Source organism: Cajanus cajan, chromosome 11, assembly GCF_000230855.2.
Source record: "Cajanus cajan strain Asha chromosome 11, NIPB_CcT2T_4, whole genome shotgun sequence".
Lineage (NCBI taxonomy): Eukaryota > Viridiplantae > Streptophyta > Magnoliopsida > Fabales > Fabaceae > Cajanus > Cajanus cajan.
In genome coordinates, this window is record NC_138527.1 from 32,454,443 (window position 1) to 32,526,531 (window position 72,089).

Here is a 72,089-nt window from a genome sequence, read left to right on the forward strand (position 1 = left end):
AATAAAAGGGTCGCAGATTCTGAGCGATTTACAAACCGCATTGACCTCAAGGAAAGATCGAAACACGCTTTGGACTCCCCCCATCTCGCGCCGAACCCAGTCGTACCCAGGAATGCCTGGAACGAGGTCTTTTGGCAGATTCACCACCTTCTTCTTCTCGGCGGCAGCCGTTCCGGTAGCCACCGCCTTACCCTGCGCCTTGCCTTTTCCCTTGGCAGGTGCGGAGGACCCAACACCACACTCTCCAGCCATAAAGAAAACAAGAAAGACTCGAAGAAGATTGGGGAAGAAGGAAAAAGAAAACTGTAGAAAGGAAGTACCTGGTATTCTTCCTCAGAAAATAACCCTAACAACGACTGGGTTACCGAAAACGACGGCGGAAACGGAGAAAATGGAGACGGAGGATAAACGGAAACGAGAGAAATAGCGTGCGCAAGAAGCTGAAAAAATGAAAAATGAGCAAAGTGAAAAGGGAAGAGGCACGAGGAAGAGAAAAGGGTTTTTCCCAAATTCAAAACGGTCACGACACGTGTCAGCCAAGGGGCACGTCTGACGACACATTAATTGAGAACTATCATTACATAACCGTCATTCTCATAAACGCGCCACTTGCATGTTTTCGAAAATGACCAGTTATGACACATGGCATCTCAATAAGCAAGCGTACACGAAGAGTCACAGCCACTTGACGAGCTCGGTCTTAACTCCTCCACCCACGGTCTTCGGAGCTCGGGGGGCTAGTGTACTATCCGTGACGCCATGCCGAGCTCGAGCTCGACATCGCAACATAGGATGTCCTCGGAACACGCATTCAGAGATCTCGGCCTAGACGAGATCCACAATCCAGCCAGATCATAACTTATCTCGGGAGATCTCGGTCCAGACGAGATCCGCTATCTAATTAGATCACAACTGATCTCAGGCCCAAGGCCCAACGCAACCCTAATTCACACTAAGGTACGTGCATTACTTATACGAGACATATACTCATACGAACCCTAATTTTGGCATCGGAGTCTCTTTTGCAGGTACCACTCCCATCTTGGAGCACCAGCGTACCAGTGAAGGAGGCTCACCAATCTTACTTGGAGGATCATCTCTACAAGAAATTCCCAGTAAGAACACATTATATTTACATAATCTTATTTAATATCTCACTATTTTTTAAACTTAATTTTAGAATTTAACTTGATGTTTTTTTTAGGAAAGAGTGCACCAAACACTTGTGCCAGAGTTTAATCGAGTTTATTATGACCGTCTTCAAAGCTTTCACACATAAAATCTTATAAAAAATAATATAGCTCAACCATTCAATCACCTGCACTAATCAACATTGTTAAAATGTGGTCATGTATAACACATTTTAATGGGGAATCGAACGACACAATTTGTTTGTGACACAATTTGTTTGTGACACAAAATTAAATTTTGTGTCACAAGTGAGAAAATGTAGTAACATGCTGTTCATCCGACAATCCAACACCTCACACAATTCACATAAACACTGCAACCTTAAAAAAAAAAAAAAAACCATATGATTTGATGCACCTGTATAAGTATCCCATTCGTTATTTTTGTGCTAACCAATCTTTTTCTCACTTGTACATTGTGGGTACTCCATTTAGCAACTCATGTAAGTCTTCCACTACCCATTATTCTCAAACATGGTAAGTCCAATTTTTTTCTACATCTACAAATAATTATCTTTTAAAAATTATTAAAAAACAAAAGCAAATATATATTTTAAGATAAACAGAACTAAATATATATAAATATGATATATATAGAGAGATTAAGTAAAAAATAATTTAGAAATTTAGAAATAAAAATAAAGAATATAAGATCATAAGGATAAAATTGTTATTTTAGTCAAACTTTAAAATGTCCGTCGTTCCCGTGGACTGATTGACTGAATGACCATTTGGAACAAAGGTAAATGCTGAAGCAAGTCATTGATTTTAGATTCTTATACTCTAACATTTATGATTTTCAAACATAATAACGGTGTCTCTTTCTATTTGACACCCTTCATTTATTTATAATTTTAGTAATACTATTTTTTTATTTTTATTTTATTTTTTTTATCAATTACTCCTACATTGATTCATTATTAACCATGGAGCAGGGATTGAGATTCCATGTGCTTCACAGCATTAGAATTTAGAAGACATAAAGAAAGAAAAAAGAAAAAAGAAAAAAGAAAAAATAGTAAAAAAAAGGTGGAGGTTGGTCGAAGGCAGAAACTTGATGAGTCGACACATTGTCTGTGTGGAATGAGTGAGAGAGAATGAAGAAAGCCTTAGCCTCACTCATCTTCCTTGTGACTTCCTTCGGATCCAAGTGACTCCATGAGAAGAAGATCCCACACGCCACGCAATGCAAGACTCCGATCAGCGCCACCACCACACCGAAACGACGCCGTCGCCTAAGCGAAACGCGCGACCCAAGCGCCCCGTCTTCAAGGTCCTCCCGGGGCAGATCGCCTTCCGCCTCGTCTGCCACGCCTCCATCGTCGGCGGCCTCATCGGGAGCTCCGGCTCCATCGTCTCGCAGCTCCGCCGAGAGACCGGCTGCAAAATCCACTGCGAGGACTCCGTCGCCGCCACCGAGGACCGCGTCATCCTCGTCATCGGATCGCTCTCGCCGCGCAAGGGCCTCCAACTCGGCGACGGCGAAGTTGACGTCTCCAACGCGCAGGAAGCCGTCGTTAGGGTTTTCGAGAGGGTTTGGGAGCTCGAGGCCGAGAAAGGCGTTAACTCTAACAGACCCGTTAACGGCGAGGTTTTTTCCAAGTTGCTCGCGCACACTTCGCAGATTGGCGCTGTTGTTGGCAAAGGAGGGAAGAACATAACCGCTATTAGGAACAGCAGCGGTGCCAAAATTAGGGTTTGCCCTCCTCCGCATTGCGCTACTAAAGACGAGGAGTTAGTTCAAGTAAGTTTTGTTTTATTAGAAATTACAATGAAAGCGTGTTTTTATCGGTCAACGCCTTCTTTTTCATGATTTTGTAATGAAAATCATGTTACAATGCGTGTGTGTGAATGAATTGGGATTTCTATTTCTATTTGAGGTTTTAGGGAAGTGACGCCTTGTGCAAAATTGAGTAGATTTAATCTGATCCGTCACTATGTCCAATGTCAATACTGAATACACTTTCCTAGTAGTGCAAATTGTGATCATTTCATTTTTCCTTTAATTGGGAAAGCTTCTTTGTTTTGTTTCTCAATCCGAAATTGTGAGGGAACACGTCTTTTCTGTATACACGATTAAGGTATGTCTCTAATTTGTGCATATAATGTTGGGTCCTACAGCCTATTGAATGCTTTTAATTACTTAAAAAAAAGTATAAGATGATATTTATTATATTTCTGATGTAATAAATATCTTCCATTAATACTTTCTACTTTTTTTTTATTTATTTATTCGGTGTTAGCATTTGACTATATTTGTACCGGGAAATCAAATTGCCGACAAAGGAATATAGCTATAATAGATCCTAGTTTCATGTTTGGAGATTTCTTTTCACGAACTTTCAAAATGACACATTCACTTGCCACTGAGAAATGGTTATTTGAAATTATTTTTCTTTATCTGGGAACTTGTTTGATTGACAGATAACTGGTGAAGTTTTGGCTGTGAAGAAAGCGCTGATTGCTGTATCTCATTGTCTTCAAGATTGTCCGCCATTATGCAAAGTTCCAGTTTCTTCTAGTACACCAACTGTTAGTTCTTCTGATTGGTCGTCCTCTGATCCCAATGCTGAACTTTTTCCTCACCTTAACTCATTGTTAACCTCCATGGAAGGTTTATCTATGTATGAACGGACCACAAACTCTAATGAAACCTCTGCCCATGACTCCAAAGGTGCAGAACATGAAGTTGTGTTCAGACTCCTTTGCTCCAATAATGTAGCTGGGAGCGTGATTGGCAAAAGAGGGGCTATAGTCAGAGCTCTGGAAAGCAAAACAGGTGCTTCTATTATCTTTGCAGCTCCTTTAAGCGAGTTTGCTGAGCGCATTGTCACCATTTCTGCTGTAGAGGTCAGTCATATGAGAATGTTGCACTATGTCATGACCGACTCGTGCTTATAGTATTTTCAGCTTTTTTTTGTTCCCTTTTTCATGTGCATATGTTCATGCAACGACATATAATCATGCATTTAATAGATCTGCTTGAAAACACATTTTGGATTGTTATGATTTTTATTGTTGATTTAGCACCGGCTTTTGTTCATCCAGAACCTTGAATCTTGTTATTCTCCTGCACAAGATGCTGTTATTCATGTCTTTGCTAGAATTATTGAAGATCACATAGGAAAGGGTTTTCTCCCAGTCTCTAGTATGGAATCACCTGTAACTGCAAGACTTTTAGTTGCAACAAGCACAGTAAATTGCTTGAGTGGCAATGAAGGTCAGGGGATTTCAGAATTGAGGGAAGTAACAGGAGCTGATATACAAATTTTGCATGGAGAGCCCGTTCCTAATGGTGCCTCAGATGATGATGTGGTGGTGCAGGTACACTTGTTAATTTTATATAATTCAAGTTAACTTTTTTAAAGGATCTTGAGGATTTTAAATTTATTTGATGCCACAAGCTTCTGTAACTTTTTAGACCCTGATTTTATTGCCATATGTTGATGTCTTTTCATTTAAAAATAAAAATGAAAACTTTAATCTGTAGCAAAATTTTCAATTTAAAATTCTCTAATATCAAAGACAGAGCAAATATACTTGGCTAGTAGCTCTGCTTGACTTATGCAAAGGTATTTCAATAAAATATGTGGAAAATATCTACTACTTTCAACAAAAACAGTACTCCTGTGTATCACTGTATTGTGTTTATACTTAATTGCAGTATCTTTCTAATCCTTGTTCTATCTGCTTAGTGATTGCCTGATTGGTGTAGTTTGATGCTTTTGTGTACTGACATAAGTTAACTGATAACAATTATGTTTTTTTTGTTGCACTGGGTTGAGGCATTTGAGCACTTATAATAGACTGAGTTTCTTGTTGTTGCTCCAACAATCTATTGTTACTGTCTCCTAGCCAAGTTGATACTTGAGAGATTTCATGCAGATCACTGGAGGGTACAGATGTGTACAGAATGCCCTATATAAAGTTACTTGTAGAATCAGGGATAATCATTTGCCCAATGAAGCGGTTGCTGAAGCAAGACCGAAATCCAATTGGAAAGTGAATAAGGATCCTGTAAAGGGTAAACCTTTTGCCCGTGGAAAATCTGCTTTTCCTTCTGGGAGGTTTTTGCCACGGGTATTTTTCACCTCCTTTGTGTTTATTTCCTTCCAATTTTTATTATCACTCTTCTAATTCTTCCAAAGTTCACAGGGATGAGATTGAGTAAGAGTTTGTATATTTGCAGAATGCAGGGGTGAATGCTGAAACAATATCACAAAATGGAGAATTACATACGGATTTAAGTGAGAATTTGGAACGTGGGAGGTTAGTATAATGCCGCATGGACTACAAGTGTCTTTGGTGTCATTCTTCACCTTTTCCTTTTTCTTGTTTCTGTCTTGGGTAAAGTTAGGCTTTTGATATACAGTAGAAGTTTGTTTCTTGTCCTAAAAATTCTCTTTAGAGAGCTGTTGTGTTATTTGTGATAGTGATCTTGGTGTTTAGATTTTAATCTTATATGGGACTGGGGACAGAAATGAAGCCGATGAATGTATCAACAATAAGTCTTGAAGTAGAGTAAGGGGGTCGTATGATTAATGATTTTGTTTTCCAATTTTCATTGAATTAAAAAAGATTTAAATAGATTGCATTATCATATGAATATTCAATTAGTAAAATCTTTGATTCCTAATTGTTTGATGTTATATTAACAAGTCAGTAAAATGAGTAACATAGTGCTTGATAGACAAAATATTTCATTTTGTTAAGATATCTTCTGGCTTCTGATCTTTCTCTCAATCTTTTTCCTTAATAAAATCCTTTGGCAGGGGAAACATGTTTGCTACAGTTACAAATACTACTGTGGAGATTGTAGTTTCTGAACATGTCTTTGGTTCTGTTTATGGTGAAGACGGTGGCAATTTGGATCGAATCAGACAGGTGCTTAGTCTTGTCTGTTATTATACTAGTATCACTCTTCTATTTAGCCTGTTTCTCAATGTTTCTAGATTGCTGAAATGTTTTTACAATGATGTTGGTATTTATGAATATGGTGTTGTGGAAACAGATTTCAGGTGCAAGTGTTACGGTTTATGATCCCTCCGCTGGTTCAAGTGGAGGAAAAGTTGTCATATCTGGGACACCTGATCAAACCTTTGCAGCACAGAGCTTGCTACAAGCCTTTATTCAAACTGGACACGTAAGCTGACAGAAAGCTGCATTTCATCATCAGTTGGTGCCATGAATGGTGTACATAGATATGTCACACGACAACCCTCACCTTGTGAATATGGATTCACTATTTTCCTTTATGATGCTTACCACTTAATCTTATAGACTATAAAGATTTTGTTCTCTTTCCCTCCCTCTCCCGTATTCGGTCTCTTTTTTTAATGTTAATTATAGTACCATTTTGATCCATGACCCATATAATATTCATCCTTATCCGTTTTTTTGGGTACATTTTTGTTATATTCACCTGTCCATTGTTAATATAGTTTGCAGAAAAATAAAATAAAAAGACAAGGATGATATCTATTTGTTTGGAAAATTAAAAATAAAATAAAATAAATGAATAGGTAAAAATATTCTGAAAAACAACGAGTATCAAGTCTAAAATAGTATTGATCAATTCTCCATTGCATTCCTTAATCCTATGCAATAATGTAGCGGGAGAATAGTAACTTGTGTATGGTGATTTTTATTATTGTCAGGGTGGTCCTCTGTTTGTAACATCTTTGTATAAACACTGTTTCAACACAGATTTGTATTAAAAAAAAAAAATACAAGACATAGGACCATACTAATTCAAAGAATACTTTATATAAACACTATTTACGGTCTCTCTATTTTATATAGTTTACCAAACTTAGGGAACAATGCTGTTTATCAATTAACTTATTAGTTAATTTTATCAACCGCCTTCAATTTAATTAGCTTTTTGCATTTAACTTAGTTTATAGCTTATAAACTTCGGCCAATTTATAAAAGTTTAATTAATTTATGTTAATTTTACCAAATATGTCCTTAATATGTATCAACTTTTACAAAAATTTTCATTCTAATTGATAATTTTAAATTTAGGCCCTTAATATTGTATCAACTGATACAAAATTTTTCAATCTAATTAATAATTTTAAATTTACACCCTTAATATACAGTTATGCTAAATATTTGGATGAAGTTGTTCATAATAATCATATTATCTTCTATAAATAAATTTGATTCTTCGTCTAACAAGAAGAGTTTATCCGCTTAAACAATTCCATCAACTTAATTTGTATTAATCAAGATTTATACACTTGTATCATATTGTATTTTCCTTATGTATAAATATATATATATATATATATATATATATATATATATATATATATAAAAGGAACATATCAAGTGAGAGAAAATTTATTATGAGAGATGAGAAGGTTAAAATATAACCCTTAGATTAATCAAGTGAGAGAAAATTTGGGGTTTAATCAAGTGAGAAGAAATTAATTTAAGAGTTATATTTTAACCCTCTTACCCTCTCATAATAAATTCCCTCTCACTTGATATGCTCCCTATATATATCAACTTTTAAATATTTCACTTATTATTTAATGTTACTTTTGTTGAAAATCTATAGATTCTTATATTACTCTTATATTACATGTCAAATGATAATTGGATCTTATACTTTTTTTTATTAATTCTTCTTACATATTAAATATGAAAAGAATTAAATACATTTTATGTTTTGAAGATATAGAAGCAAGATGATACATCGTCATTATTCGGGCTAGTGAAATAGTTTAATGATTAATTAAGAGGGTAAAAAAACTGCTAATTGACTTTAAAAGAGTTAGACAGCATAGAAATTTAATTAAGAGGATAAAAAAGCTCAAAATAATAAATGTTATAAAATTGATTGCACTGAAATGCAAATTACGGGAAATTAGGGGTAGTTTTGTGAAAGAAAAGAAAAGGAAAAAAAAAAAAAAAGAGATGGTCACGGTCAACAACTTCCCATGAACGGTAAACCAAACCTCGAGCTCACTGTTTCAACATGTTACGACACGTTTCAACACACTATCTCTGTAACATGTTACGACACGTGACTTCATGCACACTGTTTCAACACCAGGAGGAACTATGAAAATATGAATTTCTATTCTTCTCTGATTTCCCAATGCGCACAAACAAAATCGTTAAATGCCCTCAGAGCACTTCACACCATCGTCATCAAATCCGGTTTGTCATACTTGTTCTTCGGTCACAAGCTCATTGATGGTTACATCAAGTGCGGCAACCTCACTGAGGCACGCAAGTTGTTCGACGAATTGCCCAGCAGACACATAGTTACTTGGAATTCGATGATCTCTTCTCATATCAACCATGGGAAGAGCAAAGAAGCCGTTGAATTCTATGACAACATGCTTGTGGAGGGTGTTATACCTGATGCTTACACCTTCTCTGCCATCTCTAAGGCTTTTTCAGAGCTGGGTCTGCTACGCCATGGCAAGAGGGCTCATGCCTTGACTGTGGTTTTGGGGTTGGAGATCCTGGATGGGTTTGTTGCCAGTGCCCTTGTTGATATGTATGCAAAGTTTGATAAAATGAGGGATGCCCATTTGGTGTTTGACCGTGTTTTGGAGAAAGATGTTGTCTTGTTCACTGCATTGATTGTGGGTTATGCTCAGCATGGTCTTGATGGGGAAGCTTTAGAGGTTTTTGAGGACATGGTCAATAGGGGAGTCAAGCCTAATGAGTATACTCTTGCTTGTGTACTGATTAGTTGCGGTAATTTTGGGGATTTAGTTAATGGTCAGTTGATTCATGGTCTTGTAGTTAAGTCTGGTCTGGAATCTGTTGTTGCTTCACAGACTTCGCTCCTTACCATGTATTCAAGATGCAACATGGTTGAGGATTCTTTTAAGGTGTTTAATCAGCTTGATTATGCAAGCCATGTGACTTGGACATCTTTTGTAGTGGGGCTTGTGCAAAATGGGAGAGAGGAGGTTGCTGTGTCAATATTCAGGGAAATGATTCGTTGTTCAATAAGTCCAAATCCTTTCACATTGTCCAGTATTCTTCAGGCATGTTCGAGCCTTGCAATGCTTGAAGTAGGAGAACAGATCCATGGCATAATTATGAAACAAGGATTAGATGGAAATAAGTATGCTGGTGCAGCACTGATTAATTTGTATGGAAAATGTGGAAATGTAGACAAGGCGAGGTCAGTTTTTGATGTGTTGACTGAGTTAGACGTAGTAGCCATCAATTCAATGATCTATGCTTATGCCCAAAACAGTTTTGGGCATGAGGCACTTAAGCTGTTCGAAAGAATGGAAAAATTAGGACTTGTGCCAAATGGTGTGACATTTATCAGCATTCTCTTGGCGTGCAACAATGCAGGATTAGTTGAAGAAGGATGTCAAATATTTGCCTCAATTAGAAATAATCACAATATTGAATTGACAAGAGATCATTTTGCCTGCATGATTGATTTGCTAGGACGATCAAAGAGATTTGAAGAGGCTGCAATGTTGATAGAGGAAGTGAGAAATCCGGACGTGGTACTATGGAGGACACTGCTGAACGCATGTAAGATACATGGAGAGGTAGAAATGGCAGAAAAAGTTATGAAAAAAATCCTTGAGCTTGCTCCTGGGGATGGGGGAACACATATCCTCTTGACAAATCTTTATGCTTCAGCTGGGAAATGGAACCAGGTCATTGAGATGAAAAGCACAATAAGAGATCTTAAATTGAAGAAAAGTCCTGCAATGACCTGGGTTGATGTTGATAGAGAGGTGCATACTTTTATGGCAGGAGATTTGTCTCATCCAAGAGCTCATGAGATTTTTGAAATGTTGCATGGATTAATAGAGAAGGTTAAAACTCTGGGTTATGATCCTGATACCAGATTTGTATTGCAGGATTTGGATGAAGAGAAGAAAATCAGTTCTTTATATTATCACAGTGAAAAATTAGCTATAGCTTTTGCTTTATGGAAGACTATTGGTAGGACTACTACTATCAGGATTTTTAAGAATCTTAGAGTTTGTGGTGACTGCCACAGTTGGATAAAATTTGTTTCCTTACTTACTGGGAGAGATATTATTGCTAGAGATACAAAGAGATTCCATCATTTCCAAGGAGGGATATGTTCCTGTAAAGATTACTGGTGAATCACATTCGTTATATATCCTATCCCTAGCCTAGCCAGTGTCAGTGAAGGTAAGGTAACCATGCATGATTATTCATCTGGTCCATCGTCTTGTCATAACTCTAATTGTTTATAGGGTAAAATATGGTATTGCTCCCTGTAAAAGTTTTTATTTTTTGAAAAAAATTGTCTTAGTGGCAGTTTATAACTGCTTTTTGTGGAGGTTTATAACTGTCATTAAATGTTAATTTAACACTTTAAGGATCAAAAGTTGAGTGTTTTCAAATAAGAGATGAAAATAAGAAAAGAAAACTTTTTTAGAACTAAAAATGAATTTAAAATATTTTAGAAGGACCAAAATATATTTTATCCTTATTTATGCTGCATCTCGTAACTCGTTGGACAAAATTACAAAATTAGATGGCCTAGCAGAAAATGATGAAATAGATATCTTATCTTTAGTAAAGTAAATGAAATAAAAAAAATATTTAATAAAAGCTAATTACTAATAAATAAAATCGATTTAATATTTTTATATAAGTATTGAAAAATTGTTAGAAAAATATATTGTATACACAGATGGCTTGTCTCATTACCCAACTAGCCAATTACACAATGCATACTTCCAGCATGCAAGAGCTAGACTAGACTAACGATGATTATAAAACAAAGGTTATTTCATATAAACTTCTCGATAAATACTTATTAAAAATAGAAATAAAATAAATTAAATATCTCTCATGAGTTAAAATCTAATTTATGTACTTTAATTTTTATAAAAATTATCTTATTTAATTCTTCATAGTGTCAGTTTTATTTTATTCATAAGTTATTATTTTGTCATAAAAGTTTAATTTATTTTTTATTTATTTATTTTTCTCATAAGTGTTCTTAAAATATTTATTGAAAAAAAACCGTAATCAAATGAAAAATTAGATCAAACTATTTTCATAAAATATAACAAAAAAAAACTTATTAAAATAATTTAAAATTATGAATATATTATAAATAATTTTCATAAGTTTTCTCTATCATTTAAGATATGTTTGATTTGTTAAAATTTGTAGTACTAAACAAAATAAATATATTTATCTTATGTTTGATTTACAAAAAGTCATGAGACAAAATAGAAAATATAAATGATGAGATAAAAATCTAACTTTTTGTTACTCAATAAATCACGAACAATTTTTTTTCCGTAAGTATAAAATCATTCACTACCATTACTTGTATTAACATCATCCCAATCATTAGTTCTTATCATCACAATCCAACACCGTCATTGCCTAATATCACTATCACCAACCACCACTGTTATTACAATCCATCACCATTCTATCACTATCATTATCGTTATGATTGTTATCATTATTATCATTATTATTATTGTTTCCATTAAGATAATAATAATTATAATTAAATTTTTTTTAAAAATATTGTAATGAATATAACATCATTTTCACGTAATCCAATTCACCTAATTTATTTTTTTTCAAAAAAATATATCATTTTATTTGTTTTGTCTGTTACCCACCAAACAATACAAAAAACTAAAAATTGTCTAATAACTTGAACATTTATCTTGTACTATTCTCTTTATCTTTATATCTTAATGTATATCAAACACATTCTTAAATATGTATTAATGTCATAAGATAAATCTAAACAAGTTGTAAATAAATTCAACCAAACAAAGCCTTGATGCTTATTCTACATACATTTATTACAAGAGAATGTATTAAGCACTTAAATTCATTAAGTTATTTATTTATTTTATCCATCAGGATTATAATGTCTGTATCAAGATTCAAATTTCCGACTCTATATTATCCAACCCCCACCACTAGTCAACCCTGATGTTTCAGCTATTTGTGTTTGAACATGTACCTCAAAAACGCTTATACAAAATTGTTACAAACTTCAAGATTCCTATCTTCATCGGTTAAAATTAAGAGAGGTAATACATTGCTCGTTAAAATCATTTGAATGAATACAATATATCAAGTATTAACTCGTGAGATGTGAGTTCTTTTGCATAGTGCAACATAAATTTGGAGAGTGACGTAGTAGGTTAGGATATTTATTTTTAATCTATGAATTGAATAATTATGTTGCTCAAGATATTCATATTTTCCTCATTTTAGAAATTATTTAAGATTTTTATTATCTTTTGAGTTATAAATACTATTTAGATATCTAATACAATTTAATTTTTTGCATAATTAATATTTCCTTTATTTATAAAATATACAAAAAAATGAATTTAAGAAGCACCTTTAAACTTAGCAAAAGAGCATTCTTGTAAAAAAAAAATATATTACTTTTGTCCCTAATTATAAAACAATTTAAACTAAATTACATCTCTTAAAAAATAACTAATTTAGTTTAAAATATTAAACTTGGCAATATTTTAAATTACTTTATCAAAATTATCATTAACATCTCTTCCTCGTAATCATTTCTCATCAAATTAATTAATATTTATAAGAGATATCTAAATATCTAAAAGAATTGTTAATTAAATAAATATATTTTAGAGAATATATAATTAATGCAACTGATAATTTAAAATGTCCTATAAAAAAGAACAAACAAAAAAGTAAAGAGTCTTGTATATAAGTTCGAAGGTAGTACCCTTAATTGGTTAATCAGGAAATTACTTTATCAAGTAAAAGTCTTGCATCACTACAATTCTCACAAACTCTCACAAGTTTAGCTAGTAATGAAACTTACATATAGATGACAAAACAGATAATGCATGACTAGTAAGAGTGCAAGACATACATGAGGGCCATTAATCCAGGTTAATATTATGGCTAATTATTACATTATAGATCAATGTACATATTGGATTGGATAACGTCAGACTCAATTTTCAAAATAAATGAATTCATTTCTTTTCTAAAAAAATTCAACCAATCTAGCTCAGTTAAATATCATGGGTCAGTTGTTATAATTGAAAGCCAAACCAACTTACTAACCCATGTTCTAGTTCGGATTTTGAGCAACTATTACAAAGAGCCTTACCGCAAACAAATAACAAATTAACTGAAATGTTATGGGTGCAAGAATATAGAAAAACCAGCTGCTGTATATTACAACTGTAATCGGCTATTTACAGTGCTCTGGGTTGCTAAAACTGTCAATTGTATACAAAACAAGAGTGTCATGAGAGTGAGTCTAAATATCAGTACTTGATCGTGTGGTGGCGTAACCAGAGGTCATACATAACCATATGGAAAGCATCAAATCTGATCGGGGGTGAATTCCATTGGAAGTGTTTCTGAACCTGATAGAACATGAAACAGCTTTATGAGCTCCAGCACATCAACGAATCAACAAACAAATCAATTTGCAATGAAAAATTCTACCGACCAGACAATCACTGGTGATAAAATATTTGGACTCCATTTTCTCAGGGCGTTTTAAGTTAACGAAAATTTTTTATTTTTACTTTCTATTTTTACTATAATTAAAAAAATACTACCATTTCTAGTCTTTGTTTCTTGATTTTAAAGACTTGCGTATCAAGTGATAATAACAACATAATTTTATTTTCATTATTTCTAATAAAAATCAAGAAATAATGTACAAACAAAGAGATAGTTTTATAATTCGTAGTGAAAATAAGAAATAAAAAACAGAAAACATTTCCTTTAACCAAACAGGCTATTAATTTCTTTCTTTTCTTTGGCACATTCTAAATTTCTTTTCTAACCAATGGCTTTTCAAACAACATAAATAATAACCTCTATAAAGAAAAATAAAATAAAATTTGTAGCATTCAAAGGTCTTTCTGAACTAAAAGCAAAGGGTGCAACACACATGTTGGAATGCCACACAACATAAAAGCAAAAAAAATATAAGATGTAATAAGAGGATTCATACCTTTACTAAATTATTATGAAGTGCCACAAACTCTTCATACGATATATTTTTGAGGATTTGTTTAAGCTGGTATACATCTTTCTCCTTGAGTACAACAGCAAATTTATTCCAGTCAAGAATATCATTAAAAGGAAGGTCATAGTAATTTGACAATATCACTGCAAAACAACATTAAAACTTCAGGTCAGTTACAAGGTCGTCTACATGCATCCTGTCCCAAAGGCAAGAAAAAGCCAGAACATAAATTTATTCAAACCAAGTTACAGTTCAAATGTCATTCACAACTTCCTACATGTACTTCTTTTGAGATCCAAAGTAAACATAACACGCTAAGGGGATTCTACTGAATTTGACATTTATTACGCTAAAGAGGGTTTATGTGCACAATCCTTTTTTACAAAAGAATTCTACTGAATTTGACATTTATTATCACCCTCCAATAAAGTACTTCAACATTGACTAAGGTGATTGGACGGGTAGAGCTTGGGTGGATAGTCCTAAATTTGATCCCTAGGCACTCTCTTGTATTCCAAAATACAACCTCCACTCCCTCCAACAGTCCAACAATAAAATAGTTGCAATTAACAAATCTGCCTTTTCAAATTGAAACAACAAACATATATATTTAAAGCTAATTAATTAATTGATTATTAAACCACCATATTTCAGACACTCAATTATCATCCCACAATAAAGTTGCAATTCCAGTAGCAACCAAAGGATAATCGGTCTACACAAGGATAGGATACGCAAATGTTTCTTAATAAACACAAGTTAATTCAGATTTTAACACAAGCACAATGGAACCTGGGCATTTAGTGCCAATACAAGAAATATGCAAGGCAAATATACCAATCTCATACCATACATGAAACATGACAAAAATCATCAGACAATAAGTATTCAGTTTATATATACATGTACTGTCATATAGATATGCAATTTAAGAAGCTTAATATGCAACTATACAATCAGAGGGGAAATTAATCATTAGAAAGGATGATCTTACCAGGGATGCACCCATAATGGATAGAGTCTGCTATTCGAGCACTATTAACCTGTGATCCACCAGGACATATACAAAACTTACTCCTGTAAAATCTCTTCTGGTACACTAGATGCCCAGTAGCCCTACTAATTCTGTTGTTAGAAATATCAAGTTCTGTGTCATTTTCCCACACACGTGCAAGTATAACTCTAATTTTAGAGTTACGATGACCAGCCCAGAATCCAAGAGTAGTCCTGCAAAGCACAAATTTATCAATTTTCAGAATTAATAAATATGCATGTAGAACCATTGTCTATTGATCATACAGGACAAACTATGATTAAAAATTATCAATGCATCAGCAATACTAATTAATCTTCTGAAATAAATCATCTAAGTATCCCTACTAATTTTGTTGCTTGAAATACTGATTTTACATTACATTTTCATACTACTTTACATTGAAACCCAGAAAAGCATTTCGTTGACATATGCAGATTAAGTCACAAAAGTCACTAACTTTTTTTTAACGTATTTGGCTCTTTTTAAGCAGTGTGTGCTCCATGGAAGATATTAAGATCCACAACATAAATAATGTTAAATCAGGTTACCAAAAATTGAAGAGCAGCTATAGAATACTACAAAAACTAAAGACTTGTGTGTCATGAGCAAATTTGTGATAAAAGTGTTTATACACTCTGAGAAATATGAAGTAATTTCCATCATTATCAATCTATCATCAAGTGACCATAAAAGGATTAAAAAAACGCTTCAAAAGCAGGATGGTAAGTCATCTAAATAGAAAAATCTAATCTCCAAAACATAACCTGCACCAATTTGGGAGAAGAATCTAACAAAAAATTTCACCTGTTTTCTATGTCATTCCCTCCAGCTGGAAGAGCAAATGGCTGTAGCACTTGAGGGAGAGCGACATCCTTGTGTGGAATGAATCCAACATCATAGCTGGGGGAGCACACTGCTCGAATGGAATTCTTTACAAGAAATTCAAGTCCTTCCGTAGCCCTCACACCAACATCATGACAAGTGACAAAAAAGTGATCAGCACCCAAGGTTCTGTTCCAATAAGGATATTTGGATATCAAGCCCTCCACATAATTTTGTACAATTATCGTCATATTCTCATACGATGTGCCCTGCATAACACACAAGCATGAGACCAAATTCCACCCAGAAGCGAACACTTAATCATCCAAATCCAATCCAAGCTAAGCATTGTCAATCTTCCCTTTCTACTCATCATTTCTCTTATTATTTTTGATTTGGACTTAACTCAATCCCAAAAGCTAGTTTAGGAGACAAGAATTGCAATCCACTTATATACATAATTTTAGCTATATATAATTTTTTTATGTTTTATATGTGGGATCTCTAACACATATCCCTCACAGATGTCTCGATTATATACACTATTTCAGTTATCTCACTAGTCTTATGCAAGATCTCCAACATATACCCTTCAGAGTTGCCTCCCACTTATATGCACTACTTTGGCCATATCACTAGTCAAATGTGAAATCTCCAACCCAAGACATCTAGTCATATATCCCTTCTATGCAAAACCAGACATCTACCTGTGATACGTGTGATCTGATAAGACAGACCCAACAACAACTACTAGTTTAGAATTTAAAATTTGGGCTTAAACCAATCCCAAAAGCAAGTTGCCCCCACTTATATATACTATTCTGGTCATATCACTACTCAATGAATGTGAGATCTCGAACAATTTCCTTTTTAAGCAATAATCCATAGTGAGTACTACTCACTAGCAATGCATGGCTAAAACAAGATTCCACCATAGATCTCAACAGAAAGGGGGGGGGGGGGGGGGGAATAGAAATACCTTGCCACGCATCTTGTGACAGGAGATGGGGATGAAGAAGAGGTGCGCCTGATCGGGGTTCTGCGTGCGGAAGCGACTCTCTCTGATGTTCTGGAAGAAATAGCCCTCACTGGCGTACTTTCCGGTGAGCTTCCGCGGCGTCTGGTAGAAGGTTTTGGGATCCCCATCGGGGTATATATAAACCTTGAAATTCTTCTCCATCTCGTCATAGTTGAGGTTGAAGACGCGCGGAGAGTGGTAGGTGTCGGAAAGGTCTTCCGCCACATGTCCCTCCTCCGGCGCGACGGAGAGGTTGGAAACCTAAAGCAAGAGAAGGAGTGAATTGAATGGGACATAGAGAAATGGGCGGGCGAGCGAGCGTACCTGGGGTGGAGGGGTGGAGTATTTGAGAGAGAGGTAGGTGAAGGAGAGAAGAGTGAGGATTGCGAGCAAGAGGAGAGAGGCGCGCAGAGAGAAGAAGCAGGATTGTTGTTGCCCTTGCTTCGAGGACGTCATCACCCTTGATTTTGATCTTTGATCTTTGATCTTTGATCAGAGAAGAAGAAGAAGAAGATGATGATGAAGATGGTGATGCGTTGGTTCCTTGTGAAATCTGTGATGTGAGGCTTGCATTGCGCTGCCTCTGCTTGCTTTCATTTTCTGTTTTTAGAGGTTACATTACATTACACTGTTTATGTTAATTCACTAACACTGCCTTATTCTACTTTATGTACTAAGCAACTACACCACTTATTAACTCATTACAATTTTTCAAATACCAACTATTGTTAATATTAATTATAAATTATATTTAAGATATTTTTAAATTAATTTTATAAACAGATAATTGAATTAATAAGGAGTTATTATCACTTAATCCATAATTTTAAACTTTAAATTTTGAATATGCTATTCTCTCAAATATTTAAAGGAAAGGTTTTGAATTATGTCTGTTTATATATTCTATTCTTACTTTCATGTCTGTAATTACTTGTTCGAATTTTTTTTCCTGCTTCTAGACATGCCTTTAAACGGGAAAAACTAGTTGGTGTTAATTTTTGTTTGAGAAATATTATCAATAGTAAATTATTAATATACTCTTTTATATATATATACATATATATAACAAACTTGTGAAATTTTAATCTATTTACAAAATTTACATTTAATATAAAATTATTGAACAGTGTAATACTTATTAAAAATTACACTGATATTATTATAACTCTTATCTTATTAAAATTATTAAATTTTATTAGTCTCACTTATAATAAAATTCAATAAATGGAGAGTGACAACAAGATATTTGTTGTTAATTAAAATTTATTAATAATTATAAAATTATAAACAATTTTTTTATTTATTAAAAATAATTACAACACCAAAAAGACTTATGTATGCTACTCCATCTTCTTAACTATTATGCGGATCTTAATGATTATCATAAGCAAGTTTTATTACATAAATGTGAAACATAACATAATTTTTCTTTCAACATAAACAAATTTATTTCATTTCATTCACCATCAAAGTGTAAATAAAAGTAGTGTTATACACAATTGATTAACCATATATATTAAAACATACTATTTTATGGACATTATATCACCTTTTTACTACACGGGTTTTAAATTTTAATGGTTTAATCTATCAAATTCTTTTATTTTAATAAATTCTACTCGATGGTGTAAAATATGTTAAAATATATTAAAAATGTGTTATTAATATTTTTATTTAACTAATTGTATAATGTATATTAAAATAAGAGCATTTAAAAATGTGCCGATAGTACTGCTCCTTTTATTATTTTCCATGGAAAAAGATGTGCTACTTCTATTTTTTCTAGGGAAAAAGGTGTTGTCACATTTGAGATAATTATGAAATTTCAAGTCATTATAATTCAGGTTAAAACAAAATAAAAAGTAAAGTTCCATGCATTAAGTCATTAACTCGAAAGTGTAAAAGGAAAACAAAAAATAACATGTACTGTATATGTTTTAAGCGACCTCAGATAATTTAAAATAGGTTCGAACATTATTTCCTCAGTAGTAAAGTTGATTTTTCGTGACAAACTTACTATCATCAAAGCAAAACAATTATTTCGTATGTCCTTTCATTGATCCTTCAAAGCTTTAGTCTAACTCTCTTGGAAACCACCTCAATCTGGATGGGTGAAAGTAAATATTGATGGTGCTGTGTTGAGAAGAACTTGTTAAACATTCAGTAAATTTTATCTTGCTTTTTAAAGCCAAAAATCGAGAGTATTTTCCATGGTCTTAACCGCTATAAAGCTTGGGTTTACACTTTACACATATATATACAATTAACTTTATTTCTAGAGATACCATGATATAAGTTTTGGTTTCCATTATATTAACAGAATCTGTCATCTTGTACCGAATGATGGGCCATTAGTGGAATGAATGCAGGCTCTCATGGATGTCAACCGAGCAACTGATCATCGGGGCCGGTTTGTGATGACAAATATACCCGTACCCGTAGGGTAATACTTGAACCCGTCTTGATTTTGATGGAGAATACCTGGTTTAACCGGGTACAGTACGAGTAAAATCCGATATATTAAATCGGGTACGGGTACGGGTATGTACTTACCCGCCCCGTACCCGTACCCGTACCCGTATCCGTCTCCGTTTTCATTTTTAATTTAATACTCACTTTTAGTTTAATTATATTAAAAAATAATAATATTTTTTATGTGTGATTATTTATTATAATATGAGATAGAAAAATAATTTAATTATAATTATAATATAATAAAAAAAATAATTTAAAAATATCATTTTTTTTTCAAAAAATAAAAAATAAAAAAATTGACAGGTACGGGTACAAGTACGGGTATACTCAATACCCGGCGAGAACGAGAATGAGGATGAAAATCACATACCCGATGGGTACGTGGACGGGAACGGGAATGAGTTTGACTCGCGGGGACGGGGATGTGTATCATGAAACCCGTACCCGACCCGCCCTGTTACCATCACTAGTTCAGAGGTGTAATCATCTTGGGTTCATGGCCAAGACAAACTTCATTTTTTTTTAAAATTAAAATATACTTATAATCTTTTCTTATTTTAAAAAAATTAATTTAGTCTTTTATATTTAAAAAAATGGCTTCATTTCTATTTAATCATTAATGGTCAATGTTAAAAAATTTGAGTCAACCATATGTTACCATAATTTCTGATATAACAAAAGATCAAATTGAATTTTATTGAAAATATAATAGATTATATAATAAAGAATCAAATTGAATCTTATTGAAAACATAATAGATCATACTAAACCTACTTAAATACATAAAGGATTCAATTGAACATAAACAGAAATAATTATATCAATCCAAATTCAATCTTCTACGTCAAGTCTAATACAACCAACTACAATCGATAAAAAGAGTTAAATTAACAAAAAAAGAAGTTTCTAATCTTATTTTTCGAAGACAAATTTTCGTTAGTTATTAGAATGTAAAATATTTGTCTAATTTTTGTGAAGATTGGTTTAAACTACTTGTTAGGATGTGTATTTTTTTTATATTTTTTTTTACTGATTTGAGACCATTTTTTTTTAATAGTTACGTAAACTAAAACAATATATTTATAATGTGGTTGTTGTTACGTAAAACTTTAACTTCATAAAATTATTATATAAATGTACCTATTTTCTTAACTATAATTATTCAAAGTTATTTGGTTATGTTAGAATATATTTCATATTATTTTTAGGTTGCTTCAATTCTAATATCAATTTATTGAATTGTATTAATATATAATTTTATTTTCATCTTTTATCTTTTTAAGTATGTTTGATTTTTTTTCTTTTATGTTTTTAAATAAGTTCAATTTGATCTTTTAGAGTTGTTTTGATTTTAGAAAATGTTCTTTGTTTTTATTCTTTATTTTAATTTTCAAATTTAAAAATTAAGAAAATATGTTTAGTTTAACTATTTTCAATAAAAATTTGTAAAATATTTTTATCATAAAATTTATAAATACAATTATTCTATAAATACACATTAAAATAATTATCCATTTTGTAAATGTTTTGCACTATCCCACATTCATTCTCATTTTAAAATATTTCATTTTAGAAAATAAAGTGTAATAATAATCATCATAATTAAAAAAAATCAATATATATATATATATATAATTTGATTTTATTACGATTCCAATCGTTAATTTTCTAATAAATAATTATGAAGGACTTTATTCTCTAAGCAATGACAAATCTACATATGGCTGAGGGATGCAAATTGGGAGTGCATTTTCACCTCATGACTTTAAAGTTAATATATTAATGTATGTTGACTTATGATTTTTTTTTACCTCCTATAAATTTATAATTTTAACCCACTTTTTCTCAATTTCTCAATTGTTGTTAATTTTTATTTGTAATTGAATAATATTTTTCTCATATTTTGGCCTTTTTTTAAGCTCATTGTTAATTCATAACAAGTGTTTTTCCTTTTTTTACATAATAATTATGTCTTTGTTTATATTTATAATATTAATAATAATAATAATTATTTTATTTTTTAAATATATTGTCCTCACTAACTTAAGTCCTAGGTATGACACTGCTTCAAAGTATATCTTTCACTTTAGAGGAGTTAATCCCATATCATAATAGGAAAACTTTTTTATTGTATCAAATGAATGATTTATTTTCTAGTAAGAAGTAGATCAATATCAAAATAAAATATGTATTTTATCTTTAAAATTCAAATATTATCTTTATGCATGACTTTTATATTTATTTTAATATTTTGTAACTACTTATTTTGTTTATAAGTTATTTTAAATGTCATCTACAACGGTTAATAATATTATGTTAGTGTGTGACACTTTTTAAAAAGTTTATAAGTAATTAAAATGAATTATTTATATACTTTAAAATCATCTTTAGGGACCAAAAATAGTGATTTTAAATTTTAGAGAGATAAAAATTAAAGAAAAAAATTTATAAGATCAAAGTCAACATTTACTCATTTTACAATGACAAAATATATTTTATGAGGACCAAAAATAATATCTATAAATTTTTTAAAAAAAATTACAGAGACCAGAATCAAAACTTATTTATTTTTATAAAAACCAAAAACATATTTATACAAATTATTTATCTTGAAAATTTGTTTACTTTTAATAAATAAGCTCAAATTTGGAAATGAGTTATAACCATATAAACAAAGCTGGAAGGATTGTCCAAACGACGTACATGATAAAAATGGTCAAAATTATTTAAGTTTTTTTTAGTATATATAGTATATTGTATTGTGTATAACATGGGAATAAAATAATTCCATATTATTTAAATATAAATATTATTAATAAAAATTGATATAAAAAGTTATATTCAATGTAAAATTTATAAATTATATAATTGTAACAATAATCTAAATATTAATTCTATAAAAAAAATGCTTCAAATTCTAAAAGTTCCTAAAAATAGACACAGGCTTTATATATATAAATATATATATATATATATATATATATATATATATATATATATATATATATATATAACTACTTGAATTTGAATATTACTGAGAATTTATGTTCTAAAAAAATTGTTAGAACAAATTTTAGATATTATATACTTGAAAATATAATAAAATAAATTCTAAATATTGATTTTACAATGTGACCGGAAGAAAATCGTATGATGTTTGTAACACTCAGGTTCAATAGAGACTCATAAAAGTTATTTTGAGAGTGAGGGTTAGTTTCTTTCTTTGTTCATTTTCTCTTTGACTGAAAATTTTCTTTCCTTTTGTTTTTCTTCTTCCTTTCTTTAGTTGGTGAGACTAGAGGAAAAGTTTGAGTTGTTGTATTGCGATTTGACTTCGGGACTGTATGGAACATGTAGAGCTTATTCTCCTCTTCCTCTCTTGGTAGATTTTTGGTTCTTCAAGGGGGTAAGGAAGCTAAAACTCAAATTGTTGCTACACTTTGAGTTGCATGTGGTTGGACCATCGTTAAAGATGTGATTTGTGGCTGAGTTGGTTGAGTTAAATAGATTGCATGTTCAGTTGGGGTTGTGGATTTTCTCAAATGAGTTGGACAAAAATAAGTGATCTTGATACTTTGATGGTTACATGTGGTATTTTATGAAATTTTTGAGTTGCATGCATAAATCTAGTAATGAAAATGATTCGTAGATGTTGTTTAGGAGGAAAATTTGTGGAGTACAAGTGAGAAACGAAGGGAAAACCATGAATATGCATAAAAACTCTACACTTAACGCTATAGTCATAGTTGAGTGTTGCAGTTATGGTAAAAAATTGGGCTGGTAGAGATCCAACGCTTTAGTCATAGTTGAGCATTGTAGTTATGTGAAAAACTTTGTAGCTATGTGAAAAAATTGGGTTGGCAAAGATTTAGCGATGTTGTCATAGTTGGAAAATTGGGCTGGCAGAAATCTAATGTTGAAGTGCCAAATTGAGTGTTGTAGTAGTAGGGGTAAACGAATGAATTTGATCATAGGGTATTCATAAAAGTTGTAGTCTTAGATGTTAACTTTCCAGTGACTTTGAAATCACCTAAAAAGAAGGTCTAGAACTTCAATTATTATCTTTTTAGTGAGTAAAGGTCAAGCTGTCAACATTGGTAAATTGTGACAATTTTTGTAATTTTCAACATGGTAGATGATGGAATTAAAACCTGAAGTCTCCAAGAGAGTTGTAAATCTTTTTATATTTCATATGAGATAAATATGAGTTTGTTTTGGTTGGTAGAACTCCAGTTATTGTGTTATGCAGAAGTGTTGTTGTATGTTAGTTGGTGATTACATGTTAAAAATGTTATATGTTACTTCTCTTATAACATATGGTTATATATGATGTGTTGAGATAATAAATGTTGAAATATAATGAATTTTTTATATTTAAATGATGTTAAACGATAATAATTGATGATGAATATTGTTGATACTGAGTTGTATATTATTGATTAATTTGACGAAAGTTAAAAGTTATATGTTGTATAAAGTGATAAAGCTGTGAACATGTGGTTGAGATACATGTCTAAGTTGAGATATATAGATGCTAAAGGTAAATTAAGTTATTTTGAAAGTTGCTACCTTCTAGGGTTTGTGGTTCTGATATGGAAGTAGTCGAACCATAGTTTAGTTAAATGACTAACCGAGTAAAGTACGAAGTCGGGGGTTAAAATTCCTAATCTAATTTTGAAGGATTGTGATATTTGGAGGATAGTTGGTGGGTTAATCCCATAGGTGGTTTAGCTAAGCTAACTAATTTCGTGGTAGGCCTATACCCAAACTGTTCTACTTTGATATAGTATCATACTTCATTGTTTAAGTGACAAAGCCTAAGAAATCAAATTAAGTTGTTTATACATGAATTTCTTATGAGGCCTAACACTATCCTATACTTGACCTAACTGAGATAGGTCTAACACTATAATTCGGTAGGGACAAGTCACTTAGATTGCTCATCTTAGTTGTAGCCTGTAGGAGATCTCTTTAGTTGAAATGCGTGATGACACATGTTGTTGTTGTTATGTTGAAAATATTGTGTTACTGTAATGATTAATTTTGTTGAGACTGTTGTGATGCTGAATTGATATTATGTTATTATAAATATATGTTATTTCTTTTACCATAGTTTACCCTTGTATATTTTCATATAATTTGGATTGCAATGATCATATGTTATATGAGAGTGGAACATGAATATGTATGTGATGTTGCTGTTGAGGTGGCCATCAGGAGGATGACAGAGTTGGATATATTTTTGTACTATAGCGGTGTAGTGTTATGAGTAGAAGTTACTTTTTAGGTAGTTGTGGGTGAATATAATTTACTTTGTTGGATCATTGTATTTATATAATATATTTCCATATTGTTATTTCACATGTATGATATATAGTACATGGCCTAATATTAGTAAACTTACACTTCTAAGATTTTTAGTAGATATTCGTTTGAATTATTGTACCATTAGTGTAGGAATCATGGTGGATCATTACATATAGTGTTGAATAGAAGTGTAAATGTTAAAACAAATTTAAATTAGCGTAACAAATTTAAATTAGCATAACAATTGAGTGGATTAGGACGTACCTCTTGAATAGGTTTTCAAACCTTAGAGATAAGTGTAAAAATTACATAGGTCAGATTATGCCTAAACCTTTGAAGAGGCTAGATTAGGAGGTTGAAAAATCTGAGAATTGAGTTGCATGTTGGGGTGGGGATAGAGATTTTGAGATGAGCCACTTACACAATGGTGAGAAGTTTATTGTTGACATAAAAACCAAAATTATTGTAGCTGCAATTTTTGGAATTTGGTAGGTATTCCATGCAGGCATGCAGTGGCTGCGCTGCAGTTCAGAAAGTTGAACTTCATGAATTATGTTGACAGTTGTTATTTGAGGGATACATATATTATGTGTTATGCAAGTAAGATTTCAACCACAAATGGGCAGGATATGTGGCTTGAAAGTCAATTTGATGAGATTCAACCACCTAAAAATAAAATGGGCCCTAGGCGTCCAAAAAAATTGAGAAGAAGAGAACAAGGTGAAATTGACCCAAATCTGACAAGAGACTTTGGAAAGTATAGGTGTAAGAGATGTGGTGTTCAAGGACATAACACCAAAACCTGTACAAAGCCAACACCAACACCACAACCAGCCAATCAAACACACACTAATGAAACACCAGCACCAGATCTGAATGTTGGAGTAGATACAGAACATGTTGCACCTGAAGGAGTAACCATAAGAAAGAAGGTAGATGCTATAATAATAACGAATTCATTGCTTATATACAATTACTAATCTTTTACCTTTTTGTAGGAAAGAAACATGAGACCAAAATTGGTGCAAAGAAGACCTCCAAAGGAGTAACCACAAGAAAGAAGCAAGTAGATATGAATGATGAGAATGCTGCAATAGAAAAACCAATTGCAGAAGGACCAAGTGCACCAATAAAAGAATCATAGCAGGAACATAGGAGAAGGGAATACATGCTTTTTTTAGGATTACTTTTGCTACAACATGTGTATTTAATTTCCCTTCATGTTTATCTTTTGGGGACCATATTGTACCTTTTTATGACAGTGAAATATAAACAATGTGCATCGTGCAGTGTCCACCTTTTGGGACCACAATTTTGTGTCTTTCTGTCTCAGCATGCAATGTGCAATATTCAAGTAGTCAAATGAAAATTATTAAATTTGTAGGTACTAATGTATGTCATAATTTTAGGTTGTGTTATGCAAAAACTACCATCATCACGTAGTATTATAAAAATAGTTAATATTTGAAGGTAGTAAGTTGTATAACTTAAAAATATGCAGGTAGTAATCTATGATGCTATATATTTCGAGATAGTAAGTTACATAACTTAGTATTTTTACAACTCAAACCAGATATGAAACATTGAATTCAATTGAATACTATTTCAGTTCAAAACATACTCATTTACAGTGCAGAGATACCTTCGTTGTTTTTGCAAATCAAATCAATTAAATATTCACAATTGCATTCAAACCATCAAATTGCATTCAATTACAAACTATTAAGAGTGTACATCTTTCCTACCAACATTGATTGCTATTACAATGCTTACAACTGTCATGAAAACCCAAAGCACTATCTCTACAAATCTTAACATCTTGATCCTATTTCTCTCAACTAAAATCCTCTTCTTCTTGCGTGAAATTTTCAACTTCAATAGCGTAAGTTGTTCATGAACAACAGAACATTCGTCTTGAAACCCTGCAATTTCATTTTTGATTTTTGCAATTTTCTCTTCATTTGCTTTTTCTACATCCATTAAAGCACTAATTCTTAACTTCAACTCTTCAATTTCACGCATGTGACTCCTTAAAACAGATTCACCCATAGATGTGTTATCACCATCTTTAACCCAAAGAAAAAAATTGCAACACTTAGGTTCCTGTAACCAAAATTTAAACAAAATTGTTATAAAAAAAGGAAAACCCTAAACCCTAACCCAATAGATGTCATTTGCAAAGCACAAAATTAATTATAACTTATGTTCCAATTAGGGCATCTCCAAAACCTTTTACCAGGATTTTCTTTGCTGTGAGATGTCAAAATGATAGCGAATTTCTTACATTTGCAACTTACTTGTTATCCTATAGAAGACGAGAATGATGAACCACAGAAAGAACTCATTTGATGAAGACAAACCCAAACCCAACTTCAGTCAATGACGAAGACAATCGAAACAGAACCCTAACCCCTTCTCTCTTTCTTCTCTTTCTTTCACGGTTCTTCTTCTTCACCCACGAGAGTCTTCTTCTTCTTCTTATTCTTCTTTTAGGGTTTTTTCAATTTGTTCTTAGAGTCCTCTTTCAATTTCTTATTGACTGCCAAACGTGTAGAATGAGGTGGCGATGTGTGCTGACATGGCATACACTATTAGGTAATGATATGGCAGTCCGTTAGCACGTCATCATTTAACAAACAGAAACTAACGTCAGGTACTAAGAAATATTAGTAAGGTAATTTAAACAAAAAAAAAATTTAAAAATAATAATCAAAAAACCCGCCTAATTCGAAATAATTTAAATATATTTAAACCTTTTAAATATTATAATTTACTTATACATTTATAATTTATATTTAATATATTTACTTTGTCTTAAAGACAATATCACTACTTGTGATATATTAAAAAATAAGTTATACTATAATTAGTTAAAATTGATGAATAAAAATGTAAAAATAACATCAAAAGTAAACACATTTAGTACAAGTGTTTAAGTAAATTATAATATTTTAAAAAAATAATGTAAAAAATAAATTAGTAAATAATTAGGATATTAAATAATAAATTTTATTTTGTTAATAATGTCTATACTAAATTATCTAAAGTGAATGACAATAATTAAAAAACACTAAATAAGTCAAGTATAAATAGATAGGTTTTGTCTTCAAATTTCTCCGAGCTCAATGACAAAGGGTTAAAAAGAAAGAAGAAAGGGCATACATTAACGGTCGGTAAATTCAAAACTTATCAACGGTCACCAAATTCAAATTTGAAGGATCCCATTCCCATCGCTCACCACACTTGGAAGCACTCTCAAACTTTCTTTCCGACACGAACCAGCTCTCTCTCTCTCTCTCTCTCACTCTCCAAATTCCTTCTTGATTGCCAAGACTCGATCTTTTACATGGATCCGATTCAATCGAACGACGTCCATATAGACCCACAAACCCTAATCTCAGAGCCTAAAGATTCTCTAATGCAAGACGCCGGCGAGTCCTTGTTCGATTCGATGGTTTGCGATTCCAGTTCAAGACTCATCCCAACTGGGTTCACCAGATCTGACAACGCAGGTTAGAATATCTCAATTTCAGAAATTGGGTTTTATGGTTTTAAGGACTGAGACAAGAAATGAAAAATAGAATAGAAAAGGTTCCATTACCCCTCTTTCTAGGTTGAAATTTAGTGCTTCCACCTTTTCCTTTTCCCAATTACGCTTAAAACATCCCTTTCAATAGCATTTCAAGCTCCTTCTGTTTAATTTCTCTAGTTACAACACTGTTCACTGGGAATTGCAGTGAAGTGTTAATTGGGGCTTTAGAATTTTGGATTAGGGTTTCGTAAATTGTAATTGCGGTTAGTTTGGACGTGTAATGCTATCTGATTACGCGGGTAATTTAGATCAACCTTTTGAATGTTGGGAATATGCCTAAATATCTTAAGGACTGTGTTAGAAAAAGAAAAAATTAAGCACTGTGTTCTACGTATTGAGAACGACTGGAGGTTTATGTAGATCGAATGTTTACTTTCAACACTATGTCGTTTTGCAGCAGAAGAGGAGTGTTTCATGTTTGTAAACGCGGGAGGGGATGCTTTTAGTGAAGCAGCTGGTGGAATAACGTTCCTGGCTGACACCTATTTTGATGGTGGCAACGTTTTGCGTACCAATGAGCAAATAGTGGAGGGTGGAGACTACCCGTTTATCTATCAATCAGCTCGGTTGGGAAGCTTTTGTTACAGGTTTGATAATCTTCCTCCTGGAGACTTTGTTGTGGATCTTCATTTTGTGGAGATCATCAACACAAATGGGCCAAAAGGAATGAGGGTGTTCAATGTATACATCCAAGATGAAAAGGCAAGTTTTTCCATACAAACTACACTATTTTTATTTTTATACATTTACAATTGACATATTTGTACAAGTAAAAGCTTCAACTTCTTTTTTTATTGAAATAAAATGACAGGTTCTAGCTGAATTGGATATCTATGCTGTTGTTGGAGCCAATAAGCCAGTACAGTTGGTTGATTCAAGGGTGTCTGTGAAGGATGATGGGGTAATTCTCATAAGATTTGAAAGTATAACTGGAAGCCCAGTCGTTAGTGGGATTTGCATTAGGAGAGCAACAAAGCTGTCAGGTACGGTATTTCTGTCTACGATGCATGAATAAATTCTCACCGGCATAGATGTTACTCAGCAATTTGCTGTCTTTTTTGTAATTTTTTCGAACAGCTCCACTAGTGACAAGTGATTACATTAAGTGTGGCTACTGCGCTGCACAGATTGAAATTCCCTCATCACAGGTAAGAGGCGCAACCCAGTTGAAATGTGACAGTTTGAAGTGTCAAGTGTCACAGACTCACAACATTTTGCTTTCCCTGCTTGTCATTGGAATGTTTCAGATGAAAGTTATGCAGGCAAAGTCCACGGCAAAGTACAAGAATAAGATAAAAGAGCTCACTATGCAGTGCGAGCTCAAGGCAAAAGAATGCTATGAGGCATGGATGTCATTAACTGCGACAAATGAGCAACTAGTGGCAGTTCAGATGGAACTTGACAAAGTGACATTTAAGTCACTCACAACTGGTAATTTTTGCATGGTTTTCCTACAAGAGCATGGAAATTAGAGACTTCAAAAAACATAATTCTAACTTGTTTATGAGATTCATTAACATGTATTTGTAATAATTTAAAGATCTGATAATTTTATTTGCTATGTAATGCAGTAAGATGCACATTTAAAACATTCTTAATTTTATTGCCAATTTCCTTGTCAGATCAAACTGTGGAGAAACAAGCTGAAAGCCTGAAGAATATTTCTAATAGTTACGAGCTTGATAAGCAGAAATGGACAGAAGCAATTAACAGTTTACAGGAAAAAATAAAGGTAAATGGTGAAGATTCAGGAAGGAGTTATGTTTAAAGTTATTATCAATATTATTTTTTATTAGTCTCATAATTACATTTTAAGCTAAATATGTTTTGCAGTTGATGAAGAGTGATTATTCAAAACTTTCCTTTGAAGCGCATGAATGTGTTGATTCAATCCCTGAATTAAATAAGATGGTTTTTGCAGTACATGAATTGGGTATGCTTTAATTATATTATATCGTTGCCATTTTTCTTGCCCGTAATTTTGTGCTTTGAAATAGTATGAATCATCTTATGGAACCCAAAACTCTTTTCTGCAGTTAAGCAGTGTGAAGATCTCAAAGTGAAGTACAACGAAGAGATGACAATGAGAAAGAAACTCTTCAATGAAGTTCAAGAGGCTAAAGGTATGTTCTCATGTTATGTTTACTTATTCTCCATAGATATGGAGTTTGTTCCGATTTAAAGAGAACAACTTCAAGTCAAAGGCACTAATATGCTTCTGTTATGAATAATAGGAAACATCAGGGTTTTCTGTCGTTGCCGTCCATTGAATAAGGCTGAAATATCAGCTGGGTACAATACAGTTGTGGATTTTGATGCAGCAAAGGATGGATCCCTAGGAATTTTAACAGGTGGCTCCACCAAAAAACCATTCAGATTTGACAGAGTTTATACACCAAATGATGACCAAGGTATTTTCAATCTATAACTGTTTGCTTGAATGTCATTGCTCTTATATATTTGGTACAAGATTCTTATTATTAATATAATTAGGAATTTTCTAAACGACAGTGTTTGCTTTGTTTTAACAGTTGATGTTTTTGCTGACGCATCATCAATGGTAATCTCTGTACTGGATGGCTACAATGTTTGCATCTTTGCTTATGGACAAACAGGAACAGGGAAGACATTCACCATGGAAGGAACAGAACAAAATAGAGGAGTAAATTACAGGACTCTTGAGCACTTGTTTAAAATTAGTAATGAAAGGAGTGAAACATTCAAATATGACATATCTGTTAGTGTGCTTGAGGTTTACAATGAACAAATCAGAGACTTGTTGGCTACAGGACCTACATCAAAAAGGTAATTTTGTTATGTTTGTCATTGCTTCCATTTGTGAGATAGTCTGATACAGTAATGGGTTTCAAGCATGCTAGAATATGCAACATCACTTTTCTAAGCACAGGAATTTGAAGTAGCTGGAATGATATCTTGAAATGGTTATCAGGTTGGAGGTGAAACTAGCTTCTGAAGGGTTTCATCATGTTCCTGGTGTTGTAGAAGTCAAGATTGATAACATAAATGAAGTCTGGAGTGTACTGCAGGCTGGAAATAATGCTAGAGCAGTTGGAAGTAATAACGTTAATGAACATAGCAGCCGATCTCACTGGTACCAAGCTCTTGTATTTTTTATTTATCACTAAAGGAGGATTTCTTGTCTTAAATTTCTGCACCAATACGAGTTTTGTTTTTTTTTCTTCTTTTAATTATACTTGTTAACAATTGATTGTATCTGTTTCAGCATGCTTTGTATAACAGTAAAGGCTAAAAATCTGTTGAATGGCGCATGTACCAAGAGCAAACTTTGGCTAGTGGATTTGGCAGGTAGTGAGAGAATTGGAAAGACTGCAGCGGAAGGGGAACGACTTAAGGAAGCACAAAATATCAATAGATCTCTATCTGCTCTTGGAGATGTAATATCTGCTTTAGCAGCTAAAAGTAGTCACATTCCATATAGGTATATCTGCACCTCTTTATCCCTAGCCCATCTTAATAAGTGAATATAAGTTTTAATGATGCTATTTCCTTTTGGTGGTTTCAGGAACTCTAAACTGACACAGTTGCTTCAAGACTCGCTAGGTATGTCAAGTCAGTTTATCTTTTTGTGTGTTTCTTTTGTATTTTTTAGGAGTAAGGTTCGTTTCTGCCAGTCTATATTGGTAAATTTCTAGCTTGTTATTTTCTTTTTTTTTAAAACATTTCAGGTGGTGAATCCAAAACCTTGATGTTTGTACAAATAAGTCCATCAGACCAGGACTTAAATGAGACACTGAGCTCACTTAATTTTGCAACTAGAGTGAGGGGTGTTGAGTTAGGTCCTGTCAAGAAACAAATTGATACAAGTGAACTTAATAAGATGAAGACAATGGTAGGCTGCTGATCCTAATTGGAACAAATTAAAATTTATTCTCTATTTCCCTATGTTCTATAAATAGTTTATGTTTTCTTCCTTTTACACTTTGGCGTTAGCTTGAAAAAGCACGGAGTGAGTGCAAAATGAAAGATGAAACTATGCGAAAACTTGAAGAAAACATGCAAAGCATGGAGAGCAAGGCTAAAGGCAAGGATCAAATTTCCAAAAGTCTACAAGAAAAGATTAAAGAACTTGAGGGACAGATCGAGTTGAGAAAATCCATGCAAAATGAGTCAGAGAAACAAATTTCTCAATTATCTGACAAATTGAGAGGGAAGGAAGAAACCTGCTGTACCCTCCAACAAAAGGTTGCTTTCTGCTTGACATTGCTATTTGATTTTTGTTTCTCCTCTACACATTGTTTTAGTAGCAACAAAGGATGTCTAGCATGGCTTTGGTTTTAGTTTTGAGCTTCAATATTAAAAAAGGTTTGACATCAAATGGCAACTTCGGGTATCACAAAAGGCAGTGCTTGTTTGAGTTTATCATAAATAAAATTAAATCCTCGGTTACTGCCACTCACGTTCATTTCTAACAAGACACTTTACAACTTAAGGTGAAAGAGCTAGAGAGAAAGATGAAAGAACAACTGCAGTCAGAGTCAGCAACTTTACAACAGAAGGTGCGTCTTATACATTAGGAAAATTGCCCTTCCACTCATCTTTAATTCTTTTTTCTTGGCAAAACCTTGGCATGTGATGAATTATGTCTTGAAGAAAAGTTTACAACCATTCTTTGTTTTACTGATCAATTAGCTTGTGGTCAAAAGAGAATTTAAATCACTCAAGCAGTTCTTCTTCGTAAGCAGGTTAGGGATCTAGAGAAAAAGCTGAAAGATCAGATGCAAGGGTCTGAGTCTGAATCTGCCATTTTGAAAGATAAGGTCGCCAACAATTAGAGTTGTTCGTACAATAAGATATTCTGCGTAGTTTGATAATGGGATATATTTAATGACCTTTTTATGTTAATTGCTTCATATTCTTCAGATCAAGGAGCTTGAGAGAAAACTGAAAGAGCAGGAACAGAGCTCAATGTCCTTGCTTCATCAACAGGTACTTACCAAAGAAGAAAATTGACAGCTTGTTTCTGTTGTGCATACTACATACAGAATGCTTTTTGATTAAAATCGCATTTAAGAGTAATATCCTAATTAACATAGTTGTTAAAACCGGACTAATCAGCTTGACCGGGAACCAACCTGGTGACCGATCCAATAGTTCTAAAAAATCGGTGTGCTTTGAAACTGGTTTGAACTGGTCAAGAATAGATCAAACGAGTCCAAAATCAATGTTGAAAATCCGGTTGAACCGGTCCTGTTTAACATTTTTTATTTTAAAATTTATTTAATTTTTTTAATGATAAATAGATAAATATATGTAAAAAAAATTACAAATTAGAATACACTATTTTATCTATCATTTTAATAATTTTCTTGTAAAGATATACTTTAGTCATTTATATATTTTTTAAATCATGATACTTTACATTTTTATATTATATTAATTTGAGATTTTTCTACTCTAAATGTAAAAGTGTTTTTGTTAATATATGTTGTTATTTTTTATTTAAGTTTAAACTTAAATATTATATTTAGACTTTTACATGCACTTTAAATATTAAAAATATATAAAATGATGTTTTATTTTAATTTGTTTTACAAAATTATGATATTATATTAATATGATATTATTTTTTTGTATTAGTTAGTTATCATTATTATTTTATTAATATCGATTTAGCTATAGTCTAATTATAGTTGAACTATTGAACCTTAAAAGTTAATGTCTTGACTAGTTTGATGATCAATCTGATTTTGAAAATATTGTTAATTAATGTGTTTTTAATTGTTTTATTCTAACAAGTAGTTGATCTAAGTGGTGACCAGCTCAAGGCCCCCTTAAGCAAGTGATTAGAGGTTTGAATATTGACTCTTGTGTTAGAAGAAAACCTAGTTGGGTGGGGGAAACCTACTGTGAGTGTTTTTATATCATGAAGGATCCCAATCGGCAATCTCAATGAATGACTAAAAATTGGTCCCAAGGATATTAGATCCCCTTATGCAAGCGGGTTAGGTTTGAATTCTTACTCTTGTATGATAAACACCTGGTTGAGAGGGAAGCAACCCACCTTTGAGTGATTTTGGATTTCAAAGTAGATTAGTTTGGATGAATGGTCCGAAATATATTTCTTGTAATCATATGTGTACCAAAAACAAGTTATCTTAAGCCAAGTGGGTGAGGGGTATGAATCCCGACTCTGGTATATGAAGAAAACTTGGTTGAAAGGGAGCAGCCCACACCTTTGGGTGTGTTTAGATTTCGAAGTAGATTAGTTTTAATGAACAGCTAGGGATAATTCCTTGTAATCTTATGTGTACCAAAACAAAAAAAAAAAAAGTTATCTTAAGCGTGTCCTTTGAGTGTTTTTAGATTTTGAAGTAGACTAGTTTCAATGAATGATTGGGGATATATTCCTTGTAGTCATGTGTACCAAAAACAAGTTACCTTGTGCAAGTGTGTCAGAATTTGGATCCTGACTCTTCTTGTATATAAAGAAAACCTGGTTGGGAGGAAGCAACATATGAGTGTTTTAAGATCTCTAAGGAGATTAATCTCAATGAATGACCAATGATATGTACCAAAAAATATTTGAATAACTCGTGCATACAGTGAAAGGAAAGCTCTATTATCGGTGTTCATTTTTCATCATTTATCATGCTTGACCTTCTTATTCCTTGTAATCATCATGTTTACCATAAAGAAGTTATCTCCTTACAAACATAATCTCTGAATAACTCCATACACTGATAGGGAAAAGCCTTATCAGTGTTCAATTTTCATCATTTATCACGGTTGACCTTCTTTGCCATGTGTTAAATGAATTGTTTTGCACTAATTACTCATATATCACAACAGATGAAAGAACTAGAGGATAGGTACAGAGAACGAGAGCAACAGTGGCAACAAACTCATTGTTTTGTGGATGCAGTAAAAGCCACACCTGAGGTAGGTAAAAGCTGCACGAGTGAAGAATGTCCAAGCGAGATTGACGCTGGCATTTTAAGGTGTTCAAACTCAGTGAACCGCCAGATAATTCAAGGTTCTTTGTTCAAAGGGAATGATTCCACTCATCAGATAAGAAGCAAAAGAGAGTTTAGAAGCAATGATGAAAACAACTTTGTCATGTCATCATCATTACACGATAGAAAAATCACAAGGAAATCTGATCCACCTAAAATAGTGAGGGGTGGAAGACCAACACCAAGACCAGTCATTGGTAGCCAAGCTGCAGTAGTGTCCCACAAGAGAGCTAGCACAAGCAGAGATCAGGCTCAAGGAATCAGAGAGAGGGACAGTAAGAAGAAAATCTGGTCAAGATAAATACTATATCCTGTAACTTTAAAAGGAGGCTGCTCGCTCCTATAGTATAGAATTCCTTTTCTTATCCTGAAAGCTTGATTTGCAACTGAAATTTTCTGTTTAATAGTTAATAGAATACATGAAATCATTGTTTAGTGAAATTATATTACTGACTCTTTCCTATTCACACTTTTCTTCAAATTATTTATATATATAAGATTCATCAAATTAACTTGTGTCGTATCTATTCTTAAATAATATACTGGTCTAACATGCTAGGCAATGTAGTTAGCTGACTTCGGTCTAATCAACAGATTCAATCTAAGTTTAATAACTACTTATGTTCATATATATTAAAATAGTTGGGGCAATGAACAACTCACCCATCTCTAGCTACTTTTTCCTTGACATACCCAACACAAGCCACACATCATGCCTCAACCTAAAAGACGCACTCTTCAAAAATTATGTATCCACTAAAATTAGTCGGTCAAAGTAGTTGAGGAAGGATTAAAATACTCTTTTGGTCTCTATAATTTTATTTATTTTATTTTTATAATTTAAAATAAACAATTTTTATTTTCCATGTTTATTTTTTTAAATTTTTTTTAGTCTTTATAAATTAAGATAAATTTTTTTAGTTTTATATTTTTAATTTTTTAATTTTTATCTTTGTTATATCTTTCATATTAATACGACAGAAATATTAATTCAATTTTGTATTTTGGATGTCGAATTTATTTTATTAAAATTACTTTAAGTTAAGTTTTTTAACAATTTTTTTTTTTGTATTTTTACATGCAACATCTATTATTAACACATTTTTTTATCATCTACAAAATTAAAGACTTATACCACATTAACACAAAATAAATAATATTATAAAAAATTAACGATAAGAAAAAAACATCTATTTTAAACTATATGGGATAAAAATGATTGAAAAAATAAATATAAAAACTTTTAAAAAAAATAACATTAAGAAAACTACATTTTAAGGTAAGTATACAAATGTCAATTGTCAAGTGGTGAGCCTAAAATTTTCTCCCGTTATCAGCTACACATGTCTCTATCGTGGTCACCTAGCCTATAAACGAGAATAATGCTTTCGTCTCAGTCACCATTTTTGTTTTCTTCTGCTCTTTTGGCCTCTGGTTTTGATTTAATTGAGAGGATTCAAACCTTCACCAGTCACCCCATCATTCACTTCTTGTCCTTTTCTTCATATATGAGCTTCTCATCGCTTTCCCAATTTCGCTTCTTTCTTTTTCTTATTCTCCTTCACATATCAAAATTTTCAGTCATAACGTTGTTGCATACTAGAACGTATAAAACCTCACCCAAACTGGTTTGATACAAATTGAGAGCGTTAATGTTACCAAGATAATGTCTAGATTGATGAGTGGTGTGGTAGAATTCATTGATTTACTTTCTAACAAAGGGGAGCATGAAAAGCTGATTAATTTTTATATTAATTAGTATGATTGATATATTATTTCGTCCCTATGTTTTAAAAAATTAATTAGGTATGTAAATTAAAATATTTTATATTTTGATCTCTTGTTATTTTTTTTTTAAATTCTCCTATAGAATTATAAATAATCGGTAAAATTTAACAAAATATTTATTTTATATAAAGAGAGAAGAGATAAAATTACATTAGTATAACTTTAATAATTATTACATTTTTTTAATAATTTTTAATTAAAATATTTTTATTAAAAAGTGAAACTTCATTTTACTTGAATTATATATACAAAACTTTATATTAATAAAAAAAAATAATCAAATACCTCATTCATATAAATCAAAATTAAAATAATACATATTTTTAAAAATATATTAAAATATAAATAGTTTAATTATATTTTATTATTATTATTTAATTTTAACAAAATTTAATATATCTGTTTAAAGAAATACAAAGTTTCAAATTGACTGTCCCTTCTAATATATATATATGAGTTTCTCTACTAGAAAATATTCTTAATTTTTAGTAGAGAATTTTTCACAATTCTTTCTAGACTGTATTCAAATAGATAGATATATCATTATATGTGAATAGCCATATCAAATTATTATTTTATGTCATTATACATGTTTATTAGCTTTTAATTCTTATATGTAAAAAATCTTGTAATCTCCCTAATCAAAAAGTTCTGAAATTTTAATGAGTATAGATTAAAATTGTATACACATTATAATAATATGAAATAATAATATAATATTGTTCTTTGGATATGAAAATTTAAATATATTTTATTAAATTTCACATCTAACTTGGAAGGAAAAAAATATAAAAATATGAAGGACTCAAGTATTATTATTATTTTTTAGTTTAGAGGCTTATTAAAAATCTCAGGACCAGATGATATATTAAATCAAATATTTTTTAATTTGGATTATACACATAATTAATATTTCTTTATATACAAATAATTACTTTTAAATATATTAATTAGGAAACATTAATTATGAAATTCCTCGAACAATTTTTTGATTCATTAATTTTTGCTTTGAAGTACTTGTGGATTTCCTTTTCGTTTCTTTTAATTAATTAATTCGAATAGGATGAATTTTCTAGTATCCTTTTTTTATCAAATTTTTCTAGTATATTTAGAAATAATAATAATAATATATCCTCTTTTCAAATACACAATTTTTAAATAAATTTATCCTTGTAACTTTTATATTATATCTCATTTTATCCTTTATAATTATGTAAAAAAAGTTGTTATTAACCACTAACTATCCTTCAATATTAATTAATTTTATATAGTTTTTATTTGTTTTAAAATACATGCTATATATAAATAAAGAGATATGTTATTTTTATCCGAGCGATAAAAGGTTGACTTTTTAAAATAAATTTTATGTTTGAGCTATATGAATAAAAAAATATGTGTTAATAGAACTTGGTCTTTTTGTTAAGAAAATCCCCTCAATCTACTTAGTTGATTAACTCGTGCGGCAGATCTTCAAAGTAGTTTTTAAATACCAAAAGTTTCAAACAAAAGCAAACATCAAAGCTTGAAACTAGCTAATTTACTATAATAGAATTAGCTAGGAATAAAGTCTACAATTATATAATAGAAAGTAGAAACCAACTATTTAACTTGGGTCACGAGACATCCCACGACCTTGTATGTATATGATGCTCATGAAAATCATTGACATTATTAGAGAAATTGTATCGGTACATTTTCTTTTTATATAAAACGTTATAAAATAAAGAAAGAGAGAACTAGATGGGATGATATATGATTGATGCGATAAAGAAAAATAAAAAATAATACATATTGGAAACAGTATTATATAAGTTCATTGTATGAATTATAAGTGATCTATTAATGTTAATAGAATTCAAAGCACATGCAGATGAGAATACTGTGCGTGATGGTGATTTTTTGAAAACTATAAAACATTATCAAATGATCTAGAAAATTTCTTGTTCTTCTATGAACGTTTTCTTTTTCAAGTATATATGTATTTTTTAAAAAATTGTACCATTCCAATATTTTGTTGCCTAATATACCATCTAGATATTTTGTCGATCATGTCTCATTTCCAAACAATAATTAAGTCTCTTTATGTTTTGATATTTGGATTGGTAGGCAAGTGTATCATTATGATATTTTTCCTAATTAATATAACATTTAGGTATTTTATCGACAAATGTGTTATTTAAGTATTTTATTGATCAGTATATCATTTAAGTATTTTATCCATTATATATTTTTGAGGCACATGAGTTGATTGAGTAACATGTTGATAACATGTCTAATTAAGATTTCCTTAAATTATAGTAAATAAATATTTGCTCCAATATAATTTTCAAGAATCACACAATAATTATGATAATAATAATGATGACTAACTTATAATTTATTGATATCAATGATACCACATTATTTGAAAGATTGAGACATAAAAATAAGATATTTAATTATGTTAGAAAGATAACTCTCTTATATATATATATATTTCCTCAACACAAAAAAAAAAAAATAAAAATATATATATATATATATATATATATATATATATATATATATATATATAATCATTAGTGTTTTGCACCTAGATAATCACTTGATTTTTTTGTGATCATCTTCTATATCATAACAAAACCAATCTTGTTTGTGTCAAGATTAAATTTTAAACTAATGCGAGCAGTTCTTTGAGTAGATATTTGAATCTTGATTTTTCATGATGTGGGGCCAACTCCTTCAGCAAGATATAACTAAATGTGTATCTTCCTTTATGTTAATTTCTGGTCTTGCATATGATTGCACAAGTTGGTTTAGCCGGGAAAACCATCGATTGATGAATGATGGTGGGACCAGACGATTGGGTGTAGGATAAGGAAGAGAATGATGAGAAGCAGAGAATATATATATAGCTTGTTTTTTTGTTTTCCTTTTTTCCCCTCATATATGTCATGAGCTTCTTGCACTTGTAAGTTGTAAAATGACGGTTTGCTACACACAGCAGTTCAACAAAAGTGTCTCTCTCCAACTTTATCACGTTAATCACGCACATTCATCTTCTAATTCATTTCCCTCTTCCTTTCCCCATTCTCTGCTTCTCTTGCGCGTGACTCATGAACAAACCCAATCCACATATTTATAAATTATATTTACAAAATAAAGCTTCTAGTTGGTTGGCTCAACAATGAGCAAGAGTGGAAATAGGTTATGCAATATTTTGATTTCATTTGATTTTATCAACAACAAAAAAAAAAAAAAAACTAAACTTCAATTTTTCAAAAATCATTTTATTTAAAAAGGCTAGACTTTATATTTTATTTTTAAAAATATATAATAAACTTGATAAGTCAATCTATTTAAAAATTATAAATTAGTATTATATATTAATTAATATTTATATTTAATATATAATTAATAATATATTTAATATAAGTCTTTTAGCCTAATCAGATTTATTGGCCTAGTTATATATCATGTATAAAACATGTCACATGAACAAATTTTTAGGTCAAATTAGGCTGAGCATATGAGAAATAAACAACAAAACTTGATCTCAATAATCTTGTTGCAAGTCAAACTCAAGTTTGTTATCGACTTGTGTGATCTAACCTATTTTAACCCATAAGTAAGACTTAAACCAAAATTTAAGATTTATTTTTACTTTAAATGAAATAAACTATATGTAGAATTTTTTTATATTAATATATCCGGTCTTTTATTTTACAAAAATAAATAATAAAATTAATTTTTTTGTTAGTAGACTTAAAAGGTTGAGCTCTACTATCTTTATTCTTGTATGACCCTGATAGTTCCTTGGCATGTAATGTTTTACTTGAAATTAAATTAAAGAGTCCTGTATAAGAAAAAAGTGCCATTTATTTGTACGAATGTGATTAAAAAAAAAGGAAAAAAGAAATGTTGTCTAATCATCATATATATAAATATATTAGACAGTCGAGAATAATCTTTTCATTCTTTTGAAGATAGAAATTATATATAATTAATGTGCATAAAAGGCGAAATAGTTTTGTGGGGGCGCAAGGGGTATGCAACCAAAGTTGCGTACGTTTTCTGTTTTTATTAAGAGCCAAAGGAATGTTGGTATTAAGAAGAATACTTGTTACAAGAATTGAAGGCTTATATTTATTATTTCCTGATGTACGAGACATGCACATTGCACATTTCACTAAATAAGTTTAACATAAGTAGGGAAGATAGTGCACTTTGCATGCACACATATTTGATATGATGAGTGGGATAAAGGTGGGGAAGAGCATATAATGGTAATCTTTTCAGCAATTGTGGGGTCTGAGTTTTTTCGCGCAAACAGTGAAAGTGAAGAATAAAGAAGAAAAAAGCAATGCTCACTCTCTCTCTCTCTCACTGTGTCTGTACATGATACAGTATATAGCAATGAGAGTTGATGGTCAGTGGCAAATAGCACGGATGCAAGGGCTCACTCTCCAACACTCTATAAAGCTAAACATAACTTTTATTTTTATGCACCAAAAAAATGGAACCCTAAGCTTTAGATGCCATATTTTTATGTCTCTTATTCAAACGTTGACAGTGTTTCATTCAATTCACTTTCAAACCACCACTTTTTCAGACACCACCAAATCACACCACACTGCAACAATAATTACGAATAGTCTTAAGAGAAATTAAAGAGAGTGAGAGAGAACAGGCCTACAAGGCAGGGCTAACAAGAGGCCAAGCAGCGCAAGCTACGCCCAGCCACTGCGTGTTTTGTGTAGCGTTTGATCAGTAGCTGAAGAGCCTGAGACTCAGTTCTCTGATACACAGAGAGAGAGAGAGTGTGAGAGGGACACACTGAGGCACTGGTGTGGTGTTGTTTAAGTTTTGGATATCAACTGAACATAAAACAAATCAAAGATATATGGCATTAAATTCTCCCCCATTTTAAATTCACAACAGGCCAAATCAATTCCATCACAGATCCCAATGACACATTCAGGGAAACGGTAACATTATACTACTCTTTACAATAGCCAAAGCTTGAGAACACCATGATTAGAGGAGAAAGAATACAGGCACCACTCCAATTCCATCGAAATTAATTAAAATCCGCCTTGGTTTAAAAAAAATAAAGAATGTTAACAAGTTCCTAAAGCTACTAATTAAGAAATCCAAAGTTGGAATTTTTTTTATTAAACAATATATTTGCATATTCTTTATTGTAACTTATCATAATTTTTAATCAATGTTTTGAAGACTATAATAAGTAAGATCTTTAAAATAATCGTGGACAGTTTTAAAGCCAGTCCATTGAAGTAACATATTATGTATGCATGATATATGGAGAGTACAAGAAAGGAAGCACAGACTGCCCATCAGTTTTGAAATTAAAATCACCATTTTTCTCTTTTGTAAGCACTACAAAAATTTCAAAAAAAAGTATGTATTAGTGATAAATTGCTCATTCATCGATAATACTATATCACAATAATATTAGTGTCAAATTTTTAAAAGTTATGTATAAATTATTTTGTCACTATTTTTCCTAGTGATGTCTAAGTTCTTGTTCTTTAATTAAAATATTTTAAGTGACATTTCTTGTGGTAAAATAACTAACTAAAAGAGTATAATATTTAAAAGAGAACAAAATTGAATGACGCGTTAATAATTTTTTGAATAGGAAAGGGAGGAAACAGATAAAGGAAGACAGGTAGTTCGAATTGATCTGCAATAATGGAGCAAAGTAATGAAGGGCACACAACGTACCATCCAATATTAATTAAGAAATAAGAATTTAGACAATTGATGAGCATCTAGCTGAAATCGAAGAGTATATGAACACATTATGGTCTTAACGTAACTTTCCCATCTGTTACATTACATATATGTTCGTTTGAAGGCAACGTAAAGAACAAGAGTGAGTGAGTGACATAACTACCATATACCTAAAGAGTTTAAGACAATTAATATCAGAGTTGGCCTATTAATTTCTTCCAAAAGTTATAAAGAAAAGATCTACCACTCTACCTCTTAGTCCTCTTCTTTAATCTTTATCATATCATATCCTTCCTCGTGCTTCACATCTAGCTAGGGCAAAGCGCTATATTGCTGCGGCACATCACCCCAAGCATGAACACCGCTACCCCAATTGCTCACATTATCATTCCCTGGGCCACCGCTACTGTTTGTAGTAGTAGTAGTAGCTGTAGGAGCCACCGAGGCATAAGAATTCCCAAAGAACCACTCGGTTGATGGCGTGTCCCCACTTGGACCTTGTTCTTTTCTTGAGTTCCCAACTTGGAAATTAATGCCTGGCTTTGAAATCTCAAGATTCTGAAACATAATGGGTTGGGGCTTCTGTGTCTGGTTCTCAACCTGGTTATTAACGCTATCTTTCTGGCTGCTATCTCCTCCAAACAGCATTGCCAAACGCTGCTGCTGCAGCTTCCAGTGCAAGTCCTGGTTTATGGAACTCAAAGACTCGATGGAGGAAGCAAGGCTAGTGTGACTGTGAACGTTCATAGAGCTCATGCCTTGGACTGCACCATTGTAAGAAAAGGGGTAGTTCATTGCAGCCAAAGAATTTGAGGTGCCAGGAGAAGGGTCAAGGTTGAAACATGAAGAGGCACTAGAAGTGTCACCAAAAGAAGAGAAATGGTTATAAGTGGTTGGAGTTGGAGTTGGAGGGTGATGGTGCAGCCTAGGGAAGGGTAAGCCACCAAGGTGAAAGTCCATGGAGGGAGAGAGAGTGTGAAGGAACTTGAGGCCACCTAGGTCTGAAGAGGAGGAACCAGAGTCCTTGGAGTCACATGAGAGCCTTGATGACTTCACCTTCTTGTTCTTCCTGCATCCACCACCAATAGGGACGTTACGCAAAGCACCTCCTTTTGTCCAGTATCTTCTACACGTCTTGCAGAAGTGCCTAGGCTGCGTGAGGCTGTAGTTGTTGTAGTAGCAGAATTTGGTGTTGGGTGAGTCACAACGTGGACACTTCAGACCTTGCTCTTGAGGCCTTGTGGAGGAGCTTTTCCTCCCACCAGAACCTTGAGTCTCGTGGTCCTTTGTTGTGGCGGGCTTTGAAGGTGGTGTCTCATCGGGTGACATGGTTTGAGAGAGAGAAAAAGTGGTGAGAGATGAAGAAAATTAAGGAGTTGTGGGGTGGGAAAGGTTTTTCAGTTTCCTTTTGCAGAGGCAAAGATACTCACCAATTGAATGATTTCATGCATGAGGAAGATAAGTTGAAGGAAGGAAGGAAAGAAGGGAAGATCTTGGGTGTTTGATGGGCACCTGTGATCCTCATCAAAGAGAGGGTGATTGGGAATTAGCAAAATGATGTATGAGGTTGGGTAACTGGTCTTTTTCAGATCTAATGGAATAAAGAAAGCTGTGTCTCTACACACATAATTGTATGGAGGAGAGAGAGGTAGAAGGGCACAGATGTCACTAGAATAAAAACAGTCGGTAGTGTGATATATATATACTAGAGAGAGAGAGAAAAAGGGGGTGTGAGAGGATGATCCAAAACAGTTGTGTCAGTATAAGTGATCCACTACTACAACAAAACTATTAGACTGAGAACAAGTCCTTTAATATGATTATTAAATAATAATGGAAGACGTGTATTGGAGTTTGATGAGTGACAACGGGTAATCGAGTTGAATGACAATGGGTAATAAGTTTAATCATCTACTGCTGTCTGCTAATTAATGTCCAAATCCTAGCACCAGTATAATTATTTTGTGTTTCCTAACAAAAAATTAAAGAGAAACGATTTTTGGACATATTATTTTTAAATATTTAATTATTTTTTATTATATCATATTCCTTATTATATTTGTATATACAGTATTTTGCTTTTATTTCTTTAAGTAGATGGCAAATAGGTTTTTGAGTGTCAAAAATAATTTTTATGAGAAAACCTAACTTTCCCTTCTCAGCTGGGACATGTTTAACAAACTTTTTCGTCATACATGCAGGTCTTTCCTTTCTCTTTTAAGTTATATATACGTGGATTTTGACACTTGTGTTTGTCCACTATTGTAAAATTCCTAGCCACAAACATTTTAAGTGGACCAAAATTATGTTGACTTTAACTCTCAAAAATTAAATGTTCTCGCAACTGATTTCGTAACCAGCACGTATAAATGTACCAAAAAAGCAGGTACATCAGCAACATTTATATAGGAATAAGTTTGAGGCATATATTAAATTTTCCTAACAATTAAGCGTAACCGATATCTTAACTCAACCCTCCGGATATTGTCTTCGAACATGGCATTAACAACCCCTATAGAGCCTGCAATCCAGTGTTAGTTACTTGTTTCTCTCATTACAGCAGTTGAGTGATAAATATAATGCAGGAACCAACAAGGAAAATGAGGCTAGGCATAAATGAAGAATGAAACGGGAGGGATATTTAATTATTAAGATGGTACATGAGCTACAGAGTAATATATAAGAATATATATATATAAGCTACAATTGGAACCAGCTAGAGCAACAAATGATAGGGGCAGTAGGAGTAGAGAGGATGGTACGTAGGATGAGGAAGAGAGAACTGAGTGAGTAAAGGGAAACATAACAACAGCAGTACAACAGCACTGGGTGCTCTGTACACTGCCAACAGCTTGTCTATTTCTTTCTTTGAAACGTCCCTTTTGAACCAAAGATTAACTGCACCAAAGATTACTTTTCCATGAAGAATCCCAAATAAAAGCTCACACGTGTAATATTTTCTTAGCCATCCCTCTAATCTAATTAGCATCATTAGCTTTAGTTAATTGCACTCTAACTAGTTCTGCTCCATTATCAATGATATAGCATATGTGATGTGCATCGATCTGGCCCGCCCCTACCACAACCCTTTTGTGCCACTTAATTGAACAGCAGATTGAGTAAAAGTAGTACAACCCCTAGAAAAGTCTTGTTCAGTTACAAGTGGAAAGGTGATTAATTTATTGAACTCATAGATTATGTCTTTGGTTTTTAAATTTTAAAGTGGAAAAAATCATGGAATGATACAAGTACCAATAGAATAGACTACACACAAACACAGACACCTTAGTTTCTTTTGCTCCACAAGTATTAAAAAAGGAAGAAAAAGAAGGAAGAGAGAGGAAGAACTGATTTCAATTCAATCCAGTCTGCTTGACGTCTGTTTCTATATTTGAGTCTGACATATGGAAGGAAGTACGATTGTGAAAACCCTTATAACTGCAAAGATACCCAATCTATAACAGGACTTTAACGGTCGTGATCAACCATTTACCTGCTTGTCTTGTTGTAGCTTAGTTGATAGAGTGGAATACCTTTCTGGGAACCAGGAGATCTAAAGCATAACGTGCAGTAGAAAAAAGAGATTTACTTTGAGATAACTATGCACCACAAGCACAAGCCACCCCAGGTCTCAGATTGCCGGCTATTCATTTCAAGAGAATAGATTATAACTTTAACTTGATTTTATAAAATTAGTTTATAAAATAAAAAATTATCTTAGAAAAGATGTTAGATCTTCAACACATATGTTCATAAACACTATTTTATAGAAGAGATGTTGCATCTTCAACACATATGTTTATATAAAAAAAATTAAACATTTTGAATATGAAATTAACGTGATTAAACATCTACAAATGATTCAAGAAGAATGATTGAATAGTTAATGATACAATAGATTTATGGATATCAACTTATAAAAGAAAGATTATTCTTCTGTTTATATATCCTAGTTTGGCTTTTCCTGCGGTTTTTGTGAAGTCTTTTACAATTCCGAGAACCCAAATACTGTTGCAAATTAAAATGGATTACTTAGAAACTAAAATTTAATGTAACTTTGAAATATATGTACGAAACATATATTTATTAAAACTACTGTGTCAGGCTCATTTCTAATAGTAGTATGCATAGTTTTGAGTTTTGACAATAAAGTGGGCAAATATAGAAACAACTATTATTTATTGTGATTGTTGTGTTGTAAGTTGCAACATGTGTGATTGATCATAGCTAGCTAGCTAGGTGGGCAACAAATTAGAGATGGAACCGAACCACCGACCAAGTCTTGTGTTGTATGGTTCTACGCACGCTGAAAAACAGGCAGGTCCAACCCAGAGAGAGAAAGGAACACGTGAGAGGGGTGGTTGGATTCCCGTGAGACCGAACCAAAAACCATGCCCATACATTACATAATAACAAGGTTTCCTACAAAACGTTACTCCCACGTCTCACGAGCTATCTCCTCTGATAATCTAGCTAATAACTACTTTACAATTTTCAGTTATTCTAAAAAAATCAAATACAATAATAAGTTTAGATGAGACGTAAGTAGCTAGCTCATAATAGAGAGAACACATAAAGGAGGGAAGAGTAAATTACAATTATATATATTGCATGCTCTTGTTTCAAAATTTTCACTTTTGTTTCTATTTAAGTGGAATTTGGACTCCACTAGATTAACGAGAATAAATTTTAGAAGATAAAGGATAATAATCATTACTTAGAAAGTTAAGAGTCGAGATTGTAATTCATTTAAAATTGTATTATATATATTATTAATATTTAATCTTATCTTGATTATTAGTTATTAAATTTTTAATCTACAATTGTGCATATATATTATTTTTATGAAAACGTATCCGATGAGAGTATGTCTTATTATAAGAGAGAAGAGGAGTAAATTATAATTTTTAAATTATAGATAAAAATAACTATTGTTAAGATTAAAACTCAATCATATACATTTTTCTACAAAATTATTATTATTGTTATCTCTACAACTATCAACATCATTATCACCTACCGCTACAACAATCATTACCACTATGGTTGTAGTTGTGGTTGCAACCATCACCACCTTCAATGCTGCCACGTGGCGATGTCGACAATGGTGTAGTGACAATTGCAACGATGGTGGTGTGTAGTAACGGTGTCACTAATACTACCATTATTACTGTTGTCGTCACCACTACCATTATTATCAGTGACAATAGTAATAGTTATGCTGATGGATGGTGGTGATTGATAATTGTTGACAATAATTATAATAATCTTGTAAGTGAGTGTCTAAATTAAGTTTTAATATTAATTATTTTTTATCTATAATCTAAAGATTATGATTTACTCTTTTTTATATTTCATAATAAAACATGCTCCAGTTAGATATACTATATATATATATATATATATATATATATATATATATATATATATATATATATTAATTTTTATGTCTTGTTAGTATGTATCTAATAATTATCAAATATGTGTACATTTCTAAGTAATATTAGAAAATTATCATGCATGTCTTATGCTTTTGAATTGTGTTTTACTTAGAATAAACAATAAAATTAGATTAGATTATTGTATATGCATTTTATACTTTATTAAATATTTTTGATGTTTTGGTGTTGTAAAATAGAAGAAGAACATGAGAAGAGAAAGTTTGTTAAAAGAGTCAAGCTTCAAAGATACTGAACCAACTATCCTAGAGATTATCACTCAAGTGGGCCAATCTAATCGCTTGAACAAAGTCTAGTCAAGAGCACTTGAAGATTGAAAAATAAGATTTACTTAAGCTAGTCATCTTAGACGCTTAATATAGAGCAAGACTTAAGAAGTCCAAGCCCATGTAGTGGAAAGACATAAAAAGGAGTGAATAAAAAGAGTTATGACTTATCTTTTATTTTGATGCAATCCTCTTTCAAAAAAGAGCTGCTTATTACATAACATCTCCATGGCCTCCACATCTAACTTCTTAATTTGTCTCTTCACCAATTTCTCTTTTCTACGTGTCCATGAATAGTTAAATTACTTGTGTTAGAGATTGAAGTAACTACACCGAAATTCATGCACTTTTTTAATTGTTCATTAACTAATTATTATTTAGTTAATTGTTCTCTCTTTCTACACTTTTCTCTTTCTACTCTAATATTTTTTTTGACTTGATCACCCATAATTAGATTTCTTGAAATATGTTATTTGGGAACACTTTTGAAACCATAAATTAGAAGATGAACCTAATAAAACTTATTACATAATTAGATTTCTTGAAATATGTTAGTTGGAAACACTTTTGAAACCATAAATTAGAAGATGAATCTAATAAAACTTATTACTAGAGATAGTGAAAGTTTTAATATTAACCAACATTTAGATATCTAATCTTAATGCTCATTGCTTAATGAACTTTACCAAGGGATTGTAGGGATTTAGAATTTTCCATTAATTAGGGCTAAAATAAATTTATTGGTCATTGGATTATTAATGATTAAAACTTAATTTGCAGTTGGCTTGTGCATGTGGAGAAGGTTAGCGAAACAAAACTCTAACGCTTTAATTCATTACAATTATCTACAATTATATTCAATTGAAAAATCCTTAAAAAAAATTCTCCATTATTTTTCTTTACATTTGTACCGGAAGGATCCTATCGGCCACGTGGATCGGTCACGTGGACCGGCACGTCATGTCCAATCACATATTGATGCAGCTCAGACACCATCTCGACTCGGTAAGGGGCCGAGACACCATTATCAGCTTGGCCATAGGCCAAAAGGTCCTCTCGGCCGCCCCTATCGCTCGGCCAAGGACCAACAGAATACTTATAACGACAATCATGGTTAACAAGGGACAATACGTAATTAAAGCATAATCAGCCGATTAGCATCCAATTACCTAATTTGGTAAGTGCCAGAGAAGGCTTACCATGCTCAGGCCCATGACAGGTACTATAAATAAGTCATACGAAACGAGGTATGTCACTGTTCATTTTATTACCCTAGAGAATCGTGTTTATCCTGACTTGAGCGTCGGAGTGCCTTTTGCAGGTACCTCCCCCCTCTGAAGTATCAACCTGAAGCTCTCGTTCGGCCCTCCAGTCACTAGAAGATTACAAGTGTGCCCTCAAACAGGTACAACATTGAAGCCTTTGCTTTAATTTTCTCAACAAATTAAACCAAAATATTCTTTTTAAAACTAGAAATGATAGAATTGAATTTAAATTTTTATTGTGCAAATCTTTGTTGATATGATACTTATAATTTTGTTCATTTATTACTTGGAATAATTAGTATATTTGCCAAACTTCTAACAATATCAATTCACTTTAATTAGCGGAAAGTGTGACTTTCACTTTATTTAAGAAAAAAATGTGAAATAAAAGAAAGTAAAAAAAGTGTAATTAATTATACTTTTCATCTTTATATTTTTATGAGCTTTACCTTTTAATCTATATAATTAAAAATATAAAATTTTAGTCTCTATATATTGTTTTTATTTCCTTTTAATCTTTGTAATTTCATAAATTTTAGTCTTTAATCCCTATAACAATATAATATGACTAAAATAAAACAACTTAAAATGGAATTTTTTAATTATAAGACATAAAAGATAAAGTTTATAAAACTATAGAAATGAGAAGAGTTAATAAATAAGAGATGAGGAGAATAAGGAAAAAAAGATAAAAGTGAGTTAATTTTTAAGTATTTGGTGAATATTAAGTGACAAAAATATCTTTAGTAAAAAATGAAATATACAAAATATAATTTACATCAATTTTACACAAACATACACAATTTTAAAATTTTTATTTTGGCCTTATAAATTTCAAATTTTGATGTTAATCACCATAAAAGAAATTCCTTTATTTTATTTTATACTTAGGTGTAATTAGGTCAAGAATGGTCTCTAATGACTTGGCTCGCTCAAAGTGAATTGTAACCGTTTAGAACAAGTTTTAGTGGCTTAGAGTGAGAACTCACTCACTCAAAGAGAGTGAATGTTAAAGTTCGGGGGTAGTCTTTGACTTTGATCGCTTAAAGCGAATTGTGAGTACTTCAAGTGAGTTCTTTCGCCTAGTGTAAGGATGATGCCGCTTGAAACAACCAAACCGAGGCTCCTAGGGGTGCCATCTGTCTAGGCTTTCCCCAAGCGAGTTTCATGGCACTTAGAGCAAATTGCATTTTCAAAGGGAGGCTTGGGGGCGCTTAAAAAACTTGGTTCCTTCTTGGCTGTATAAGTGGATATTTGAATGAAGGTTTAATTTAATAACTTGTATGTTGTCATTGATCTTAGATAATGTATGATGATTAGGACTAGAGGAGAGAATGTTATTGCGAAGGTTGAAGACCCCATATAAGGAATCTTGTTTTGACACTCTAGGAGACCAATTATTAAAATTAAAAAAAAAACTCCTTGAGCAAGTGTGAAATTCTTGGATTGGATTTTGTTGAGTTTCTTTTAAGCCCTTAGTCAATATGGAATAAAGTATTAAGTTGAAGGCTACAATCCTTAATCGATTACTAGAAAGGTTGTGGTGCACCTATATACATTTAGACTAGTCCTAATGGTAAAACTATATTTTTTTAGTGTAATTGGTGACGCTCAAGAAATCAGAGGAGAGATTGGTATCCCACTATAATTGTCGATCTAGCATACACATTAGGCATGAAAACGATCAGGGTTGATTAGGTAGGGTCAAGTCACTTAAATTATTCAGGTATATTTAGGATATCTTTGTATAAGTGAATGTGTGACGACACATTAATTGAGGTATATACATATGATGTGTTGTTGATTGGTGTGTTCATATACATTAGATGAACATTCTATTGTATAATATTACTTGGCGTGAGTTTGACTGCTTGGTGTGAAGCTTTCAAACATGTTGATTGTTGTATGATGTGAACTATAAACTATTGGTTGCTAGTTTACATTTGATTACTTGGTGGTTGAAGTTTACAAATATGTTGATTACAATATGAATGTTTTCTTCCTATACTTGCTTTGTTTTAAAAATTTAGCTTACTCTTGTTTGTTTTTATGTGGATGGAATGCAATAATCTTGTTTGGTATGAGAGTAGAGTAGAGATAGGTTTGTAAAGGTGAGCAATGGAGGCCAACAGGTGGATGACAATATTTTTGGATGTTTTTTGTGCTACCCTCATGTGGTAGTTATATATATATATAGTTGTGTTTTACTGGTACTTAGGGTGAGTAGTTTATTCTTATTGGACAATTGTGTGTGTGTGTGTATATATATATATATATATATAAAATTTATATTTGTATAGTTATTTTATTAGTGAATGTATAACTCTAAGTAGTAGTAGCTTTATTGCAAGTGAGTGATTTCACAAAGTGTAAGGGACATAGCAGATCTTTACAAACTATTTTCAATCAAAGTTCATATGATGTTTTTGGTATAAAATTTGTGATGAAAAATTACTCTCTCTTCATGTATGAATTAGAATAATATTTTTATTTTGTAAATATTTTACTCTTTGTAATCTATCTTATTTTTATTCTCATTTGAATACTCTTATCTCATAATGGATGGATTTCACTTTGAAAACGTGCAAATGTCCCTTATATTTTTTGTATCAAATGAACAATTTATGATCTTACAAACAGTAACTATATATCAAAATGAAATATAGATTTTATCTTTATAAATTATATATATAATTAATTAAATGATATTATTTATCTTAAAATATAGCAACCAAAATTTAATGACACTAAATATTAATCATATTTAATAAATAATATTTAATTAAAATAATTAAATAATATAAACAACATATGTAATTAGAGTTCTATAGAATAATCATATCTAATACATCTTAATTATAATTAATATATAATACATATGCAAGCACTAATCAAAACTTCTCTGCAGCCAAAAAAAAAAAAATAAGACAAATCAGTTGAATTAAGTCTATTGTGCAAGACTGCAAGTTTAAAAGTAAGTTTATAATTGTTTTTAATAATTATCATCACATGCTACTGCATTTTTAAAGTGTAGAAAATAGTGAGAATCATATTTTTTTTTCATTAATTTTGGACTTTTTTTTGAAAATATTTTCAAAGAAAATATTTTCAAAAATAAAAAGTAAACACAGTTTCATGCTTATTTTCTATTTTCTTTGAAAATGAAAATAGAAAATGGTGAAATTATACAGATTCTAAATTTTTTATTTTCTATTTTTTGATTTTGTATGAAAAAATATATAAAATGTTTAATTAAGTTAGTAAAGTCCAAAATATTAATAATTTATTTATTTTATTAGAAATCTATTTATTTAATTATATTGTTAGTAATAATATATATACCTATATTATTTTTAATTATATTATATAAATAAACAGATTAACCTATGAGATTTAATAAACTTTTTTATAAATCTAAAATTAAATTTTTTAATAAATAAACTCTTTTAAAACTTAAATATATATTTTTTTATTAAATAGATCAAACAGATAATACTGTTTTAAATTTGATTTATTCTCATCCGCAATGAGAACCGAGAAGTATTATACCACGTAAAATGAATACAAATATATAAAAATGAGGATTAAGCACTTCGTTATCTTCATCTTTATAAAGTTAAGGATAGGACCTGATATATATACCTGTATTCAACTAACCAAAATTTTTATTAAAAAAAAATTTGGCCTAGATTAGGTTTAAAAATGTCCAAACTTGATTTATTAGTATTGGATTTTGACCTTTCGGATTGTTAAATGTTAGTTCCATCGACCCTTTAATCCAGTTCTAATTCAATATTAGGAAAAAAATCATTTTTATTTATTTTATCTTATTTTTATTTAAACGGCTTCATAAGAAGAAGAAAAAAATTATAATCAGGTGATCAATATGGATGAATCAAGTTACTCAATTATAATCTGATTAATTGAGTTAGATCAATATGGATGAATCAAAAGTCAATCAACTATAATCTGATTGGTCAAAAAAATTTGAATGTTAATTTTTTAGGATTAAATAAAAAATTGACTCTATTTTAGTTTCTCAAAAACTTTTTATTATTGATTTTAGTCCTTTAAATTTATATAATACCTATTTTTATTTCTTTTTTTTAAACATTATGAGCTTTTGTCATTAAAATAAATTATTTTAGCAGTTAAATCATTATTAGATTTAATCACATGAAATTTTTTTAATTTAAAATATTAATCATTTTAGGATTAAGTAAAATTTTAGTATAAAAACTAATTTTAGACTTAAAATCTTTTACTATTCACTCTTGGAGTCAGACATGGGGGTTCTATAAATATTTTATTTTACTTTTTGTCTCTTTATCTTACTTTCACCATTTGTAGAGGAAGTCAAGGGTCTTCTATTTTTGAAAAACAACACCTTGAGGTTCAAAGAGGGAGAAGAACAAAGTGTTGTTTAGAGTGATTTGCCTGTTAAGGGCTTTGAGAGCGTGTTGAGAGTGAAGGAGTGTTGTCGAAATTTGAGAATTTAAAGTTTCTATTGCTAATAAAGACGTGAAATAGAACATTTATGAATATAGTGATGACAATATTGAAAGAAAAACCTTGCTTTGAGTTTATGAGAATATTTTATTAGAGTTTGGTAGAAGACTCTTTATTCAAATATAAAAGGAATTACTAAAATTTTCATACATGTGTTTAAAAGTGAATAGTACAAATTTTAAATGTAAGATTAGTTTTTTTAACCTAAAACTTGAATTAATTTTAAAATAATTAACATTTTAATTAAAAGATTTTATGTTTGTAAAACTAATAGTAATTTAGTTGTTGAGGTAACTTATTTTAACAATAAAAATTATTAATATTTATAAAATAAATGATTAAAAATAAATATTATATAAATTTGAAGGACTAAAATTAAGAATTTTTTTAAGAAACTAAATTAAATAAAATCAACTTTTAAAGAAGTAAAAACATATTTAACTTAATTTTTTTTAAAAATCTATCCAATCTAATTTGATTTTATTTTATTAATTCACTAATATAGGAACTCCATTTAACATCGGTAGAAATAAATATTTTATATTAATTATAAAATTGATGTAAATGTTCCTATGTAAAATAGAAGCGTTATTCTGTATCTATTATATTTTAATCACGTAAAAGTGTGGAAAAAAAGAATATGAATTACAATAGGATAACATATAGTCATTTTCGGTGTTCTCCCACCTCCTTTCCATTCACTTAAACCAACAAATATATTAGTATTACCATGATGTTTAACAGCTTAAAAAAGGCACAATACAATTCTTATGAGTAAAAGTGCACGAGAAACAATCACTATGTGACTTTGATTGCTTATACTTAGAGCATTTCTAATGACTGTTACTTGGAGAGTTGCTTAATTTAAGCAACAGATCTTTTAAAAAATTTACTATTAGAAGAATCGAACATGGCATGAAAGTTGCTTAAATTTTTGTTTGAGTTGTTTGTATAAGCAACTGTTGCTAGGAATAAAATACAATTAATTTTTAACTGAAAAAGAGGGAAAGGGGATGAAAAGAGTAAATAATAATAAAATTTTGAGTTCCTTAAAATTGTTTAAAGAAACTCATTATTAGAGTAAAAATAGAATAAAATTGTTTAATGCTAATGTGGTACAGTAGAGACCACCAAACACATATATCCATATACTAAGCAACTCTAAAAAGTTGTTCCTATTGGAGATAACATGCATGTAATGGTCCAAGAAATTACTTAATGCTATATTTGGTTGAGTGAAAAGAAAATTTAAAGAAAATAAAACATTGATAACATGATCTTATTTCTTTTATTTAGTTGGGAAGAAAATTAAAAAAGTGATGACTTTAGAGATAAAAAATAATTTCTTTTATTTTCACTAATCTTTGAATTTAAATTTCAATTTGTTTCTCGTTCAAACTCATTCAAATCAGACAATGTTAGAGACAAAAATCATTTATGTATTTTTTAATCATAATTAAATTTAAAATATTATTTTTTTAAAAAAATAAACTCTACAGTAAAAAAATTTGCCATAAAAAATTTATATAAACCAGGAAAATTCTCTGCTAGTACTTATTTATGAATTATGACGGAGGGTCTGTGTTATGTTTTTCTTTTTGAGAATTTGTTTATTACGTTATAATACAAATAAAAGCCGGAAAGAAAAAGAGAAGTAAATACAACTAATAAAGATTAGAGAGTACCACCATACCATTGATTCGTACTTCATATTTATTATATCGATGGAAATTAATGTTAACGACAAAATCCAGAGGCATACTTTTCCCTACACCATGTATTAAGGTTCGTCAAATGAACAATCGCTTTCACTTCTGATACCAAACATGGGGTTGACTGAATCTGATTGTCATAAAAGAAAGCATATTATAATATATATATATAAAAAGGTAAAATACCTAAGTTCTGTCCTTTTTTTTCTCTTCGATATGTGTATGATTCTTGTAGACAGCTACGTATACTGCGTCTGGTAATGCATCAGCAATTATCTGCACTGCCAACTGACCATACTGCTGCTGATCCATGATATGAGCCCCAATACGAAGCCGTCTTTGATTCTTAGATCATAATAATTTTGAAAATAAATAAATAAATAAAATTAATTCATCTGTGTGAAAATCGATGAGCGTGCTAGGCCAGTGCTACTATGTCCCTATTATTGAATAGTTTTCTCCCATGCATGCATCCAAAATTTCTTACCTTCTTCACCTCTCATGCATCTTTGCTAGCTGCTGTTGCTTAAATTACCTTTCATGCTCATGCATGCCACAATTCTACACTACCCTGCTCACTCTTCATTATTTATCATACATGCATTGATACTGTTTTGGACACACGCCAGTACATGTTTGCACATTTGAAATCGTGAAATAACTGAATGATAATAAATAAGAAAAAGAATATGAAAAAATAATATTATGTGTGTTTAGTAGATAGAAAGAAATAAATGAGAAATAAAGTTCATAAAAGAAAAAAGAAAAATAAATAAATAAAAAGTAAAAAATAAAAAATATATTTTAAATTAATTTGTATTAATTAATTTTTTACTTTAATCATATAAAAAAATTATAAGTAAGTATATAATTTCAAAATAATTAGATTAAAATTAATTAAAATAATAAATTTAAATTAAGTAAATAAAATAAACATTTAAAATAAATAAATAAATAAAATTCTAAACTTTCATTCAAATAAATAGAAATCTATTTAAATGAAAGTTTACATTTTCGAAACATATTCGAATAAAAGTTTTATTTATTTAAATAAATAAATAAAAATTTATGTCTTATAAAAAATATATTTAAATAATTTTTTTATTTGAATAAATAATTTTTTTCATGTGAGTAACAAAAATGTTATTTGAATGTGAGAATATTTTATTTGAATATGAATGAATTTTAAATGTTCATTGTTTATTTTCACGCTAATTTGTGAAGGAATAAAAGATATCAAACTCAATCCTTTTTTTTTTTTTTCTGACAAATCTCTTTGATATCATATGATTGTAATTTTTTTTCTTCCCTGTTTTTTGGTTCTCTAGTCTATTTCTTAGCTATTTTGTATGAATCAAACAAAGCATAAATATTTTACCTATTCTTCATTTTTCTCTAATTTATTGTTGAATGTTTAAACTAAATTTGAGATTTTGATGACTATAGTCATTTGATTTTTAGTACTTTAGATGTCTTTTACTTGTACTTATTAGCTTCAATAACTAATATCCAATGAAATAATGAAAGTTAAAAGAAGTATGCACAAAATTCGAAATTTAAATATAAATAATTAATTTCATATAAATTCATGTATATACTTATCTCTTTTTCTTTCATGTATAACTAGAAGATATAACTTTCATCTACAAGGTCAATCCATTGTAAGACTAAAATAATATTTTTAGTTACAATTCTATATAAAAAAAATATTGATGTTGGTCTTTAATTAAAGAATATAAGTGTCAAATTATTTGTGTTAACAATTTTTGGTATCATCTATTTAAAAAATTTAAATATCTTTTAACAAATTATAGAAACATAAATTAATATATTAAAGTGTAGAATTGAAAAAAAAAAGTATATCTTTATGTTAATTTTAAACTAAACAACAATAAGAATGCTATTTATAATAGTGAAAGTGTGTTTCTATCTATTTTATTTAAATAAAAATAAAAAAAATGAGAGAGTAAAATGAATTTAAAATGAGAGAAGTGGTTATATATAATAGAAGGGATAAAATGATCCAATAAAAATGAAAAAAAAAGACTTTATTAATAGTGTGTATATAATTAGTGTGATTTAATTTTGTCATCTAATCTGCGAGGTAAAAAATTATGATTTTTTTTTCACTTCTAAATCTACTTCAAGAAATTTTTTGTCATCATTTCCGGGAAATAAAAAATTCTCTTCTTAAATTTCAAGTAAAACATTTTCTAATACGACAAACCTGAATTAGAAGACAATAACAAAACTATATATACCCCAGTTCCCACAAAATTAGTTAACACATAAGCTTTCAAATTTCAATTATTAATCAAGAGTTTTCTCCCAACATAGAGTTATTATCACTAAAAAAAAAAAACTACCGTCATTATTGATGATCAAAATTCAAAAGTTGTTGATAATGGTAAAAATACTCTAACGAAAAATTTAGTCAAGTGTCCAAAAAAAATCATAAGTGAATAAAAAAATAAAAATTTGGGGCAGCCGACATAATTAAGGTTGTCAACAAATTAGTTCTCACCATCGATAACTTGATTGACGGTAATTACCGTAAAAGAAAAACTAACAATAATAATTAATTGATAAATCATCAGTAATCACATAGAAATTTGAAAGAAAAAAAAAATATAGAAATTTGGAAAAGCTTTTACTGATGGTTTAATTATTAATAATAATAGCCATTAAAGTCAGTCTAATATTTGGAATTGAGATAGAAATATAAAAACTTAAATTATTAATTTTTATTTTATTTGATAGAAAATATCAAAAACAAAAAATATTTTTATCAGTAATAAAATAAAGTTAAAAATTATATATATATATATATATATATATATATATATATATATATATATATATATATATATCATTTCAAGCGAAAGAAAAATCAAAGTAAATGAACAAAAATCAGCTAAATTCATAACAATCCATCCTATAAATTTAAATAGATAAAAAATTTTATCAATTACAATCAACTTGTACACGTTAATAGTTTCTGGTAATTCTAAAATAAGTAATTTTTTACACATTTATGCATTGGGAAATTAATTTTAATTCTTGGAGAATTCATTTTCTTATATTTTCTCTAAAAAATACTAATGAAAAAGTTTATTTAAATACACACTTGACATAACTGTAAAAACTATATTACGTCATAAAAATAAACCAAAAAACATATTTTCTAATGTTAAATAAGTCGCGACTTGTAATGAAATCATCATATCAGTTTTTATATGAAACAAATATACTACATTGTTATAAATCAGCGTAAAAGAGAAAAATGTTTGAAGAGTAAAATCTGTGCGAGTCAATTAGAAATGTTATAAAAAAAAATGAAACAATTAAAAAAAATATGTAAAAAAAAAAGACCCGTCACCTTTATCACAGTTATAGATTTTTTTTATTTAAAATTATAGTACAGATTTAAGAATAAATAAATTAACTTCTTTTCGAAAACATATAGCTTAGCCTTTTCAAAATAAGTTTTTTTTTTTTAAAGTTTAAATGTATTCATTGAGAACTAAATTAATTTTTTTTTATCCATAGGAATTAGATATTAATAGGGTTGACAATATTCACACACCCTACTCAATTACCCGAACTAAATTGGTAACTAAATTAAGTTAAAAAATAAATAAAATCAGTTTCTAAACCTGTTTATCCTATTTGAGTATTCTCATTATGATGTGTTTGGAAACCACTCCAATCACGTTAAGGGGAATTGACGTGCAATCCATATCTTAACGGAGGTAAACATAATGGATGGAAAATCTTGGATGCGCATCCATTTTTGCATCAATCATTAACAAGAATCAGGATGGAAAATTAACAAGAGATTCGGTTGAGGGTGCACTGGCCCATGTAGTAGTGCGACGAATGGGCTCTATCACCTTTTGAGAAAATTGATTGAATGTGATGTGGGCCAATTTCACTTTAAATTCTTACAGATAACCCAATCACACATGACCTGAAACCTCATTTCAGGTCTGCCACATTCCCATGTGTTTTTTCTGAAATGGAAGTTGTATCATTATGGAGGTTTTAATTTATTTTTTAAAGATACTAATTAGTTATTACTTGAGATACTATTTACAAATGGGGAATAATTAAGAAAAAGCACAATAAAAAAAAAACTTTAATAAAAATGACACTGTACAGATAAGCTCATGATAACTAAGAAATAGATGTTTGTATATCATTGGGAATTATCTTATTAAGCTCAATCAGTATATCTGCAATTACACATTGAATACTGTAATATTATTGGCACTTCCAACCAAAGTTTTTTTAATAAAAAAACACAACTAAAAAAGTAAACTTATACCATCAACAGTGCCAGAATTTAATTTGATGTGATTGACGCACCCACTGAAATCAATTTTCATATCGTCTTTCTCTTCATTAAATTTATTTATTTATTATTATTCTATTCATCATTGGTTGCTGATCCATCATCATGTTCATGTCCATTTTGGGCAATACACTTGAAAGGGCACAGTACAGTTAGCGTATAATGGGACCAACACCAGCTACATGTATATCAATAACTCTCAATCTTGTAACTCTGCCACGGACTCTTATCACTCATCCATAATCTCCTGCAAAAACTTATTCCAACGGGAAATAATGTCATTACTTGAGACACAGATTTAGACCAAACAATTTGAATTTGTTCACTCGATTATGAAACAAATCAAATCTAGTTGGGGAGTTTTTGTTACCATGCACTCTCGTGTATTGGCTCTTCGGTTTAAAATTAGTTTATTAATTCATAGTAACTTTACTGTTAATTTAATTAACCAAAATGTAAAAATCATTTTAAACAAAAACTAATCAGAGTGATAATAAACATCTAGGCAAATTAAGTATGCATTTCACGAATAAATCTCGAACATGAAAAATCTTTACGTACGTACACAATTTTTACCGTCGTGATTAATATAGCAAGTAAATAAAGCTAAAAATATCGGTCATAGATTGAAATACTAACACAAAACAAATTAAATATATTCTGTTGACTTGTGTGATAAAAGATCTTCTAATTGAAATACATGAGAACATATATAGTTAATTTATTGTGCATATGCAATTGAGTTGTTAAATTGTGTGATGCATATGTCATGTTGGTCATGTTGTAATGTTGTTAAGTTGAATAATAAGTTGCGCATATGATGTGTTGACATTTATATTGTTCACATGCTATCTAAATAGTATTAAGTTGTATTGTTGCATTGTTCTAATGGAGTATCTTGTTGCATTATATTGACAAGTTGCAAGCTAATGTTATATTGAAGTATAATAAGTTGCTTATGTTTCTAGTGTAGGAGTTTTTAATTTTATATTGGTTATATATGTTGATTCTCATGTATACTTTGTATGTTTTTATGTGATTGGATTACGACGATTATACTTTGTATGTGATACTTTGTATGTGAGCAAAATAGGCTAAACGACCACTGTAGCGCATTTTTAAAAACTTATTACCAAAATAAGGCTGTTTTGAAACAATTTACACCTTTGGGGCTTTTTTATTGGGTGTCGCTATGGCCCATAGCGACACCCATGACACGTGGGTTTTTTTTTTAGGCTTGATTGGGCTGGACCAGTGTCGCTATAGGCTTGCCCAGTACGCCAAAGTGGCGCTGTGAGTCACAGCGCCACATATTTTTTTTTTCATTTTTTAATTATTTATTACATTATTTTTTAGTAGGCGTTGTGGCCCAGTACGCCTGAGTGGCGCTGTGGCTCACAGCGCCCCATTTTTTTTTATTTTTTTTTCGTTTTTCAATTATTTTTTAAATTATTTTCTTAACAGGCGCTGTGGCCCAGTACGCCTGAGTGGTGCTGTGGCTCACAGCACCCCATTTTTTTTTTTTTTTCGTTTTTCAATTATTTTTTACATTAAATAAAATTAAAACAGAATTAAATTAAATTAAATAAATTAAAAATTTAAATAAACTTATTTTCTAATTAAATAAAATTAAAACAGAATTAAATTAAATAAATTAAAAAATTTAAATAAACTTTTTTTTCTAATTAAATAAAATTAAAACAGAATTAAATTAAATAAATTCAAAATTTAAATAAACTTATTTTTTAATTAAATAAAATTAAAACAGAATTAAAATAAATAAATTCAATATTTAAGCAGAAATAAATTAAACGTATTTCAAATATAAATCAATTTTTTTTAATTAATATAAATAACACAGAATTAAATTAAATCAATTTAGAATTTATATAAATTTAATGACACAGAAATAAATTAAATCATTTATAAATTTGTAATTATTTATTTTTTTAATAAACATAAATTACACAGAAATAAATTATATCAATTTATAATTTCAATATAATTATTTACGAAAAAAATTTAAATTAAGCAGAAATAAATTAAAGGTATTTCAAATATACATAAATTTTGTTTTTAATTAACATAAATAACACAGAATTAATTAAATCAATTTAAAATTTATATAAATTGAATGACACAGAAATAAATTAAATCATTTTTAAATTTTTAATTATTTATTTTTTTAATAAACATAAATTACACAGAAATAAATGATATCAATTTATAATTTAAATATAATTATTTACGAAAAAATTTAAATTAACCAGAATTAAATGAAATCATTTTAAAATTTATATAAATTTAATTTTTTAATAATTATAAATTACATACAAAAAAATTTTAACCACAGTGCCACGTGTCAGCGTCTCATTTGCCAAGCACGTGGTGAATTTATTACGCGCCAAGTGAGGCGCTATGAGTTGCAACGCCTCAAATTAGCTGTGGACACGTGTCAGCCTCTGTGTGGTCACGCAGGCGGTCAATTAATGAGGCGCTATGAGTTGCAACGCCTCAAATTAGCTGTGGACACGTGTCAGCCTGTGTGTGGTCACGCTCTGGGCCATAGCGCCTCAAATTTATATATATATTTTTTCGTTTTTAATTTTTTTTTCACATTATATTACCTCTTTTTAAAAGTTATAATTTTTCAAAAATTTTAATTCTTCTTTATTTTTTATCAGACATTTTTTTATAAATTTTTTTTCATATTTTATATTTATAAAATATAATATATATACTTTACAAAAACACCACGTGAGGCGCTGTGAGCCCAAACGTCTCAGAGGCGCCCTAGGCCACAGCGCCTCAATTTTTAAATTTTTTTTTTGTTTTTAAATTTATTTCACATTATATTACTTCATTTTTTAACTTTATATTTTTAAAAATTTCTATTGTTTTTTTCTTTTTTATCAGAAATTTTTAAAAAAATTAATTTTCATTTTTTTATTTATAAAATATTAAATATGGTATAAATATCAGACCACTTGAGGCGCTGTGAGCCCAAACGCCTTGGAGGCGCCCTAGGCCACAGCGCCTCAGTTTTTAAAATTTTTTTTTTTCGTTTTTTAATTTATTTCACATTATATTAGTTCATTTTTTAACTTTATATTTTTAAAAATTTCTATTGTTTTTTTCTTTTTTATCAGACATTTTTTATAAAATTAATTTTCATTTTTTATATTTATAAAATATTAAATATGGTTTTTTAAATAGACTCCTGGGAGGCATCATCAGCCATAGTCCCCCATTTTTTAATTTGTTTTTTTTGTTTTTAAATTTATTTCAGATTATTTTAAGCCGACTTGAGGCGCTTTAGCCTATAACGCCTCTATAAAAGTCTCCACCAGCTACAACGACTCGTTTAATATGGCGTTCATGGCTTATATTGAAACCCAAATTTGTCACGTGTCATGGGTGTCGCTGTGGCCCATAGCGACACCCAGTAAAACAGCCCCAAAGGTGTAAAATGTTTCAAAACAGCCCCATTGTGGTAATAAGTTTCTAAAACTACACTACAATGGTCGTTTAGCCGAACAAAATAAGGATAAGTATAAGGATGAGTACATCTAAGGTCATGTTGGCAATGATGTTGATGTTCTTTTGAGCTACTTTGATGTAACTAGTGTAATATATTGTTTTATTGACAATCTAGACTTATATATATTTTAGTTAATTATTTTGGTTTTATATATATATATATATATATATATATATATATATATATATATATATATATATATATATATGATGTAGTTCTTGGAGGGGAACATTTATAATTGTGTAAGTTGGTTTCTCTATATTCTAGATGTTTATACATGAAGTTATTTGTATATTAATCTTAAGTAGTTATAAAAATATTTCTTGTGACTAGCTAGTAGTTGGATTGTTAAGTAGACCGTTGCATTTTAAGTCACACAAATTGTCTGATTTTAATTGTTATAAATATTTATGTTATTTTTATATTTCTGATATATATTTAGCATTTTTCCCCAATTTTTAATATTGATATTGCCACAACAAAATAAAGGATATTAATTGAAATAGCAAAAATAAAAATATATTTTAATAAAAATAATTAGATTATTTTTAGGCGATGACTAATTCAATTATGTAATCTATTTATTATTTTATATAAATAAAATAAATACATAATATAATATTAACTTTTTTTTTATACTTTTAATTACTATTTACTACCTTTTTAAGAAAAATATATAATTTTCAATTCAATAATTAACTTTGAACATTAAGTTTCAAACGTGATATCTTCAAATCACACACGTGACTTTATTAACAAAGAAAAGCACTCATGTGAAACATTTTTACCGACCATTCAGTAACCTGTAGGAAAATTGACTTTTGAATCATACATTGAACCGAAATGCGACTTTGATGACTGTCACGTTTGGCCAACTATGCTCCCCTATCATGTGCAAAATGCAAAAGTGCAAGTAAAATATCCACACATACGAGTATCTACTATCTACGGTTAAAAATTATTAAAAATATTTTAATTATATATAAAGTAAACTAGTCGGATTTATTTTACTATAATAGTGAATATTACATGATGGTAAAGGAGTAGGATATGTACGGATTTTTATATACATTTATGTCTCTAAGTCTTATTATATACACATTCTAGTTGATATGAAATTTATGTCTTCATTTTTGTATCTATTAAGTATTAAATATATTTGTATCCGCTTCATATTAATCTAAAAATTAATTAAATTTTTTCAAAAATTATAAAAATAAAAATTTTAACAAAAAATAATATTATAAAATTACATTAATTAAATTTTATTTAACAGAAATTAAAAATAAAATAAAAAATTATATAAATTTTAAGTAAATTTTAAAATAAATAAATGAAATATTTATAAATTTAAAATAGATACATGTATGATTTCCATATTCAATTCAAGTAATTAAATCAAATACTTTTATCAAATTAGAACAACTTAAAATATTACCCATAAATATAAATTTATTTATTATTCTTAATCAATCCGATAAGATTATTGATATAATTACTGAACTTTTATTCAAAAATTTCATCCGAATAATTAAAATAATAATATTTTTTTAATAAACTTATTATAAAATAATTATTTTATAATAAATTTATTAAAAAATATTATTATTTTAATTATTCGGACGAGGTTTTGAACAAAGATTGGGAGGTTAAATCATTACTCATCCGATAATTAGCTAAAGAAAGACCAAAAATCAGAGACGTGCACATTACTCAAAGTATTTGTGAAAACTAGAACTGTACGTTACTACAAGACATAAAAGACGATTCCCCGTTCTGCCTTTCACTGTGATCGGGTTTCCTACGCTACAAGCCAAAAGCTGTGAAGTATGCAATAGCGTCACCCCGTACATGGACGACATCATCAAAGACGTCAATGTAACCTTCACCATCACACTTATAAATACCTCTTTCTCGCATCTCCTTCCATACAAACACCTCTCTTCGTTACTTCTTAATTCTTATTTCCATTCTTTTCTATATATTTCAAATATTATAACACATCGTTTCTAATGGCAACACAACCTCAAATTCAGCATCCCAACAAGGCATTAGGATATGCAGCAAGGGACCCTTCTGGGCTTCTCTCCCCTTTCAATTTCTCCAGAAGGTCTTCATTCAATCCCGTATATATCAAATTTTTGTTTTTCATTAACACAAAATACACATGTACAATGCTTTTTAACATAGAATTAGCACGTTAATAATCATTGCAAAATGAATGTTGAAACCAGATTTACTTAATTCAGTTTTGCTTCCTAATTTTTTTTCTTCAGGGAAACCGGTGAAAAAGATGTGGCTTTCAAAGTGTTGTATTGTGGGATATGTCATTCTGATCTCCACATGGTCAAGAACGAATGGGGATTTTCCACCTATCCGCTGGTTCCAGGGTATATTAATTATATACACTATATTCTATCTTATTCTATCATTTGAGGTGATGCCTGTACAATGAAAGAAAAAACAGCTTTGATTTATCTATTTATTATTTAATGACATTTCGTTCATTAGAATATTCTACATGTGAAATTAAACGAACCGGCCATTGATGGTTCACAAGGCTACTCTCTACTCTTGTTTATTTATATATCAAGGGACAAAATCAGTTTGATAACGGTTCTAATTAGTGTGAGAAATGGTGCAGGCATGAGGTCGTTGGTGTAGTGACAGAAGTGGGAAGCAAAGTAGAAAAGTTCAAAGTTGGAGACAAGGTGGGTGTGGGATGCATGGTTGATTCATGCCGCACCTGCCAAAACTGTGCTGAAAATCTTGAGAATTATTGTCCACAATTTACGCTCACATATGGTGCTAAACATAAAGATGGCAGCATCACATATGGAGGCTACTCTGACTCAATGGTTGCAGATGAACACTTCGTGGTTCGCATTCCTGAAGGGTTACCACTTGATGCTGCTGCACCTCTCCTTTGTGCTGGCATCACTGTGTATAGCCCTCTCAGATATTTTGCTCTAGACAAACCTGGACTACACGTGGGTGTGGTTGGTCTTGGTGGACTAGGCCATGTCGCTGTCAAGTTTGCCAAAGCCTTTGGGGCAAAGGTGACTGTAATAAGTACATCACCAAACAAAAAGGAAGAAGCAATACAAAATCTTGGAGCTGATTCCTTTTTGATAAGCCGTGACCAAGATCAGATGCAGGTACATATATATACATACATGACATGCATTTGGATTGTGGAAATATGTACACACACAATTCTCTCAATTAACTAATGTTGATAAATGATAATTTTGTAGGGTGCAATGGGTACTTTGGATGGTATTATTGACACAGTTTCTGCCGTTCATCCTCTCTTACCTCTCATTGGTTTACTCAAGTCTCATGGAAAGCTTGTAATGGTTGGTGCACCAGAGAAGCCTCTGGAGATGCCAGTCATTCCTTTAATTATGGGTAAGCATATGAAATTTATAAATTTCCATAGCAAGAAACATGATGCCACGGAATTAAGGATGAAAATTAAAATTAACAATTGGATGTTAACAAGTGTTTTGGTTTGAATCGTTGATAGGGAGAAAGATAGTTGCTGGGAGTAGCATAGGAGGGATGAAAGAGACCCAAGAGATGATTGACTTTGCTGCAGAACACAATGTAAAACCTGACATTGAAGTCATTCCTATTGATTATGTCAACACAGCAATGGAGCGCCTCCACAAAGCAGATGTTAAGTATAGATTTGTGATTGACATTGGAAACACACTAAAATCAACTTCTTAAATTTTCGTGATTCATATTTCTGTGAAAGATAATGAGCAAAAAGTGTGATAGTTTTCCGCCTATAGGTCTTTTTCAAGTAGTTTCCTAGTTCATTGTGCTTTGTATTTTTGTAACATCATGGTACATGTATCCACTAAATTTTACGGATTTATACTCATCCCATACTCATCCTCATATGAATGGGTATTTACTTACCTTGTATGCAAATATTTTTATGATTAATAACTGTTTAAACCAAATTTATGTTAAAAAAATTATTGTTGATTAAGTTAGACTTATTGATCCAACTATTTAGTAATAATTATCTTTTTTATATAAAGATCTACTTATACTAAGAAAGATGTAATGAATTTATTCATTTTTATTATTTTCTTTGTTCATCCAATTTATTGTCAACATTATGCTTATATGATTTGAAGTATCTTGACGTTTTTTTTTTTAATTTCCTTATTCAACAAAAATTAAAAAAAATCATTTTGACTCTAGAATCTATCTCTTAAAAATCTCTCTCTAGAAATTTTAAGAAATTAACTTATCAGAAAATTTTAAACACTTAAACTCATTAATCCCTAGAATTTTAAAACACTAAAATAACATATTATTATGATTCGATCAAATAATGAAATTTAAATAAATAATAACTCTCAACATAGTATTATATTTAATATTCATGGTAATAAAAATATGTGTAAATGGAATGTATTGATTTTTATTTTTAATATTTTTGTGATATATATAATACTAGTACATTAATTATTTAAATATTTTTATTTTTAATCATGATTTCTTTTTATTTTTTAAGATGAAAAATATCTTTTAAGTGTATATGGAACAATACGATCAAACTCAAAGTTCATTAGTTTTAATTATTTATAACAGGTTTTTTTTCTGTAGAAAAAATTACAAAAAATAACAGTGGTCTATATACACATATTAACATAAGTTTTATTTTTATTTATAATAAGAATATGAATAATTAAATCTTTAAGTAAATTATTTTTCAAAACCGATCCTAAGTAAATAATCAAATAATGTTTTGAAAACAATTTTACAATTATTTATATTGGATGAATGAGGAAATTGAAAAGAAAAAAAAAGACCGCTAAAATACTTAAAATCATATAAGCATAATAATGATAATACATTGGATGAACGAGGAAAATAATAAATAAAAAATGAATAAATTCATTACAACTTCATTAATATAAGTGGATCATAATAAAAATAATTATTACTAAACACTTGCATTAATTATTCTAACTTAATCAATAATAAATTTCTTAATATACAACCAGTTTAAATTAATAGTTAGACAGGAAGTTTTGCTTCAGGGAACTTATATGACTTGAAAATAATAATCTCTAACAAAAAATAATTATGATCTACACTTAAAAAATTAAGATTTTTATACCTTCCTATAAGAATGAAATTAGGGTAATTGTTAAGCGACTGACAAGCTTACGAAAATTGTGCACGTAAACAACAATAATTAAGAATATCATTTTTTCTAAAAGACATATAATTCTTAGCAATTTTTATACTTAATCATTATCTTATACTACAAATAAATTACTTACTATTTGGTGTAAACATGATTAAAAACTAAGATAAAACAAAACAATAAAAGGATGATTTTTTATTTTAGAAAAAAAAAATATTTAAATGGAATAGAAGTGTTAGAATTAGACTTCACCAAACTTTCCTATAGTGCATTAACACCAATAAATGCACATTTTCAACTCTAATAATAATGCCAACCAATAAATTGACTCAAATCTTACTTTTTAAAAAGTGAGAGCTTAAATTCCTAAGTTAAACACAACCAATAAATATTATTATTATTTACAATTAGGATTTTATTATATATTATATTTCTTATCTTTTTCAATTAAAGGTTTATCATGTTAAAAATTACTATAAAACTAAGACATCTTATTTAGGTTGGCACCACAAAGCCTACCTATCATGCATACTAAAAATATATATAAAAAGATAAAATAATAACAATAAAATGGGTATTTGATACCAAAATTTATATAGGATTCAACAAAAATGGAAAGAAGGTAAATTACAATGATCACTAGAAAAAACCTCTTAAATAAAAGAAGGCAAAACAAATCACCACTTACAAAGAATCTTATGTTTTAAACTAAAATCAATTAATTTATCAACACCTTGATTTTTTTCTTGATAAATATGAGAATGAAAAAAATACATTTATAAATAAAGTGAAAGACAATATTACCATCTATCATGAATATCCCAAAGAATAATCTAGATGATTTTAAAAACATTAAAAACAAATTTAAAATCACACTCTAATAACCAAAACTTACACAATTACACTACCTAACATCATACGCATGTTGAATAACAATAACAATAAATTCAATGATATCATATTTCTTATCAGTTCCTAATATTTTTTCACATTTAAATGTTAAATTAATTATTATTATTTTTTTAGTAAGTCTAATGACAAAATCCAGAATACATGTTATTTTTTTTATTTAATCTCATTAGATTTTATGACCTTGCTCAAATCATCATTTGCCTCTTCCACTTTTTTGTTACTGTTAGGATTTATTCTTATTTATTATTATTATTATTATTATTTAATTATATGACTATTTTTATGATTGTATATATAAATATATTAATATTTTTTATAGATAATATATAAATGCTTTAAATTTAATGATAAAGTATGCAAGCAACAAAACATAAATGAATACTTTTGAGTTCGACACTTTTTTTTTTTTTACTTCATTTTTCTTTTCTTGTTATAATTATTTAGTATGTGTTTGATTTTGATTTATAAATGTAATTTTTCTTTCATTTCAAGTTCACAAGTAAATTTACGTGAAAATTTTAATTTATTATTTTTCATAAACATAAATTTTTCTTAAAGCTTAAGCAAACACAGACTTACAGGATTAAGTTTCACCTAACCTATCTTTTACACGGTCCAAGATTGATTTTGACATGTTCGAGTTTTAAAAATAAACACCTATCTAACATTTATTAAAAACACCTATCTAACATTTGTTTTCTTTCATTATTCTCTCTGTTATATATATTTAAAATTTAAAAATATAAATTGATTTTTTCAAATAAAATATTTAAAAATAATAGAATTAAAATCAAAATAATTTAAATTTTAATAATTTTAAATTTTTAAAATTTTCATCTAAATATATATATTTTAATTTCAGATAAAAATTATATCATATTTTTAAAAATAACTTCAACCATGTTCATGATAAATAATATTATCATTTATTATTATACAAATATTTTTGTATTAAAAAAATTAAATAAAATTACTTCCTTCCCAGAAAGTTATTCAGTCCACATCTATGTGTTGTGCACTGTTTCCCACGTCTCTCTAATAAGTGCTGGCATTTGTGTTGGCACTATTTCGAAGATATTTGAACGGACCCTATCATATTTTTAGGAAAACTTGTCACTCAACCAGAAACAGCCTTTGCTATAAATTCAAGTATGACAAAAATTACTTTTATACTATATAATTAATATAAAATATAATTTTAATTACAAACCAGTTCATGCGGTTTAAGTGATTAACCAATCAATAACCTACTGAATCAATGTCATGACGAGTCTATCACCGGTCCGAACATTAGTAATTGGACTTTCATTTTCTTACACTATTTATTTTTTTGTGAATATTTTCTCTGTGCTTTTAATTTTGTTTGTGTTAGTGAGACTGAGGAAGGAGGGAATTGAATTTGGTATCCGCCCATATTGTACAGTAGGAAGAGAGGGCGGTGGCTTGAAGAAAGAGGCAAAGACTTTTCAACGATTAAGTGATTTTTGATTCGAAGTCATAGGCCCCACACATTACATGCAAAGGCAAGGTAGTGAAGTATGCAACATAGTCATATGATATGTGAACACGTCATCAAACAAGTCAATATATAACCCTCTCTCCATCCCATCACACTTATAAATACTTCTCCCTCGCAACTGCTTCCTCATTCATCCATTCAGTCATTGAAATGGCAACACAACAGCATGAAATTGAGCATCCCAACAAGGCATTCGGATGGGCAGCTAGGGATCCTTCCGGCCTTCTCTCCCCTTTCAATTTCTCCCGAAGCTACCTTCTTCTCTTCACTCAATACATCTTTCATTTTTTTCCTTTTCTTCATTAACACCAAATCCATATATATGTAATATTTGTGCATACCTTATAACTAAGAACAATTAATATACTACAAATACCACCGTAATAATGATTAAAAAAGAAAATGTTGAAAGCAAAGTTGCTT

General features: G+C 30.2%; 6 protein-coding genes and 1 pseudogene across 7 annotated transcripts in view; 5 read left to right on the forward strand and 2 right to left on the reverse strand.

Annotated features, from left to right (window-relative positions):
• Nucleotides 1-2,087: 2,087 nt before the first annotated feature.
• On the forward strand, nt 2,088-6,554 carry LOC109800803 (RNA-binding KH domain-containing protein). Its single transcript, XM_020361683.3, has 7 exons — nt 2,088-2,934; nt 3,615-4,040; nt 4,239-4,514; nt 5,076-5,270; nt 5,380-5,459; nt 5,963-6,074; nt 6,202-6,554. The coding sequence occupies exons 1-7, from the start codon at nt 2,377-2,379 to the stop codon at nt 6,340-6,342; spliced, it is 1,788 nt and encodes a 595-aa protein (XP_020217272.2). The 5' UTR covers nt 2,088-2,376; the 3' UTR covers nt 6,343-6,554.
• A 1,055-nt stretch (nt 6,555-7,609) lies between these two features.
• LOC109800802 (Tetratricopeptide repeat (TPR)-like superfamily protein) lies at nt 7,610-10,536 on the forward strand. The gene has a single exon (XM_020361682.3). It carries the CDS (start codon nt 8,273-8,275, stop codon nt 10,301-10,303), a length of 2,031 nt encoding a protein of 676 aa, XP_020217271.1. The 5' UTR covers nt 7,610-8,272; the 3' UTR covers nt 10,304-10,536.
• Nucleotides 10,537-13,304: 2,768 nt separating this feature from the next.
• LOC109800809 (putative glycosyltransferase At5g03795) lies at nt 13,305-17,695 on the reverse strand. Its single transcript, XM_020361687.3, has 6 exons — nt 17,385-17,695; nt 17,022-17,321; nt 16,025-16,311; nt 15,179-15,411; nt 14,170-14,327; nt 13,305-13,570 (listed from the first exon to the last, which is right to left on the reverse strand). The coding sequence occupies exons 1-6, from the start codon at nt 17,514-17,516 to the stop codon at nt 13,469-13,471; spliced, it is 1,212 nt and encodes a 403-aa protein (XP_020217276.2). The 5' UTR covers nt 17,517-17,695; the 3' UTR covers nt 13,305-13,468.
• A 10,277-nt stretch (nt 17,696-27,972) lies between these two features.
• Nucleotides 27,973-35,896, forward strand: LOC109800800 (Di-glucose binding protein with Kinesin motor domain-containing protein). Its single transcript, XM_020361678.3, has 19 exons — nt 27,973-28,354; nt 28,832-29,136; nt 29,246-29,417; nt 29,512-29,582; nt 29,682-29,865; nt 30,057-30,166; nt 30,268-30,367; nt 30,471-30,557; nt 30,669-30,845; nt 30,966-31,239; nt 31,385-31,546; nt 31,679-31,894; nt 31,979-32,016; nt 32,142-32,305; nt 32,407-32,658; nt 32,907-32,972; nt 33,159-33,233; nt 33,337-33,402; nt 35,266-35,896. The coding sequence occupies exons 1-19, from the start codon at nt 28,189-28,191 to the stop codon at nt 35,728-35,730; spliced, it is 3,150 nt and encodes a 1,049-aa protein (XP_020217267.1). The 5' UTR covers nt 27,973-28,188; the 3' UTR covers nt 35,731-35,896.
• Nucleotides 35,897-41,472: 5,576 nt separating this feature from the next.
• On the reverse strand, nt 41,473-44,721 carry LOC109800811 (Dof-type zinc finger DNA-binding family protein). Its single transcript, XM_083066963.1, has 2 exons — nt 43,206-44,721; nt 41,473-41,994 (listed from the first exon to the last, which is right to left on the reverse strand). The coding sequence occupies exon 1, from the start codon at nt 44,280-44,282 to the stop codon at nt 43,266-43,268; it is 1,017 nt and encodes a 338-aa protein (XP_082923089.1). The 5' UTR covers nt 44,283-44,721; the 3' UTR covers nt 41,473-41,994; nt 43,206-43,265.
• A 21,261-nt stretch (nt 44,722-65,982) lies between these two features.
• On the forward strand, nt 65,983-68,161 carry LOC109800810 (putative mannitol dehydrogenase). The gene is made up of 5 exons (XM_020361688.3): nt 65,983-66,169; nt 66,336-66,449; nt 66,704-67,217; nt 67,317-67,470; nt 67,589-68,161. The coding sequence occupies exons 1-5, from the start codon at nt 66,072-66,074 to the stop codon at nt 67,792-67,794; spliced, it is 1,086 nt and encodes a 361-aa protein (XP_020217277.2). The 5' UTR covers nt 65,983-66,071; the 3' UTR covers nt 67,795-68,161.
• Nucleotides 68,162-71,801: 3,640 nt separating this feature from the next.
• The window catches only part of LOC145949338 (putative mannitol dehydrogenase), a 1,894-nt pseudogene continuing 1,606 nt past the window's right edge, over nt 71,802-72,089 (forward strand). Inside the window, exon 1 of the transcript XR_014430526.1 lies at nt 71,802-71,914. The product of XR_014430526.1 is annotated as a putative mannitol dehydrogenase (transcript). The remainder of the gene's footprint in view (nt 71,915-72,089) is intronic.

What these genes read in the sequence shown, in the direction of transcription:
- LOC109800809 (XM_020361687.3), bottom strand. Translation starts at nt 17,516, where the DNA reads ATGACGTCCTCGAAGCAAGGGCAACAACAATCCTGCTTCTTCTCTCTG. An exon ending in ACTCCACCCCTCCACCCCAG is followed by an intron (nt 17,322 to 17,384) that starts GTACGCTCGCTC and finishes CTCTTGCTTTAG; the next exon opens with GTTTCCAACCTCTCCGTCGC. An exon ending in TTCATAATAATTTAGTAAAG is followed by an intron (nt 13,571 to 14,169) that starts GTATGAATCCTC and finishes ATGTTCTATCAG; the next exon opens with GTTCAGAAACACTTCCAATG.
- LOC109800802 (XM_020361682.3), top strand. Translation starts at nt 8,273, where the DNA reads ATGAATTTCTATTCTTCTCTGATTTCCCAATGCGCACAAACAAAATCG.
- LOC109800811 (XM_083066963.1), bottom strand. Translation starts at nt 44,282, where the DNA reads ATGTCACCCGATGAGACACCACCTTCAAAGCCCGCCACAACAAAGGAC.
- LOC109800803 (XM_020361683.3), top strand. Translation starts at nt 2,377, where the DNA reads ATGCAAGACTCCGATCAGCGCCACCACCACACCGAAACGACGCCGTCG. An exon ending in CTGGGAGGTTTTTGCCACGG is followed by an intron (nt 5,271 to 5,379) that starts GTATTTTTCACC and finishes GTATATTTGCAG; the next exon opens with AATGCAGGGGTGAATGCTGA. An exon ending in GAGAATTTGGAACGTGGGAG is followed by an intron (nt 5,460 to 5,962) that starts GTTAGTATAATG and finishes ATCCTTTGGCAG; the next exon opens with GGGAAACATGTTTGCTACAG.
- LOC109800810 (XM_020361688.3), top strand. Translation starts at nt 66,072, where the DNA reads ATGGCAACACAACCTCAAATTCAGCATCCCAACAAGGCATTAGGATAT. An exon ending in ACCTATCCGCTGGTTCCAGG is followed by an intron (nt 66,450 to 66,703) that starts GTATATTAATTA and finishes GAAATGGTGCAG; the next exon opens with GCATGAGGTCGTTGGTGTAG. An exon ending in GTGACCAAGATCAGATGCAG is followed by an intron (nt 67,218 to 67,316) that starts GTACATATATAT and finishes ATAATTTTGTAG; the next exon opens with GGTGCAATGGGTACTTTGGA.
- LOC109800800 (XM_020361678.3), top strand. Translation starts at nt 28,189, where the DNA reads ATGGATCCGATTCAATCGAACGACGTCCATATAGACCCACAAACCCTA. An exon ending in TTTTGCAGTACATGAATTGG is followed by an intron (nt 30,368 to 30,470) that starts GTATGCTTTAAT and finishes TCTTTTCTGCAG; the next exon opens with TTAAGCAGTGTGAAGATCTC. An exon ending in AGTAGTCACATTCCATATAG is followed by an intron (nt 31,895 to 31,978) that starts GTATATCTGCAC and finishes TGGTGGTTTCAG; the next exon opens with GAACTCTAAACTGACACAGT.